The following is a 72,089-nucleotide window of genomic DNA, read 5'->3' as shown; positions in this document are numbered from 1 at the left end:
TGATCATTTTCTTCTTATAATGTCTGTGGGTTATCCATATTGTTAGCCTGAACATTTTAGTGTAGGCAAGTTACTGTGTTGGCAAGCGGTCAATTGGAGGCAGATGGAGTAGTTTTATGGACATTGTGAGAAAAGGAGTAGATTTAACCTAAATGCTATCTAAATGGATGTAAATCTTAAATTGTAGCTGTGTAACAGGGTGAAGAAATTCAGCAGTGGATGGACCAGGTATCAGCAAACTTTAAGCAGTAGCAAGGAAACTGGTCTTGAATAAAAAAGAGAACCTAAAGGAAAAGAGAGAAGCACCTGTATGAGCATGGGTTTCAACACTGGTGTAACTTCTCTTCCCTTGCTTCCTCTTGTCATTGTGAATAAAGGACTCTGGTAGACCCAAAAGAATGGGTCTACACTCCATTGACATGGATCTTACAATGTGTCGACCTCCATCACTCTCTGAGTTCTTTAAGTCTATTCTGAATTTTCCATTATTCAGCTTCACTTGAATTAATTTCGTATAGTTAATTTAATCCTTGCAGCTACAGTTTTGGAATTCCTGGACTGTAGTATATGCTTCAATAGATAATGAAAAAAAAGTCTGCAGCTATCTGTGGTAACATCAAGTATTACTGGTTCATGTGAATCTGAGATTCACCATTGAATTTGAGACTCACTGAGACTTTTTTTTTTGCCTTCCTCATTATTGTTGAATCAGCAGAAATCCCAACCCTCATGCAATAATTTAACCTTAATTCTCTGACTTCACTGTTCTGGGGGCTAATTTGATCAGTGCCTTGTTTTCCAGTACAGTAGCCACTCTAATAAGATGGGTGAATCTGTTTAATATTTTTACCCCTTATGATCTCTGTGATATTACTGACATATAACCCACATCCCAGAAGAACCAGTAATTTAATTAGGGAGGGGAATCAGGGACAGTAAACAAATAGCAGGCTCTTAAATGAACTCAGTGTTTCAGAGCAAGTATTTGCACAGTGAATCCCCTTTACTGTTCCCATCAGGCCTAACCTTCTGCTGATGTCGAATTTGCAGCCAATTGCTGGAGGAAAATCTGCAACCAGGATGAAGCCTTGCTTTTCTCTGACTCAGCAATGAACCAATGGAACCATGCAACACAGTAACAAAGGCACACTTCAGACCCTCCAATGATGCCTTCTCCTTCATTTATCCAAGGTCCATCTGCTCTCATTTCTCTGTGTTGGCCCATATACATATGCTTCCGCACAATGACCTCCAATAGGCCAATGGCCAAGTTGGTTATATTGTCGAAACTGGATGCCCCATTGTGCACAACTTTCTGTCTGCAAGTGATGCCCATCCAAGTAGCTGCCAAGTACATAGTGCTTGTGGGTGGACAACACAGCTTGTAAGGCTAGAATCTGGAGAAATTTTAAGTGACTTTGCCAGGTTGGTTCATGATGTTATAGCCTCTCTGATCTCCTGTGTCTAAAAGGAAAAATCTGTATAAAGGTACAGATCACCAATGATTGTGGATCATCAATGATTGTGGCAAGGTTTGCCAAGACTCCTGTCATTTAACAGAGGGAATTTCAGCAGGTAATGTCACATGTAAGGTTGGTTCTCTTGACTGAGAAACTTTTCAGATTCTACCTGACTTTCAGAAAGCATTTCAGCAAGATGTTTAAAATTTGGCGCTGGTGTGCAATTTAAAATAATAATAATTGATTAGTCAAATCTATTATAATGTTCAAATGTACACAAATTTGCCAATGAGTAAAAACAATTATTCAGAAATAGGGATCAGAGTTTGAAAAAGTTGCTTTCTTGACTTCCAATTTCCAGGATCTCACATCTATCATGGCTATTCAAAATTCATATGCTGTAGCATCTTTGAGGCAGCACTTCATCCTATGTGAAAGTAAAGCAGAAATACCATTTTAGAAGGATTGCTTGTCAGTTTTCATTTTTAACTGTTCCTTTTTCAATTTTCTCTCTCATATCTATCTGCTAGACAAGTTTATTTTAGTTGATTGAAAATTTCATGAATTAATATAACTGATTAATCCATCCATCTCTAACCTGGTTTTGTGTATGTGTGTTAGACTATATCTTTCATCATCAGCCAGCATTGTCATGGATGGTGGCCCTCAATTTATCTATAGGTCACCCAGCCAGGAATTGAGCAATTAGACGTTGCAGCCCAGTTTAAATAGCTTAAGTCTACTCCTAAGTATGATTTTAGAAGATATTTGAGAATAATTCTATAGTAGTGAAAATATTATAGTGAAGTGAGCTACTATTAGTCCCTCACTACTATTAGTCCCAGTTGTATGTGTGGTCAGACTCTAAAAGCTTTAAGACTTTCATATAGACTGCTAGGATCTAAAGCATAGGGAGTAACCATTTCTTCCCCTTTGTTGAGTGATATTTAGCTGCACTCCAGCCTGGTCTGTTTACTTTGTTGTTGTCTGCGCAGCATGTGCCCATGAAACATGAAAACAGCCCTTGCCTCCATATTTGGACAGCCAAGCAAGTAGAAGTGCCAAGAAATATCTTGGGAGAACAATGGTTGTAATTGAGGTTATTAGCTATGCTCTCCCTGCCCCCCCCCCCCCTTTCCCACTTTACAGAACTGCAGCCTGGGCTTTCAATGAGATGCCTCCCTTTCCACTCAGCACTCTAAAATCATGGTTTGTAATTGCCTTCCATCTCAAATCCAGCCTCCTCTTCTCTGCTCTTTTTATTATAAAGGGGGGGGGTGTCTGTGGGAGTTACCAATTCCCTCTCTCACTAGGGAGCATTTCAAAACAGTTGCATGTCTGTTTAAAAATGAAATGAAAAATTAATGACTACAAAATGCTCTTGTATTCATCATGCGGAGGGTGCAGAGAGGAAGCGAAAGACAAAAGGGCCTGGGGGAATATCAAAAACACCACTGCCTGTCATTTTAATTCAGAATGAAATGGTTTGAGAAAGTGTTTCCTGGTACTGCGTCGCTGAGAATGTGCACTTGTACTTTGTGTTACTAATTTCAGAGTATATTCTGGTTTCTGGTTTTCTGCTTCTATTTACTAATGTGGATTAAAACCCACATAATCTTCTATTACTCTTGCATCTCTCTTCAGAATTCTCTATTGTAATGGTAGGACCACATCCCTTATAAGGACATAGCTACAGAGCTTATACTACAAGTAATGGGGGTGGGGTGGGCAGGGAGAGCATAGCTAATAACCTCAATAATGAAAGGACCAAGGCAGTGAAATCTCTGGCCCATTCCCTATCTGGATATCAGCCACTATGCTAAGATCTTAAATTAAGAAAATGCTTTCTAAGATCTATAGACATACTCACAGGAACACCTCAGCAAGCGAGAGTCCAAAAGTGATAAACTAAAATCTGGAATCTCAATCCATGGCTGATATAAAATGAGAGAGTCCCTCCTGGGCACACAGAAGACTGGATAACTTGGAAGGTGCTGAACAGACTGTGCTCTGGCACCAACCTTAAGAAATGGGGCTACAAAGTGGAGTCCACATCATGCAAGTGTGGAGAAGAGCAAACCACACAGACCACCTATTACAATGCAGTCTGAGCCCTGCCACATGCACAATGGAGGACCTTCTTATAGCAACACCAGAGGCACTTCAAGTGGCCAGTTACTGGTCAAAGTACTTTTAGCATGATACCAAGTGTTTAACCTTGTTTGTGATTTTAAATACATTACAACTGTACCCTCAATTTGATTCTGACACAATAAGCCAGCAGAGGTTATGTGGGGCAATGCCCCTGCAAGTAGGAATTTTTCCCTCCCAATTTTCCTTCAGTGCTTTCAAGGATGACTTATATCCCTTAGAGCAAGACATTGAAAATGGTTCAACCTAATGCTCTTGTTTTTGCTGTGTTTCCTTCCATAGATAGCTGTGTTGGCCTGCATGTCACTGGGGCAGTGAATGCGCTCTGGATTTGAATGTCTAGACAATAATGAATGATATATTCAAAACTTTGGGTGCCTGCTTGAAGGTTTGGGCTAAGATCTAGAGTGGTGGAGCACCACAGTGGGAAGGAACCTACCAACTGCTGCTATTTAGTCTGTGGAGGAATGGAGTGTAAGAGCAAAACATTTCAGATAAGACAAAATAAACACATATTGCAAAGGGAAAGAGAGAGCTGTTTCAGGAATCTAATTAACAGAATAGATAGGCCTGAAAAAATATACCTGTGAAGTATTTCATGGGCATGTCTCTGCCATTGCATTGGTGCATGTTTCAAGACAGCAGCAAATATCATGTTGCACTCTTGTCGCAGTGTTTGTATGGCATATCCTATAGCCCTTGAGTAGGCATTATATGGGAGTGCATCTTTGATCTCATCCATTAGGTTTCCTCTTATTGTTATGATTGGAATTACTGGGTTGTTGTGAGTTTTCCAGGCTGTATGGCCATGTTCCTGAAGCATTCTCTCCTGACATTTTTGCCTGCATCTATGGCAGACATCCTCAGAGGTTGTGAAGTCTGTTGGAAACTAGGAAAATGGGTTTTATATATCTCTGGAATGTCCAGGGTGGGAGCAAGAACTCTTGTCTGCTTGAGGTAGATGTGAATGTTGCAAGTGGCAGCCTTGATTAGCATGTAATAGCCTTGTTGCTCCAAAGTCTGGCTGATTGCTGCCTGGGAGGATTCTTTGTTGAGAGGTGTTAGCTGGCCCTGATTGTTTCATGCTCAGAATTTCCCTGTTTTTGAGTGTTGCTCTTCATTTACTGTCCTGATTTTAGAGGGTTTTTTTTTTAAATACTGGTTGCCAGATTTTGTTTATTTTCATGGTTTCCTCCATTCTGTTGAAATTGTCCACATGCTTGTGGATTTCAATGGCTTCTCTGTGTAGTCTGACATGGTGGTTGTTAGAGTGTTCCAGCATTTCTGTGCTCTCAAATAATATGCTGTGTTCAGGTTGGTTCACCAAGTGCTCTGCTATGGCTGACTTTTCTGACTGAAGTAGTCTGCAGTGCCTTTCATGTTCTTTGATTCATACTTGGGCACTGCTGCATTTGGTGGTCCTTATGTAGGACCTACTTCAAACAGACAAGAGTTCTTTCTCCCACCCTGGACATTTCATAGATATATAAACCCCATTTTCCTAGTTTCCAACAGACCTCACAACCTCTGATGATGCCTGCCATAGATGCAGGTGAAATGTCAGGAGAGAATGCTTCAGGAACATGATCATGCAGCCTGGAAAACTCACAACAACCCAACACAAAGATTAATTAAACCAAAGCAAAAAATCCCTGGAATGTCATGCATCACAAGTCATCTGATGACTCATCCTAATTTAGAGAATACAATTATCACTTACAAATTATTCTATTCATCTTGCAAGATGGTAGACAAATAGTAATGAATTTTCAAATATTCTGCTGCTCCAATCAAGGACAATGAACCGACAGGTCAGAAGGTTCGAATCCGAGGAGAATACAGATGAGCTCCCTTTGTCAGCTCCGGCTCCCCATGTGGGGACATTAGAGAAGCCGCCCTCAAGGATGGTAAAACATTGAAACATACGGGCTTCCTCTGGGCAACATCCATGCAGACAGCCAATTCTCTCACACTAGAAGCTACTTGCAGTTTCTCAAGACACTCCTGACATGAAAAAAAAAATCAAGAGCAACTATGACAAGTGGAATACGTTATTTTTAAAGAAACTGAAGATCTTGAAATAAAGGATGTCAAACTTTATATAAACCACTTTATGTCCAACACTGAATTGTAATAGTTTATGGAGATATAAGTTTCAGTATGAGGTGCAGGTTGCTTTCACATAGTTTTACAGAGTTTTACAGTTTGAGTTACAAGTGTACATTCAAACATGGCAGCTTCTGCAAACATTGCACAGAAAAAAATACATTGGGTAACCACTTTGGGTGAAAGTTGGTTGCTGGTTCTGAGAACTTCAAAATAAGTCTAAATACTTGATCATAAAAGGTCCAATTCTCAATTAAATGTTTTCCCTATTTTCCTACTAAGTGGGTGCCCAAAGTGATTATACCGATGTGACAAAATATAGTGAATATAATTAAAACAAGAAAATGCAAAACAAAAAAGCACACACAAAACTCCTTGCATATCATAAACAAGTATCTCACAGTGAAGGCAGTGATGGAGATGATGGGGATTCTTTTTATCTGCTGGATTTCTAGATGAGTGAAGGTTTATGAAGACTGTATTATTCAGATAATATATTTCCCTCCTCAAGATGGAAGTGGAAATGTTCCGAATTTTGAATCACAGTCTGCACAATAAATGGAAGGATTCTCACTTGTCTTAACACTCTGTTGTGAGAGAGTTCAGTCGATGACTCTGCAGTCCTCGTATGAAAAAGGAAATGAGCAGCTATAGTATTGCTGAAAAACTAATATGGAGATGTGGATAGCAGCTGCGGTATACATTTATTTTGATAAATGAGATTTTCTTTCTGGATTAATCTCTTTCTTACAAGGCTGAAGTGAATTGTTCCTCAATGCTATCATGATTTTAGATGAACAAATTAAAATTCTTTATTGAATCATTTATATTGCTCATTTTGTTTGAATTTGCAATAAAGGCCAGCGTGTGTCTAATGTCAATTAATTGTTTTATTTTAGATGTATATCCTACAATATCCCCTAAGGTCTAAGGCTGTTAATAGTGCATTCTTATTTCATATCTTCGCTGAAAGACAAATGACTATTTGTTCCATTTTCCTCATGAAGAACTGAGTTTGCCATACATACTTATTTGCCCAAGTCCATCTGCTAAGTCAATGGGACTTGAGCAAAAGAAGATAGAAAACTCAAGGGATCACACGACTGCAATTTTTTCCTGAGCCAGGTTCAAAATTTATCCATTTACATCAGGCAGTTAGGCTGTTAGGAATTGTGGGAGTTGAAGTCCAAAACACCTGGAGGGCCAAAGTTTGCCCATGCCTGAGTTACATCCATCGTATTTGTGCTGACTTTTATTGTTTTAATAGGGAAGGGGTCTTCTTGAGGCATGTTTAATAATAAATTGTTTTTTCTGGGAATTCATAGTTGTTATTTTTATTTTTATAGCATTCTAGTCCCAAGGAGATGAGGACTACAAGAGAGGATGCAAGAGATGGAAAGTTCACCTATGACTTGGTTGGTTCTGCATTTAAATCTAATCTCCACCATGAAGCTGTCACTGGGTTCCTTTTGGCCAGGCTCTCTCTCAGTCTGGCATGAGGATGATGATGATGATCCATTTATGAGATGATTCATTGGAACTTGTGCCACAATCAGCCTGTGAAAAAGAACTGATGGGATCACAGAAAATTAACTGGTCAAACTACTCTGGGACTTCCAAATTCAGGCTGACAGAGTTTTGGAGCACAATACTCCTGACCTCACAATCATGTTAAAAAACAAAGTATGGATTGTTGATGTTGCAACCCCAGGTGACAGCAGGATTGAAGAGAAACAACTGGAAAAGCTGACATGATATGAGGACTTAAAGATTGAACTGCAAATACTCTGGCACAAGCCAGTAAAGGTGGTCCCAGTGGTAATCAGCACACTGGGCACAGTGCTTAAAGACCTTGGCCTGCACTTAAACACAATTGGCACTGACAAAATTACCACCTGTCAGCTGCAAAAGGCTACCCTACTTGGATCTGCATACATTATTCGCCAATACATCACAGTCCTAGACACTTGGGAAGTGTCCGATGTGTGATCCAATACAACAGCCGGCATAGTGATCTTGTTTGCTGTGTACTAATCTTGTTGTATTGCAAATAATAATAATAATAATAATAATAATAATAATAATAATAATAATAATAATATATTCTGCATAGCAGAGGGTTAGAATGGATGGCCCTTGTGGTCTCTTCCAACTGTGATTCTATGATTCTAAATTATATTTGGGGATAAGAATAATAATTTTATTTCTTACTTGAATATCCTCATGGATTGAGGCGGGCAACAACATAGCTAAAACACATAATCAACATAAACACCCTATAAAATACACATATTAAAATTTATTTCTATAAAATACATATCAAAATACACAGAACAAAGATTAAAACAAAAGACGAGAGCTTAACATTCATGATTAGAATCACAGAATCATAGAGTTGGACCTCATAGGACTATTGTTGTAATGAGAAATTTGGGCAGGGAAGAAAATACGATGTACTATCTAGAATATCATGGAGAATGGACAAACAAAATGCTAAATAAAATATCTGAATCCTCTCAAAATTATTTTAACAATAAAAAATAAAGAGATCCAGACCTCAAATACATGTACCTGAAAAAAATGATTTAGAATTTATAGTTTTTCTCACAGTTGGTCTGATGTTTAGATTCGTCATTATGAAAGAACAATATGTGCATGGGATCTATCCAGAAAAAAAATATAGTATCAATTTATACACATGCTTAGCTTTTCCCTTATTGTATTTTACTCTACCAAGCTACTATAAACACAGTAGCTATAAAGAGAAAAACAGACTGAGAATGGCAGTCTGGGATTTTTCCAGTTCCTTCTTGCCTGTGGTCTTTCTATCCCATATTGATAAGTAGTTAAAAGGCAATTAGAATGTTAATTTGCTGTGCTAATGTGCTGCAGTGGGTTGCAAAGGGAAGCCACATGGACGAATGTGGTGAGCCAGTCAGCTTGAATTAACAGTTCAGGCTACCTGGGGAGTTCTCTGTACCACTGGAAAAAAAGAGAAAGAGACACAATCGCTGTGTTATTGAGGCTGACACTGGAAATGATGCAATCACGTTTAAGTGTCCCTGAACGACTAAAGTACTGAATAAAGATAAAAGGCCACACGCAACGTTTTCTTTTATCACTTGGTTCATTGAGAAGATAGATATATTAATAGCCAAAGTGTAAATCTCACTCCAGGGGACTTCTATTTTTGGTTTCGAGATGCTGTTTGCTTTGCTTGTGTGCATTCTCCTCTGAGTTATGTAATAAGGTTGGCTAAACAGAACATATTTTATGTGCCTTCAGGACACAAATGGGTTTTTCTTTCCAAATGCTCAGCCAGTCAGTATTCTATGGTCTTTCAGTACATTCATCCCCCATTGAACTATACTTTTCCTTCCTCTGTCTTAGATTTCCCTCCCCCCCAAAATGTGCACTTTTGCAAATATTTGGATTTTTCCCAGTCTGCTGATACCTCCCTTGTGTGCACACTTGCAGTAATTCTGCTTTGATTACATAAGCACCTGCAGTCTGAATTCGTAAACAGAGATAATGTTTGTGTTAAAAAGCAGCTACTATTGTCATGATGCTTAGACTTTATTATTATGTATAAAAAAGTATGGGCATAACCCCTGTGTTGGCAGGACTGAAGACCGACAGGTCGCAGGTTCGAATCCAGGAAGAGGTGGATGAGCTCCCTCTATCAGCTCCAGCTCCTCATGCGGGGACACGAGAGAAGCCTCCCACAAAGATGATAAAAACATCAAATCATCCAGGCGTCCCCTGGGCAATGTCCTTGCAGACGGCCAATTCTCTCACACCAGGAGTCACTCCTGATACGACAAAAAAAAATCCTAGCAAAAAGTAAAGACATTTAAATCCATTCAATAGCAGCAGAATACATGGCTTTAATGTCACAGATAAGGAGCCGCGGTGGTGCAATGAGTTAAATCCTTGTGCTGACTGAACTGCTGACCTGAAGGTTGGCGGATTGAATCTGTGAGACAGGGTGAGTTCCCATCTGTTAGTTGCAGCTTCCCATGCAGGGACATGAGAGAAGCCTCCCACAGGATGGTAACATGTCCTGGTATCCCCTAGGGAGCACCTCTGCAGACAGCCAGTTCTTTCACACCACAAGCAAATTGCAGTTTCTTAAATAGCTTCTGACATGATAAAAAATGTCACAGGTGCAATGAATCCACTCTATGCAACTGTAACGGAGGTACCTTAAATCCTTACTACCACATTTCTTCAGGATTTTGGATAGCTCTTTTAAAGCTGTCCTTTAAACAAGCCTTTATTCTAGATTTTAAATGTGGTCCAAAGTGTAGGACCTATTCAACCTTGGGTAGCAACATTAAAAATCTGGGCTAAGACCTTGCAAGAATTCATTGTAAGCCTGATATGCTACCATTTGAAAAATCACAACATTTGTTTCCTATTACTCTCTGTGGGACTATTAAGATGTACTTAACTCTCTCCTGCAGAAATCAATAAAGCTTCTTTAAATTCAATGTCATCTTTGCATGCTTATAGGGAAGCTGGGTATGTTTATCCTGGAGAAAATGGAGAGGTTTTGGTAGTAAAGAATCTAAGTAGTTTTTCCCCACTTCCTATAACTATAGTGAAACATGAAGGAAGATATGGAAACACAACACTAGATAAACAAGTTCACAACATAACAAATGTACTCTGTGTTGAATTCTTTGCCAGCATGGCCAATGAACAGATGTAATGAGAACGGGAGTCCAGAGGATCAAGAGGGTGAAATGTTAGGCAAGATTAAAGTTAAAAGAGATTAAAGACAAAAGTACCACATATTTTGGTCTATTTGTAAATTTTAATCTTATGTTTTTGTTCAGGTTTCATAGAAATCTTTGTTCCAGCCAAGATCTTGTGTAAAATAGCAATTCCAAGCAAATGTTCATTTCCACCAGTCCTATAAGCCAAATAGGAACCTGTATAGTGCAGTATGGATGGATATGGCAGTATGGATGGATATGGTTCTGGTCCAGATTACCTGTCCGAACGTATCTCCTGTTACAAACCATCATGAAGCCTAAGATTGTCAGGAGAGGCCCTGCTCTCTGTCCCACCATTTTCACAAATGCGGTTGGTGGGGATGAGAGACAGAGCCTTCTCGGCAGTGGCACCGCATCTGTGGAACTCTCTCCCTAATGTACACAAGCAAAGCAAACAGCACTTGGAAACCAAAAATAGAAGTCCCCTGGAGTGAGATTTACATTTTGGCCACCTCCCTCCTGTTCTTTAGAAGACAATTGAAGACTTGGCTCTGGGACTAGGCGTTCAATTAGTGGACAGTAGCAATTGGAAAGAAAACCTAAGACATTTGCAACTTTGGATTTGCCCGACTTGGATTTGGTTTTAATGGGCATGTTTAAGTTATCGTTTAATGAATTGTATAATGTGGATTTAATTATTTTTAATGTTTTAAATGTAATTTTTTGATTGTTTATATTTTGATAGCATCATATGATGCTTGTGTGAGGTCGCCCTGAGTCCCCCTTCAGGGGAGAAGGGCAGGGTAGAAATGCATGAAATAAATAAATAAATAAATAAAAATATACAGTATCTGAGCTATTTGCACAATTTGATCCAGCAGCACTGTCCCCATGCTGATCCAAGCTGGGTTGGGATTGGAGAATTCATTTTTCCCACACTTTCATGATATCATGCCTAAACCTCCCCAACAGTTACTTCCTTGTCCCCACCCTCTTCACCTGATTTGTACAGGACTAGATGTTCATCTGTTTAGAGGTACATTTGCTATGGCATTATTTGCACACTCTGCTCAGAGTTTGTCGGGTTTGTGTTAAAGTTAGTGGCATCATCATTGTTAAACAGGTTCATACATCCACTATTTGAAAGGAAAATGCAAGAATATGAAGGTCAGAAAGCTATGGTCGATTCCTGGAGGTGCCATTAAGGGATAATAGGCAATTCCAGATTTCTAAGAAAAATGTGAGTTCTGATCCACTTTTAATGGATGCACTTGCTGTAAATGTTGGTCTTTTATTTGAATACATCCAGTTGCTATTATTATCTTTTTTTGACTTATAAGGTAAAGGTTTTCCCTTGAAATTAAGTCTAGTTGTGTCAGACTCTGGGGTTGGTGCTCATCTCCATTTCTGAGCTGAAGAGCTGGCATTGTCCATAGATGCCTCCAAGGTCATGTAGCCAGCATGACTGCATGGAGCACCATTACCTTCCCTCCAAAGTAGTACCTATTGATCTATGCACATTTGCATGTCTTTGAACTACTAGATTGGCAGAAGCTGGGGCTAACAGTGGGAGCTCACCCTGCTCCTTGGATTCAAACTTCTGACCATTCAGTCAGTAAGTTCAGCAGCTCAATGGCTTAACCTGCTGCACCACCAGGTTATACTTTGACTTATACTCTCATCTAATTGAACCAGATATCCTGTGTCTAGGATATTTGTCGCTAGCATATGGATAAAATGCTTGTTTTGTGGACCCCTTGCTATACCCAATTTAAATATAAAATGGTTCTTCAGTGAGACTTTTAGTATTAAGTAATTTTAAATGACCCCAAACTTCCATTTACAAGATATTTACAAAGTCCACGGGGGATAGTCTTCATAATTTAGGAAAACATAGAGAAAAAGATGGGTTCAATATTTTTAGATTTCAAAGCTTGCACCTTATCATACATTATCACAAAATTTTCTTATTGATTTAAACATTCTCAGATCACTCATAAGATCTTTGGGAACTATGCATGCATTGTAAAAAAGTTAACTGCTTGCTCAGCCAACGTGGTGTTGTGAGCTGTCTATGGTGCTGAATAGAAACTATAACATTACTTACTCAATTCTCAGTTTGTTCAGCTACTCTAGCATGGTGGCTAAATGAGACTGAGAATCAAGAAGCCAAAATATCACCTTTGCCATGAATTAATAAAAGGGCAGTAGCTGACTGAGTTCATTTGCCAAGAAAGACTTTCTACAACCCATTGCTTGACTCTTAAAAAGGCAGCAGAACAAATTTGTTATCTTCCTATGCAAATATGTAATTGACACTTCTAAGTATCATGGAAATAGAACATAAACAGATGAAGCCATGTCTTGCTGGCTGTCTCCCACCCATTCATTCACCAGCAGAATGGCAGTATAAGCTACTGGGAGGGAGGCTCACAGCTCCAGCATGTCTCATTCAGCACCTGTTGAGAACTCCTTCTACTACATTTAACTGCTATTCTGTTGGCTATTGAGTGAGAGGGTGGCAGCCAGGAAGACACAAATACATTGTGTCTTATGTGTTACATCTTATTTATCTTATGTAGATTGTAAGCCTGAGGGCAAATTAACATTTTGTAAACTTCTCTGAGTGCCTTTGTGACTAAAGAAAGGGTTAAAAATTCTCTAAATAATTTTCTCTAAATAAATAAACATATTTTGTTCCTCATTTCTTTGCTACCTGTAAATCCTGATATGATTTGGGTGCAGACTTTCAGGATTCGGGGCATCTTATTATCTGAGCCCACTCAACATTTGAAGACCTTTGCGGCAAGTGCTTTGCAGCCATGTTTTATGAGGATCTGACAAAAGGCCACAGTCCCAGAGTTTTGAATGCCCTTTTACAAGAGTTTAAGCTATCTCCCCTCTGCTCTCTTTCAGCCAGCAAGCAAAGCGCTGTTTATGAAGATAGAAGTTTGACCTACCTGTCTGTTGTGGAAGGTCTTTTAATGAGTGATGCTGTTCTTGAGAGTAAACAATAAACTCACTAATTTGGATTCAGACATAGCCGTATGCAACTAGCTGGACAGAAGTGGCTTCTCCATTTCTTCCTTCCCACTACAGCTCCTCTGATGTTACAAAGAGGATCAAAGTGTCCTGTTGAAGTAGATGAGCTGTAGCATAAGGGGAGGGAGCTGTGGCATGGGGTGCAGAGCAACTTTATGTGAACTACCCTCTAAGACAATCTACTAAAGAAAGGCACATCCCAGATGCAACCCAATGGATTGGATCTCTTGCTGCTGCTTGCTTGCTTTCAAGATATTTCTGACTTACAGTAACCCTGAAGTGACCCTCTCATAGCGTTTTCTGAGGCTAAGAATGTACGACTTGCCCAAGGTCACTCAATTAATTTTCATGCTTGAGGAGGAATTTCAACCCTGTTCTCCAGAGTCATCATCCAACATTCAAAATAGTACATCATGGTAGATCTCTTAAACCTACTACTTCTTAGTAAATAAACACACGATGCTTCTCAGTTTTCTTACTCTGAAGTGAGAGTAGTATTTTGTGAACATGTTTAGTGGGTACTTTGAGTACTCCCCAAGGCAACAAGAACAGAAAAGATTGTCCTAGCTCCTTCATACCCATTGTGTAATGTGCATCTCATTTCTGATTGGGGGGGGGGGGGTGGCTATTCTTATAAGTAATGTATTTTCATATCCATACTGAATAAAACTGCAAGATGGAATTCCAGTATCAGGCATAACAGAGCAGTGTGGCTTTGGCAAAAGTTATGATGATTCATATTTCATTTATTCTATTTGTGATAGAAGCGGTTCTAGTGTTCAATGGCTATTTTTGAAACTATTGGATCCATCAACATCATTATAGATGTTTCCTTCTACATTTTTTACATCTCAGGCTCCTAGAAATATCTGAAATACTTTTCTTTCTTGCTGAATTTTCCAGAATTCTGGAGTATGGAGAAATAGTGGGATGGAATTTAATTAAACTGTACCATTTGTTTGTGTTCTGTGCTTTTGAACCTGCCCAAGTGTAAATATTCCATCCGCAAACCTGACTACTATCACTGTGGGGAAAAGCTAATTTTCTATTCTTCTGGGATCTGGGGTTATTTTCAAGTCCTGCCCTTAACTCTGCTGTATTATGTGCATTTTCTGCTTCACTAGATAGTCAGATAGGCAGCAAATGGTGTCGGCTTTAGGTCAAAGAACATGAAAAGGTGCCTCCTGCTGTCTCCCAGTAAGGTAGGGCTATTGCATTGATCTTCATGTAATTGAAGAAATTAATAGGGTAGAAAATAATCCAGAAAAATTGCATGGAAAAATAGAAAGAAAGGAGAGATTTGGACATCATTCAGTGATCTAATGAAAATGAGTGATGAGCAGACAGCTCAGAAGACAAGACTGCAAAATAATAGGAATAATACACAATAATTTATTGGGCCCGGTGTTTTATAAGGACATTTTTGAAGGGCATTGTAAAAGGTGAAATATTCATTCAAGATTTAATAGAAATTGATGTCAATCAACAGTAATTTTTTTAAAAAAGATATTTTAATTGAAATAAATGGTAAAATATCAAGTAACATTCATTATATTTTACTTATAAAATGCATTACTAAGTAATATATATATATACATGGCACAAATGTGACAGAAGACTGTAAAATAAATACTAAATCAATTACTTTTTTTGAAAAAAAATGCACCAGTCAAATTTAAGGACATTATCTCATCAGTACCCTATTCTAAGTACTGATTAACCTCTGTATATGGATAAATGTTGATGTATCTATAATTAACAATATTGCTTCTGGGTGAATCTTCTTACAGCATTCAGCTCATGCATCTTATGTGACAAATTTAGAGGCATTTGATGTAAGAGTTTAAAAGAAAGATAGAAATAGAGTATCAGTGGCTACTACCCATGATGGTTTAATGTTACCTACATTAAGGTAATTTGCTAAATGTTTGGGAACAGGAGAGGGAAGATGCTAACAGGACTCATGTGCCTATTTATAAGTTTCTTACAGGTATATGGTTAGTTGTTAGGCTGTTGAGTATGATCCAAATTGGCTATTTTTATAATGACCTTAATATTTTGTCTTCTCATAATAACCTTGGTCTCCAGCAAAGGATCACCGCCTTGTCGGGGCGCTGGAGCTTGAGCACCTCAATGATGTCATGAGCGAAACCGTGAAGGGCCACCCAAGACAGGACGGTTGTGGCAGAGAGGTCAGACCAAGCGTGATCCCTGGGGAAGGCAATGGCAAACCACTCCAGTATCCTTGCCAAGAAAACTAAATGGACCAGTACAACCAGAGATATGTCGGTATGCCATTGGAAGATGGGACTCCCAGGTCGGAAGATGGCCAAAATGCTACTGGGGAGGAGCAGAGGATAAGTTCAACTAGCCCCAGATGTGATGACGCAGCTAGCTCAAAGCCGAAAGGAAGGCTAGCGGCCGACGGTACTGGAGGTGAACGGCGAATCCGATGCTCTAAAGATCAACACACCATAGGAACCTGGAATGTAAGATCTATGAGCCAGGGCAAATTGGATGTTGTTATTGGCGAGATGTCAAGACTAAAGATAGACATTCTGGGGGTCAGCGAACTGAAATGGACTGGAATGGGCCACTTCACATCAGATGACCACCAGATCTACTACTGCGGGCAAGAGGAACATAGAAGAAATGGAGTAGCCTTCATAATTAATAAGAAATTCGCTAAAGCGGTGCTTGGATACAACCCAAAAAATGACAGAATGATCTCAATTCGAGTGCAAGGAAAGCCTTTCAACATTACAGTGATCCAAATATACGCCCCAACCACAGCTGCTGAAGAAGCAGAAGTAGATCAGTTCTATGAGGATCTGCAGGACCTACTGGATAATACACCAAAAAGAGACATTATTTTCATTACAGGAGACTGGAATGCCAAGGTGGGAAGTCAAATGACAACTGGGATCACAGGCAAGCATGGTCTGGGAGAACAAAATGAAGCGGGACGCAGGCTGATAGAATTCTGCCAGGAAAACTCGCTATGTATAACGAATACTCTCTTCCAACAACCTAAAAGACGGCTTTATACATGGACTTCACCAGATGGTCAACACCGAAATCAGATTGACTACATCCTTTGCAGCCAAAGGTGGCGGACATCCATCCAGACGGTGAAAACAAGACCTGGGGCTGACTGTAGCTCAGATCACGAACTTCTTATTGCCCAATTTAGAATAAAACTAAAGAGATCAGGGAAAATACACAGACCAGTTAGATATGATCTCACTAACATTCCTAGCGAATATACAGTGGAAGTGAAGAACAGATTTGAAGGACTAGATTTAGTAAACAGAGTCCCAGAAGAACTATGGACAGAAGTCCGCGACATTGTTCAGGAGGCGGCAACAAAGTACGTCCCAAAGAAAAAGAAAACCAAGAAGGCAAAATGGTTGTCTGCTGAGACACTGGAAGTAGCCCAAGAAAGGAGGAAAGCAAAAGGAAACAGTGATAAGGGGAGATATGCCCAGTTAAATGCGCAATTCCAGAGGTTAGCCAGAAGAGATAAGGAACTATTTTTAAATAAGCAATGCATGGAAGTGGAAGAAGACAACAGAATAGGAAGGACAAGAGACCTCTTCCAGAAAATTAGAAACATTGGAGGTAAATTTCAGGCAAAAATTGGTATGATAAGAAACAAAGATGGCAGGGACCTAACAGAAGCTGAAGAGATCAAGAGAAGGTGGCGAGACTATACAGAAGATCTGTATAGGAAGGATAATAATATTGAGGATAGCTTTGACGGTGTGGTGAATGAATTAGAACCAGACATCCTGAGGAGTGAGGTTGAATGGGCCCTAAGAAGCATTGCTAACAACAAGGCAGCAGGAGACGACGGAATCCCAGCTGAACTGTTTAAAATCTTAAAAGATGATGCTGTCAAGGTGATGCATGCCATTTGCCAGCAAATATGGAAAACACAAGAATGGCCATCAGACTGGAAAAAATCAACTTATATCCCCATACCAAAAAAGGGAAATGCGAAAGACTGCTCAAACTTCCGTACAGTGGCCCTTATTTCTCATGCCAGTAAGGTAATGCTCAAGATCCTGCAAGGAAGACTCCAGCAATACATGGAGCGAGAGTTGCCAGATGTTCAAGCTGGGTTTAGAAAAGGCAGAGGAACGAGAGACCAGATTGCCAATATCCGCTGGATAATGGAGAAAGGCAGGGAGTTTCAGAAAAACATCTACTTCTGCTTCATTGACTATTCTAAAGCCTTTGACTGTGTGGATCATAATAAATTGTGGCAAGTTCTTAGTGGGATGGGCATACCAAGCCACCTTGTCTCTCTCCTGAGGAATCTGTACAAGGACCAAGTAGCAACAGTAAGAACTGACCACGGAACAACAGACTGGTTCAAGATTGGGAAAGGCGTACGGCAAGGCTGCATACTCTCACCCAACCTTTTTAACTTGTATGCAGAACACATCATGCGATGCGCGGGGCTGGATGAATGCAAAGCTGGGGTGAAAATTGCTGGAAGAAACATTAACAACCTCAGATATGCAGATGACACCACTCTGATGGCCGAAAGCGAGGAGGAGCTGAGGAGCCTTCTAATCAAGGTGAAAGAAGAAAGCGCAAAAGCCGGGTTGCAGCTGAACGTCAAAAAAACCAAGATTATGGCAACAAGAATGATTGACAACTGGAAAATAGAGGGAGAAACCGTGGAGGCTGTGACAGACTTTGTATTTCTAGGTGCAAAGATTACTGCAGATGCAGACTGTGGCCAGGAAATCAGAAGACGCTTACTTCTTGGGAGGAGAGCAATGTCCAGTCTTGATAAAATAGTGAAGAGTAGAGACATCAGACTGGCAACAAAGATCCGCCTAGTCAAAGCCATGGTATTCCCTGTAGTAACCTACGGATGTGAGAGCTGGACCTTAGGGAAGGCTGAGCAAAGGAAGATCGATGCTTTTGAGCTGTGGTGTTGGAGGAAAGTGCTAAGAGTGCCTTGGACTGCGAGAAGATCCAACCAGGCCATCCTCCAGGAAATAAAGCCCGACTGTTCACTGGAGGGAAAGATACTAGAGACAAAGTTGAAGTACTTTGGCCACATCATGAGGAGACAGGAGAGCCTAGAGAAGACAATTATGCTGGGGAAAGTGGAAGGCAAAAGGAAGAGGGGCCGACCAAGGACAAGATGGATGGATGGCATTCTTGAAGTGACTGGACTGACCTTGAGGGAGCTGGGGGTGGTAACGGCCGACAGGGAGCTCTGGCGTGGGCTGGTCCATGAGGTCACGAAGAGTCGGAGACGACTGAACGAATGAACAACAACAACAACAATAACCTTGGTATTCTGAATTCAACACTCTGATTTCTACTGCCATACAAACTTTCATATCTTGTAGTTAAAGATATAGTAGCCACTGCCATGCAGACCTAATGGGAAAAGCAGCTGCACAACAGAATTTATTTGATGGCATCTCTTATCTCATAAATGAGGGCGACAGTATTGGCCCCTCTGGGAGCTTCCTGTATATGATAAACAGAAATGATGCCTGTGTGGCAAAAAAGCAAGGAGATATGGCAAAGAAATAATTCCCTTGGCTCCCAGCCTCTCCTGACTTGCAATGTACATCGTAACAGCCCCATTGCTTCTGTATGTGGCTGTATGTCATGATAAAAAGCAGAGCTAAAATCAGATTAAAACATGTCATTGAGGGCGCATTGGGAACATCATGTGGCAATCATTTCTGTTGCAAAATAAATAGGTTGGAGATAGTTGCTGCTGAAAAGCTCTCTTTCTTAAACTCTTTTTTATTTCATTTAATAAAATGTGTGTGTGCGCGCACACACACATACACATATTTTATCTGTGAGGCTCTAAGATGGGAGAAAGCAGCCAACAACAACAACAGCAAAGGAAACATTAGAGAATCACAGAGGATAACCATAATATTAAGGTAAAGAGGCATATAAATAAAAATGAATATCATTTTTTAAAAATGGAGTTAGAAGAGAGCACATGGGCCATCCAGCACAACCTCCTACTATGCAGGAAAAGCACAATCAAAGCACACACCCCCCCCCAACAGATAGCCATTCAGCCTGTTTAAAAGCCTCAAAAGAAGGAGCTTCCATCACACTCTGAGGGAGTGAATTCCACTGTTGAACCATTCTTATGGTCAGGAGGTTCTTCCTAATGTTCTGATGGAATCTTGGGCCCATCGCTCTGAGTCCTAGACTCCAGGGCAACAGATATCAAGTCTTCTCCTTATTCCTTATGGAATTCTTTCTAATATGTAAGCATGGCAATTATGTCTCCTTTCAACTTTCTCTTCTGCAGGCTAAATACACCCGGCTCCTTAAGCCTCTCCACATAGGACATGGTCTTCAATCCTTTGATCATTTTAGTTGCCCTACTCTGGACACCTTCCAGCTTTTCAATATCTTTTTAAAACTGTGGTGCCCTGAATTGGAAACAGTGTTCTAGGGGATGCCTGTCTGAAGCAGAATAGAGATGCGCCATGACTTCCATAGAGTACACTCCTTTTAATGCAACCCAAAATCACATTGGCATTTTTAGTTGCTGCATCACATTGTTGGCTCATGTTCAATTTGTGGTCTACTAAAACTCCAAGATCTCTTTCACATGGAGCCAGGTGTCATCCATCCTTTATCTGTGCATTTCATTTTTTCTGATTAAGTGTAATATCATATAGTTCTCCTTGTTGAAATTTATTTTCTTAGTATTTTCTTAGCAGCTAAAGACATGGCTATTTAAATGGGCCTTTGATCTGGAGTAGTGTACTATGGTTGTATGTGATGACATCGACCATTGTTGCTTAGCACTTTAGTTATTGATTGAAGAAGCCCAATGACCCACAGGCTTGACTGTGTTTTAGAAATTTTAAACTCTTAATTTTATCAATTATGTTGTCAGTTGTTTGTAGTCAGTTAATTTATGCATTGTTCTGGGGGTATGTGATTTTATTATTCTGTGTGGCACCTTGAGTGCTTTTGTGAGCCATCTTGAGTACCCTTGGGGAGATGGGGTGGTGTATAAATAAAGTTTCTAAATTATCATTATCATTGTTAATGGCTGGCTCTCTTATCTGTTATGGTCATTTTGAATTCTGACCCTGCCTTCTGGACTATTAGCTATTCCTCCCAATTTAGCATCATTTAAAAGGAACAATTATTTTTACATTTATATATATATATATATATATATATATATATATATATATATTGCTTCCATGTCTTCCAAACATTTCTGATTTATGATGACCTTACAGTTTTCGTAGCAAGATTTATTTGGAGGGAGACTACCTCTGAGACTGATGGAATGTGACTTGCCCAAGGTCATCCAATGGGTTTCCATGAAAGGCACTGATTGGAATCCATGTCTCTGAAGGCATAGTCAAATGCTTCAAAAGAGAAAATCAGATACTTTCAAAAGTACTCTCTGCGTTACATGTCCTTCTAAGCCAGAGTTCTTATAAGAAAGCAGAAATGAAATTATCCAAGTAGTTGTGAATCAATTCATTCAAAGCAATCAATATACTCAGGTTTCAGTTCTACAGTATCAAAATGTCATCACATTTTGATACTGTAGAACTGAAACCTGAGTATATTGATTACAACATAAAATCACATCATCTCACTCCAAAACAAGCTTCATAGTTTCCCTATAAATAGCAGGTAAATGGAACAGAGGATTGTGAAGACCATGTGCCACTGCTGCAAAGATAAGAAGGACAAGTGTAGATGAAGAACTTACTTCTTCAGCTAAGATCCAGGTCATTGTCTTCCTCTAGCTTTTTAGTAAGGGAATGTGTACAGTAACAAAGATTAATCTGCTGACCTTATCCCTCTTTATTTTAAATAGAAGGCGTCCTCTGTGCAATTAATTTTTAGGAAGTGTTTTTTAAAAGTCAGGCACTGATTCCTTCTGACCAGTCTTTGCAAGAACAAAGTGATAGAAATGAGTGATGAACTTTTGTTAATGCATCTGGGTTCTGGCCAACATTCAAGCAAGTTATCACACTTATATGCAGATCCCTGTATAAATAGCAAAGTTCTGATACTGATGTGCAATTAGATGAAGTGGGAAATTGTCCAACAATAACAAGACTATCCTCCCTGCCCCCGGCATTGCTGCTCCCTTGTGGTGTTGATAGATTTAGACTGTGAAATAAAACTTTAATTCTTATAAAGCTCTGAAACAGACACAGGAGGGGCAAATATTTATTCTGCTACTGACCTTCTCCAGCAAATAGTGCACTATGCCGTTATGGAGCTTGCAGCTTTGCACTTCAGAGAAGTGAGAAATCATTAAAAAAGAAGGTGAGAAAGCATTGAAGGGAAACAGCAGATTGCTTGAAGGAACTATAATGAATTCTGCAAATGGCTACAATCTGAAAAGCCATTATCACTGTGAATACAGCAAAATAAAATCCTTGGATTTTTAGAATAACATCTGTCCAAACAAAGACAACCTTTCCTTTACCGGGATGCCAAGATTATTTTCAAGCCTACTGACTGGGAGAAGTGACAAATGCTACAAGCTTCCATGTATACGTGCCTAGCATTTGGGACTGAGCATGCAGTTCTTGCCACTAGGTCAGCACTTGTGCATATAATATTAAACACCAAAAAACCTTTCTCATGGCATAAGGCTTGCTCTGTGATCGTATTTTGATTGCTATTGCTGCATTCTATAAAATCCTGGGAGTAATCGAAGGTTGGGTAATCTAAGCACCACTCCCTAAACTACACATTCCAAGATTCCATAAGATGGAATCATAGCAGTCAAAGTGGACTTATAGCATTATGTAGTATAAAAGGTTCTCTGGTCAGATGTAACAGCAATTGTCAATGTTTGGGTTCAGAATGGAACCAAGGAAAGAATAAAAGAGAATCATAGTTGGGTTCCTGTTGAGGGCCCACAATCCAGTTGGGGACTTGCATTCAAGATCCCCCTGAATTCGCCCCCTCACTAACACTGCAAACTCATATCTCATTCTGGCCCAGACAACCATAGTGGTGAGAAAGAATAAATACCAACTTGCTGACTGACTCCTTGCCTGTCAAGTGAACTCATGTTAATAATGTTGCACTGAGGAGGAGGGCATATGCACCGAGGAGGAGGAGTAGCCACAATAGTTGGTGACTATGGCTATAAGAAGATAGACTCAATTAGAGATAGCTTCTGTTCAAAACTATGATGCAACTATCTTCAAAAACCTGGAGCTGGTATTGGGAGGACCTTGAATTCATAACTTATTATTCAAACATACATGGAAACACTCATATGTATCAGCTCTCTGTTTAAGAATTTGGACAGCTCCTATTTGAACAGATAATGCTTTGTTATTTTATTACAGGCACAGAAAACACATGGTCTGCAGGGTGTATTGATTCTTGATGAATTTTGTAGCCCCTACCACTCTTGCCACTACTGCATAATTCAGTGGTGTTGTACAAGAGTAGTGATGACAGTAAAACCCTTCTTATTTGACTTTAAGTAGGCATTTCCACAAAAACAGCAAGGCACACAAGGGTTGACTGGCTTAGTAAGGATCCAGTTAGTATTCTTGGAAACACTAATTGACTCTCAAATGTGCAACTCATTTTTAAAAGGAAGTGTTTTGTCAAAAGGTAAATGGGGACCCTTTTTTATTTGTTACAGTACTGCTCAATTTTGTTGAATGATAATGGTATACAGAGTGCTGTCCTGGTTAGATGGGCTGCGATGACAGTTCCCCCTGTTCAGTTCCTGGAAATTGCTCACCCCACTGCATTATTATATTCATGTGTTTCATTTCCTCCATGGATTGTAAGATAGCATCAATTATTTCACTTTTTAAATCCTTACAACATTCTTGTGTAGTAGGTAAATCTCAGATATTGGGATTGTTCAGCTGGCTTCATTTGAATCCATATTTTCCCTCTTCTGTGATCCGAACCACTACATCACCCTAGTTCTAAGGTCTGACAGCTTCATACATTGAATATTCTGTAGTTCAGCCATCACTTATATGTGCTCTACCTGCATATCCAGACCACAATAATATCATGTTTGTCTATTGGCCCCATGATTTTTGTGTTTAATGTTGAAGCCACTTAGGAGTCTTTCAGGTTTAAATTCTTCATTCTTTCTTCATTCTTTACTCAATAAACCTTTGGCCATTTATTCTCACTCTATTAGCAGTTGCTTGTGCAATGGAATCTCAAAAGGTGAATGGAAGAGAAATAATTGCATCATGACAGATGGTGGTGAGGAAGGTGAGTGGAAGGGAAGCACTAAACCTAAGCACCAAAATGTTCTTTGTTAGCATGTAGTCCCTCTGAGCAATCAGTTTGTGCACGAAGGGAAAGTTACTTACAAGTAAACAAGTGGGATACTGAGTAGAAATTTAAGGAACCTCCTTGCCCCTAGTTTAATGATACAATAGTACAATAGTCATAACAAAAATCAACGCTACTTGGGTTAACTATTCAGCTTTGCTGACTTGCTTGTAAAAAGGAGAGAGCTCAGAAAAGTACAGTTTTCTTCCTGCCAAAATGTTTAATTTGCGAGTTCAAATGTTAGCTAGCTGCATGGTGAAATGTGAACTAGATAGCATTTTCCATGTTTAGGGTCCAGGGAAGAACTCTTTCCAAGTAAGGCAGAGGCATATAATCTATGGCTCTCATTCCACTTTGGCATTCCAGAGCTTAAACAGCATATGTGATTATGCCTCTTGAACCTCTTGATCAAATATGTCAAAATAATGTTACAAAAATACATTGCACCCTAATGTACATGACCCAAGGCTTAATGTATATGAATCTTCATAGAATCATAGAGTTGGAAGAGGCTCTGTGGACCAACTTGGACTGAGATTTGTGTGATGGCTAACCCTTCTCTTGGACTTGAAAAGAATACTCAACATATTGTAATTTAATAGTTTTAATATGTGTATATTTGTTTATTCTAAGTTGTATTGAAATGCTTTTAGTTGTGAGCTGCTTTGAGTCTCTGTATGGAGAGAATAAACATAATAATAAAAATAATGATAATAATAGGACAGTTCCTTTAAAATTCAGATTTAAATCTACATAAGACTCACTATTTTACTCCACACTAACAAGTGTGGAGATGTCCAACCACTTAGTCACTTTAGCTAGAAACAAATAGAGAAAATGGAATTGTGGAGCAAAGGGATGGCAAGAAGTTCTAATGCCAGCTTGACAGTTCAAAGGTATGTGTGTGAGTGGCTTTTAAACCTCCTTCCTTGTGGCCTCTGAGACCACCTAATGTCAACATCACATTTGTTATACCAGGCAGATGATCATCTCGGTAATGATGCCATTCATGGCTAATTTTCCGGGATTGAAAATGAACTGTAGCCACTGCAGCATCAACCTTTGCTGCATAGCAACAAGAGGAGAAAGTCAATTAATTATCTTCTTGCTGGAATCCAGGGGCCCTTTCATCCTCAACTCAGTCAAGTGTGTAATGGAAAAAGGGAGAGAAACAGACTGCATTTGGCCAATAGGGAATTGAATGACAAAGTGAAAGATGAGCAGTGGGGAAAAAAGAAACAGGAGAAATTCAAGGGGAAGGGGGGGGGGTGAGGAAAAACCTGGTACTATTATTCATTTTGGGTGTGGGAGGAAGAACTAGCTACTGATGGCATGATTGCCCTATTTGTGGTGATGACCTATAAAGCCCTGTACAGTTTGGGTCCAGGCTCTTTGAAGGACTACATCTTCCTGTATGATCCTTAAGGTCTTCTGAAAAGGTCCTCTCTGTCTTACCACCTCTGACAGAAACAAGGGAGAGGGCCTTCTTAGTGTTTGCTACCAGAATTTGGAACACTCTCCTTTGCTTTCCTTCCATGGTTAAGTAAAACCTCCCTGTGCCATCAGGCTTTCTGAAAGTGACTAGGAGTGTGTTGTTCTGTTTTGTGATTCATTTATGGTTTTAACCATATCTGATGTAATGCATGCTTGTGTTCCTTTCAAGGTACAGGAAGCCACAAAATCCCAGATGCACATATTTGAAGCTGATCTTATAACTTGATCCTCACAAGTGCTTTTGATTTATAGGAGAAATCTTCAAACAATAGGAGCAACATTTCCTTCAAGGAGTTTCATAGTTTTTCACAGAATCATGGATCTTGTATGAACTAACATTTCCTAAGTGGATTCTTGGATGAAACCGACTATCCAGACCCATTGGAGTCTGTGTTTAGTCCTGGTTACAGAACCAAGACAGCTTTAGTCACCTTGGTAGATGACCTCTACAGAGAACTAGACAGGGGGAGTGTGTCCCTGTTGGTTCTCCTGGACCTCTCAGTGGCTTTCGACACCATCAAGCATGGTATCCTTCTGGGTCAACTCTCCAGGATAGGACTTGGCGGCACTGTTCTACAGGGGCAGGCATGTAGCCGGGGGGGGGGGGGGGGGGGGCTCGAGGGGCTTCAGCCCCCCCCCCCCCCCGAAATTCTCATGGTGGTTCGCGAAAAGGCCTTACTGGTGCATTATTTAAACTGTTTATTCATATCATGATCTGATCACCATACTCAATATATCCCATATGCATGGGGGTATTGGGGTAATGATACAAAAGGTTTGCTAGGCTAGACCCTCTTTCACTCAGACTCAGCCCCCCCCCCCCCCAAAAAAAAAACTCAGGCCCAATTCAAAGTGCAGGTTATTACCTACAAAGCTGTACATGGTTTGAGTCTATTTGCGTGACCGTGTCTCCCCCTATGATCCTACTCAGGCCCTGAGGTCCACCGAGGGTACCCCACCTCCTTCACAAGCATGGCTGGTGGGGAAAGGGCCTTCTTGCTAGTGGCCCCATGGCTCTGGAACACCCTTCTCAAAGAGAAAGGAACTAAAAACATGGCTTTGGAAGCAGACTTTTGCAAATGTTTCGCTGTAATCTAAGTGATAGAGGTTTTTAAATGAGACTTATGTTGATTGGATCTTTATGTTTCTATAAACAAGAGTCGGTCTTGTGATTTCTTTAGGATATTACATGTTTAATTATTTCATAGTTTTATATTTATGAGTGATGTTTATTTCATTTGTTGAGTTATATTTAACACATTTGTTGTGATTTACTTTTCTTTATACATTATGATTTGTTTCTTTGGTTGGCTGTTTTGATTTCATTTTCTGGATTTGTGGTGTAATTACTACTATTTTATTGTTCTTTCTTGTTGTAAGCTACCCCAAGTCCCCTTGGGAAGAGGTGGTGGGATATCAATAAACATTGTTGTTGTTGTTGTTGTTGTTGTTGTTGTTGTTGTTGTTATGTGTGAATATCATAAATGTAATCTGCTCCCAGTAGTGACTAGTGATGGATGACTTCTATGACACTGAGATGCCGAATCTGCTGTACATTTCTGTCTGACATAGGTGCCTTCAAGTTGTGTGTCAACTTATGATGACTTTATGAATTTCACAGTATTTTCATAGACAAGGGGGATCTGCTGTCTTTAGTATCCTAAATCACTCAAATAGGTCTGGGATTGTTCCTTTAAAGTTCAGCATCAATATCCTATTCTCATGAAAGCCTCCAGCTACCTATCATATTTCTCTTTCTATTTTCACCCCCTCCTCTACCTGCTCTTTTCCTTGTCCCTCTCTGTGTAATGGACCAAGAATCAGGAAGTCTATCTTCCAATGAAGAAATAATACATAAAGTCAGCTGTTGTTCCCAGATAAAGCTATCAGTTGGAAGCAGATTCCTGCTGCTTTGAAAAGATGGTTAAAAGTGACTAAGAACAAACACCTTATAGCCAGGCATAACATTTTCTTGACCAGGTCACAGATATTAATACTTCTCAATCTTCAAAGTACTTTTCTTTTGCTAATTAATCTTAACTATATCCCTCAGTGATGGAAACTCATATTACTGTCCCCATTTTAACATATGGCTTAGATAGCTTTGCTGAAGTCAAGTCAGGGATTTAGCAGAAGAAGGGAGAACTGCATTCAGATTTCTCACCAACTTTCAGAAGGCCTAGATTCTGAGGATTGAACATCCTTTCTTCAAAAGCCTGTTTACATTAATTACTCAATGCATTTATATAGTTCATTGTATGTACTGATTTTATATGGAGATTATATTGAAAGTATTTCAGAATGAATTCCAATGTTATCATGAACAATCAAAAATTCAAAAACACAGTAAAGCCTACTAGCCAATTAATCTATTCTTGTGCACAACATGAACAAGGCTTCAAAGTTCTTTAGTGATGGAAGTCATGGGTGTGAGGAAGTGGTTTTATTTTAATGTATTGTTGCAGGCTTTCATGGCTGGAATTACTAGGTTCTTGTGGTTTTTTTCGGGCTATATGGCCATGTTCTAGAGGCATTTTTCCTGACGTTTCGCCTGCATCTATGGCAAGCATCCTCAGAGATAGTGAGGTCTGTTGGAAGTAGGAAAATGGGTTTATATATCTGTGGAATGACTGGGGTGGGGCAACGAGCTCTCTGCTGCAGCTATGTGTGAATGTTTCAGCTGACCACCTTCATTAGCATTTGAAGGCCTGGCTGAGCCTGGGAAAATGTTTTGTCGAGAGGTGTTAAGATGTGTCTGGTTGTTTGTTTCCTCTCTGCTGTTTTGCTGTTGTAATTTTAGAGTTTTTTTAATACTGGTAGCCAGATTTTGTTCATTTTCATGGTCTCCTCCTTTCTGTTGAAATTGTCCACATGCTTGTGGATTTCAATGGCTTCTCTGTGTAGTCTGACATGGTGGTTGTTGCAGTGGTCCAGCATTTCTGCGTTCTCAAATAAAATGCTGTGTCCAGGCTGGTTCATCAGGTGCTCTGCCATGGCTGACTTCTCTGGTTGAAGTAGTCTGCAGTGCCTTTCATGTTCCTTGATGCGTGTCTGGGCGCTGCGTTTGGTGGTCCCTATGTAGACTTGTCCACAGCTGCATGGTATACGGTAGACTCCTGCAGAAGTGAGAAGATCCCTCTTGTCCTTTGCTGAACGTAGCATTTGTTGGATTTTCTTGGTGGGTCTGTAGATTGTTTGTATGTTGAGTTTCCTCATCAGCTTCCCTATGCGGCCAGTGGTTCCCTTGATGTATGGCAAGAACACTTTTCCTCTGGGTGGATCTTCATCTTTACTCTCGTGGCTTGTTCTTGGTCTTGCCGCTCTCCTGATGTCTGAGGTGGAATATCCATTGGCCTGTAGAGCCCAGTTGAGGTGGTTCAGTTCATTTTGGAGGAGGTGGGGTTCGCAGATTCTTTTTGCACGGTTTGCCAAGGCTTTAATGGTGCTTCTTTTTGTGTGTGTGTGTGTGGGTTTTATTTTTATTTTGTGTGGGTTGAGTTTCGGGTTTGTGTATGGTTTGTAATACATTGTGATTTGTTGTTTGGTTGTGATGGTGAACTCCTATATTAATAAAAAATTACTGCAAAAAATCAAAAACAAAAATCTCACATCAAAAATCATATTTTAAAGACAAACAATTCCATATATTAAAAATGTTGTAATAGGTTTCTTGTAATATTTCTGTGACTTACCCCTGCAGTACTCAAGTTATGTACCTCTAGGAAGCTGAGGGTCAAGTTAGACATTCTGGGGTATGCATGTTTCCTGAAAGATACCCAACATGCTAAATGCAAGATATGCAAGAGAAGACACTGATCTGCTATTGTCACCATATGAAACAGCGATGTGTTCAAATATACTTAGACTATTATCTAACATAACCCAAAAATTGCTCAGAAAAGCTAGGTGAAGGTCAGGGGAGATGACTCACCTGATTTCACCCTTCTTCAGTGGAGTATTGAAAGAAAGAAATAGAACAGAAGCTCACAGTCTGAGACTGAAAACAAAAAAGACACAGGCATGTGAAATTTGGCCCATAGAGGAACTTAACCAGGACGGGGAAACATAACCTTTTGGTCTATTGGCTGGGAGATTGCAGGGGTTGTACTCCAAATGATTGCTCCATTATACTCAGAAGTTAACAATATTGGAAGTGAAATACACAGGCACAGTAGATCAAATAAACTCACAAAGAAAGTAGCCATGGGAACAAGTGCAGTTTACTGCAGGAAAGGAGGGCCCCAGCATTTGTGAGGTGCTTTTCCAAATTTTTGGCACTGTCATAGTAAAAGTGCCATTTCTTGTGTCCCCTCCAGGTACCATATATACGCGAGTACAAGCTGACTTGAATATAAGCCTAATTTTACCACAAAAACTGGGAAAACGTATTGACTCGGGTGTAAGCCGAGGGTGAGAAATGCAGCAGCTTCTGGTAAATTTCAAAATAAAAATAGAAACCAATAAAATTACATTGATTGAGGCATCAGTAGCTGAAATGTTTTTGAATATTTACATGAACTGTAATTCAAGATGAGATTGTCCAACTCTAATTAAACCATTATTCTAACCTCCTTCAGTGTAAATGTGTTTACATATCCTTCCAATAATAATGAAGAAAGTAAAATATTAAATGTAATAAAAACATTAATAGAGTAAAATAATAAATGTAATAAAAATAGAGTAAAATAATGTAATAATAATAATAATAATAATAATAATAATTAGAGTAAAATAATAAATGTAATTTATTTTTATTTATTTTTGTATCAGGAGCGACTTGTGAAACTGCAAGTTGCTTCTGGTGTGAGACAATTGGCCATCTGCAAGGACATTGTCCAAGAATGTTTTTGATGTTTTACCATCCTTGTGGGAGGCTTCTCTCATGTCCCCGCATAGGAAGATTTCATAAAGGAAGAGCTGTTTAAGACTTAGAATCATAGAATCATAGAGTTGGAAGAGACCTCATGGGCCATCCAGTCCAACCCCCTGCCAATAAGCAGGAATATTGCATTCAAAGCACCCCTGACAGATGGCCATCCGGCCTCTGTTTAAAAGCTTCCAAAGAAGGAGCCTCCACCACACTCCGAGGCAGAGAGTTCCACTTAAGCAGCTTAAGGTCTTAAAAGTTCTCATCCATGTCTTTGAATGTACAACAGATATGAAATTTGAAGACTATTGAATGTATAGTAGCATAAGATTGTGTGTATGGCAAAATTTGGGAAAGTTTTTTTTCTTTCTACTTTTAGCCATCCTCACAAGACAATTGAAATTAAAATCCAAAAGTGGGACCTTTCCCAAACCTTAATAGATTATAGATTACATGAATGGGAGATTGTTTTACTGCTAGTCACATGAAATGTAGTATGAAATAAAGGGTGCATTCAGAATAAGGTGGGACTTGTGTTTGATCTGATGTTCAAGTTCCAAGATTCTGTGAAAAATCTTGTGGAGTAACATTATGTGACAATCCCTGTGGGCTGGTAAAGTGTGCTTTGCAGAGTGGGGGACACTTGCCTCTTGACCTCATCGCTGCAATGACACAGAAACTCAGTTGCCTTTGTAGATTGCTTCTGTTCTGCACAAAAGTGATTTGCCCGAGGGAACAACACAGTGGCACATTACTGTTGCCAGGATTTTCCTCATACATTACACATATAAACATGCTGCAGCTGTTCCTAAATTCAGAATTCTGTCTTGGTTGCATCTAGGAGAAAGAGGAAACTGACACTATAATCCCAAATACACTTCCTTGCATGTAAGTCACATTGAATTCTAAATAAACATACCTGTGATCAGGCTGAAATCAAATCACAGATTTTTATTATTATAAATATTGTCTAAGTTCAGTGTTAATATGGGAACTCCTTTGTTAACAAAGGGTATACTCTCTAGAATTAATGCAGTTTGATACAATTTAACTTCTATGATTCATAAAAGTTCAAGTTTTACACAGTCTTTAGCCTTCTCTGCCAAAGAGTGCTGGTGCCTCACAAAACTACAAATCCCAGGATTCTATAGCATTGAGTTGAGGTGACCAAATAGATGTCAAACTACATTAATATGACAATGCAGAAGAACCCAAAGACTGGGTTGTTGTAGGCTTTTCAGGCTATATGTCCATGTTCTAGAAGCATTCTCTCCTGACATTTCGCCTGCATCTATGGCAGGCATGCTCAAAGATTGTGAACTCAGTCATTCTGGCCGTGAAAGCCTTTAACAATACACCCCAAGATTCTTTTTAAAAGCTTCTTTTTACAAAGTTTTTTAAACAACTATCCCTTTATTTCCACCTCATCCTCTGTCTAGCTGGAATATTTTAGGAGCATCGGCATTGAAATGATTGTGAAAGAAGGCTGGAGAAACATAGAATTTCAGTATTAGTTTGCTGCATCATGCCTGCAGTAAACAATGTAAATACAGCTTCGCCTTGGAAAGAAGGGATTCCTCTCTAACCAACTGTACTGTAGCCATGTACCCACCCTTCCCCATGGATGCATTTTGGAGAAAGCTTTCAAAGGCTCTCTAGGAGGTTCCAAAATAGCTTTGTTCACTTATTCAAGCCTTAAACTGACCAGGATTTATTTATTTATTTATTTATTTATTTACTTATTTATTTATTTGTGGTATTTATATACTGCCCTTTCCAATCCCAAAGGGGACTCAAGGCAGTTCACAGTGTTGGCAACAATTCAATGCCACCAATAAAAAACAGTATAAGACATCAAAATTGACCCTCCCCTGATAAAACATTAAACATTATTAAACACAACACATGGTTGTTGTCTTTCACATGAACACATAGTTAGTTTGAATAAATGATTTTGCTGACACATGTTGAACTGTTCTTTCCTTGTTTGTGGAATAATAACCATCCATATTCTTTGTGTGAAGGAAGTAATACCAAAGAAAACATCTATTATGAGACAGAGAGATAAAGGTAGAGGTAGAGATAGAGGTAGAGGTAGAAGTAGATATATATCTTATACAAAATTAGAATAGCCCAAATTTCCCCAAATTTGGTGATCCATTTTTTTTCCTTTTGGCATATAAAATCTCAATAGTTTTTTTTAAAAGCTCAGTCATATGTCCCTAGCCTTTCAAATGTCTCAACTCTTCCAAGGCAGCTTTCACCAAGTACATCAATTAAACAATCAGCAACATAAAAGACAAAGATACATTTTATAACAAACAAATTAAAAACAGCAGAATATGTGCATAATGAAATCTATTTTAAAATTTTGCCACTTAAATTCCTCTTAGCACAAATTCTTCCCTTGGGAACCAAATGATTTCTGCTATGAATTATGACTCTTGTCTCAATGACACTAATAACTGCTGCCTTCACACTGTGTTTTTAATTTTCTTGTTGCTTTTGGATGTTTCTTTGCAGTTTTTTTATTTCCTAAAGCACACTGAAGTGTGGTGGAGGCTCCTTTTCTGGAGGTTTCTAAACATGAAACTGGATGGAAGCATTTGTAAGCATCATTGTAGAGTGTTCCTTCTCCCCTGGTGCCTGGCTAAATCCCTGGAAGGAAAGTCTCTGATGTCAACCTCCCAAAAGCTGATGATGTCAGAATGGGTGTTTGTATGGTCATTATATTATTTGGTTCATAATGAGGTCTCCAACCCCAAAGGTTTGTGTAGTCTTTAGTGAAGTGGGTAAGGTGGGGTCCCTGGGAGGGAGAGATCAAAAATGTTCTCAAATGTTTTATGGAAGTATGGGGGCATTGGATTTTTGTAGGTTTTGGGGCTGTGGGGGCATTTTTATCACATTTTCCCACATCTAACTATCCTGATTTGGCAGAGACAGCCTTAGTCAATTCGCTGCTGTTCCGCTTTTTCAGCTGCTTATGAAATGTCCTGGTTTCTCTCCGCCCCCCCCCCGTCCCCCGTCCCCAGTTGTTTTCAGCTTACTTCAGTTGTTGTAAAGTGAATCAGAGTGCAAAAGAGGTTTGCACTCATGGGGGAGGGGCATGGAATATTGTCCTTTTCAATAGACTCAAGCAAAATAAAACAATTGAGGCCTCTCCTAGTTTGTGTGTTTTCCTCATTAATTACTTTTGCAATTTTGACCACACTCTAATGTTGTTTGGCCACAAATGTTCCTGTTTCCATCTGTGAAAATCTTGGAAGGTATGTTGGGGGAGCATTTTTTGCTCAGAAGTTTTTTTTAGAAGCCTCTGAGCATTTTAGAAACTCCCGAGCCTTTTAGAAAAAGGGCCTTTTTCTAAAAGAGGCCCTTCCAGTCACTTCCTACTGATACAAAAAGATCTCTCCTAGGCTTAGATTGAACTATTTCCAATAGAGAACATTGCAGGGCATTTGGAAGAAAACCTGTATTTTATTTTATTTGCAGAAGGAACATAATGCTTTTCTGTCTGTGGTCCTCTAAGGCTTGCTGGAGTGCTAATGTAGCCCTCTGGACTCCCATAGTTGTTCGCATATCTTCTACAGAATTATACCTATACCAAAGACTACGGTCCTCATCAGATGGGGTGGGGGAGTAGAGGGAACCATCTTATACCATTCCTTCCCCTCTTTAGGGATGGTCAACCATCCCATGTGCTTACTGTGCCTTCCCCCATCTTTCCTGTGCTTTGCTCCATCTTTCTCTATCAGGAGTCTATTGACACTTGACTCCTGATAGAGATCTCTGGGCTCTGTTTCCATGTGCTTGGGAAGTGGGGCACCCTTATGTCATTTGATGACCTTCAGGAAACTCCTGTGGGGCACCATTTCCCAAGCACTTGGAAACAAACCTGAAAATAATGGGAGGAAGTGCTATATACACATATCAAATTTTTACTAGTTTAAATTGTGTAGCTCAAAAAGCACATCTGTAAATTAATTTATTTTGTATCCTTATGGATGGCATGACAAGTCCTTGCCTTACAGGGAAAGTTGCTACACCATTCTTTATGCCTGTTGCTATAGTTTATTAGAGAAAGAAGAGAGGGAGGAGTAAAATGTAAATACAGAAGAATGTGCGATAATTTTGATGTTTCACACTTTTGCTTAGATTCACATAAACATAAGAGCTTCCAAGAAAAGCTTCTATTCGCCGAAGCTGGACTTCTGACACAGTAGGGCAATTAGACATAGAATTCAATATTTTTTAAAAAGAGGAATGACACATTATTTAGTGTACATACATGATGCCACTTTTGTTGACCCCTGTTCCCCACACACATATACACACCTCACACTCAAGCCTCAAATCTCAAACACAGAAATCAGTCTTTTCTATATGCTCTTGAAATTCCCTTGGCCCTTTTAGAGTTATTAACGAGGTCACAAGCTTCTCCCAACCCAGCAGTTTACCTAATTGCCTTTTTATAGTGTTTCATGCAAGTCTTCATTATTCTGTCAGAATTCTGCTCCAAGGCTCAATTGAGGGAAAGGGAAGTAGGGACAAGCCGAAATGAATTGCCCAGCAAATATGTACACACATAAGAAAAAGTGATTGTGTGTGTGTGTGGGGGGGGGGGGGGGAGGGCACAGATTCTCAGATTACTCCAGGGCTTTGCAGCTGATAAATAAATCTGCCTTTCCTCAACCTGGTAACCTCCAGAGGTGTTGGTCACCAGCTCTCACAACCAAGTTATGCCAGCTGGAAACTTTTATAAGGATACTCTATGTGAGTTTCACTTCTAAGATTTTTTTAAAAAAAATAATATATGCCAACAAAGACTTTGAGAAAAGCACTGTTTTAGTAAGAATTTTAGTAAAATTCAGAACTGTTGGTAGAGGAAAAGAGGAATCTGACAGAACTGTGGTCCTTCAAATGTTGTATAATTGTGACTTTTAAAAACCTAGTCAGCTTGATCAATGTTGTTGTATGATAGATGCTACAATCCTTCCCCGGCGAAGATACCACCAGTTGCCGGCGAGGATTCCTCCAGAGGCCGGAGCAAGCTGCTGGGCCGCGGGCCAACTGGCCAAATCGAGCCGAAGAGAGACGGTCCCTTGCCGGGTGGCTTCGGCCTGCGGCCTAACCATCTGGACCTGTTTGTCTCCCTCGGCCGCTGGGCCAACTAGGCTTTCCACCTTTGCCTATTCTGCCCGGGCCCTACTGCCTTTCCATCTGGCCCTCACCAGCGGCCAAGCGGCGGCCCCCCCCATCTGAGCTGACCGCCACCGTGTCGACCACCTCCGGAGGTCCATCCGCTAATTTACATCAAACGTCAGCTATTTACATCTGAATCATAGCACTTTACTAACTGCCAGTCTCCTGACCACTGTGTACATTTTGCGAACATTGCACGGTATAATCCGTCCTACCTCTGCTGCTAATGTGGTAATAAGACCATAATATAGCGCTTAGTGGCGCCTGTTCCGTAGCCAACTGTTTGCACTTTACCAACTGTGGCACTTTACCCCTCCCAACTCCTCCTGCCGCACTTTAGTAGTATAGAGGGCCAAATATTTTCTGTTGAGGCTGTTGCACTTTAATATCTTGTTGCACTTTAAAAACCTTGCACCTTAAGAATTACTCGGTAGCCGCGGAATTTACCTTGCACTTTGCACTTTAAGACTCTAGTATTCAAGGACCATCCTATTTCGCGGCTAACGCTTGCCTCCGGTACCCTTCATCTACCGAAGTGTCCATTTCCATCCATGTGGTCCCCCACCCTCCTATGCTTACTGTCTCTGTCACTATTATCTGGTGGAAGGGGCAGGGGAGGTAGTGGGCTGGAACCTGTGGGAAACAATGAGGGGAGGAGGGGGGATGAAGAAGGCCAGCACAATTGGCAAGATAAAACGCCAACATCCCAAACAGCTGGTGAAAGTGTGATTAAGACCCTAGCCAGAAATAGCGGCATGGAGGAGGGGAGGTGTTCCACTAGCCGAGGGCCCCCCATAGAGGTTGTGGTGGGAAGGAGGAGATGCGGGAAAAGGAGACCTCAAATTCGGCCAAATTCGGACCACTTATCTATAATCAAAATTCCAAATCGGTCTCCTAAGGTAAATTGGTGTAACCAGGTGAGCGGACCCTCCGGTCTGAATGTGGTGCTGTTGAACGCCAGATCTGTCAACGGAAAAACGACCTGGATCCAGGACTTAATCCTGGACGAACGGGCAGATCTGGCGTGCATCACGGAGACCTGGTTGGATGAAGCTGGAGGAGTAAATCTGACCCAGCTTTGTCCTCCGGGTTTCTCCGTGCAGCACCAACCTAGATCCGGAGGGCGGGGAGGCGGGGTCGCAGTGGTCTATAGGGACTCCATCCATCTGACCAGGTGCCCCATCCCGCAGACCGCAAATTTCGAAAGCGTCTACCTGAGGGTGGGTGACCGGGACAGTATAGGGATTCTAGTAGTGTACCGTCCACCTCGCTGCACTACAGTCTCCCTACCTGAGCTAGCGGGGGTGGTCTCGAGCCTGGCATTGAAGTCTCAACGGCTTCTTGTGCTGGGAGACTTCAACGTCCATGCCGAGACGACCCTCACAGGCGCGGCTCAGGACTTCATGTCTGCCATGGCAACCATGGGGCTGTCCCAACAAATATCTGGCCCCACCCACTGTGCTGGACACACATTGGATTTGGTTTTCTGTCAGGGATGGGAACAGGGTGGCGGTGTGGAGGAGTTGTCCATCTCTCCGTTGCCATGGACCGACCACTTCCTGATCAGATTTAGGCTCACTGCGCCCCCTAACCTCTGCAAAGGTGGAGGACCCATTAAGATGGTCCGCCCCAGGAGACTGATGGATCCGAATGGCTTCCTGACGGCTCTTGGGGATTTTCCCGCCACCTCGGTAGGTGACCATGTCGAAGCCTTGGTGGCTCTCTGGAATGGGGAGATGACCAGGGCTATTGACATGATTGCTCCGGAACGTCCCCTCTCAAGTAGCCGAGCTAAACCAGCCCCTTGGTTTACTGAGGAGCTGGCAGCTATGAAGCGAAGGAAGAGGGAACTAGAGAGCGTGTGGCGTTCGGAACCGAGCAAGTCAAACCGAGCACGGTTTGTGTCCTTTCTTAGGGCATATGCCGCGGCAATAAAGACCGCAAAGAAAACTTTCTTTGCGGCTACTATTGCGTCTGCAAAGAACCGTCCGGCGGAGCTGTTTCGGATTGTCAGAGGTCTTTTAACTCCCGCCTCTGCAGGTGGGAGCCCTGACAATTCGGTCGCGCGCTGTGAAGCATTTGCTCGGTTCTTCGCAGACAAAGTCGCCTTGATCCGTTCTGGGCTGGACGCCGCGTTAGATGCAGACTCTGTGGATGTAACGAGAGCACCTGCTTGTCCTATTTTGTTGGATTCTTTTCAGTTTGTGAAACCCGAGGATGTGGACAAGATACTTGGAGGAATGAGGCCCACCATGTCCATCCTAGACCCCTGCCCATCCTGGCTTCTGAGAGAGGCCAGAGGGGGATTGGCCGAGTGGGTAACAGTGGTGGTGAATGCCTCCCTTCGGGAAGGCAAGATTCCAGCGAGCCTAAAACAGGCTATTATAAAGCCGCTGTTGAAGAAGCCATCACTGGACCCCACTAAATTGGACAACTTTCGGCCTGTTTCCAATCTCCCCTTTTTGGGCAAAGTCATGGAAAGCGTGGTGGCCTCACAACTCCAGGTATTCTTGAGAGACACGGATTATCTGGATCCGGCACAGTCTGGTTTCAGACCGGGGCATGGTACCGAGACGGTCTTGGTCGCCTTAGTGGATGATCTGCGCCGGGAGCTAGACAGGGGGAGTGTGTCCCTGTTGGTGCTCCTGGACCTCTCAGCGGCCTTCGATACCGTCGACCACGGTATCCTTCTGGGGCGCCTTGCGGAAATGGGTCTTGGAGGCATTGCTTTGCGGTGGCTCCGGTCATTTCTGGAGGGTCGCACCCAGAAGGTGTCATTGGGGGACTCCTGTTCCGCACCACAACCTTTGACTTGTGGGGTGCCACAGGGTTCCATACTGTCCCCCATGCTGTTTAACATCTACATGAAGCCGCTGGGTGAGATCATCCGGAGTTTCGGGGTGCGGTGTCATCTGTACGCAGATGATGTCCAACTCTGTCACTCCTTCCCACCTGCTACTAAGGAGGCTGTCGAGGTCCTGAACCGGTGCCTGGCCGCTGTAACGGTCTGGATGAGGGCGAACAAACTGAAACTAAATCCAGACAAGACAGAGGTACTCCTGGTCAGTCGCAAGGCGGAACGGGATATAGGGTTACAGCCTGTGCTGGACGGGGTCGCACTCCCCTTGAAGGCGCAGGTTCGCAGCTTGGGTGTGACCCTGGACTCATCGTTGAGCCTGGATTCCCAGGTTTCAGCGGTGACCAGGGGAGCATTTGCACAGCTTAGGCTCGTGCGCCAGCTGCGCCCGTATCTCGGGAAGTCTGACTTGGCCACGGTGGTACACGCTCTTGTCACATCCCGCCTGGATTACTGCAACGCTCTCTACGTGGGGCTGCCCTTGAAGACGGCCCAGAAGCTTCAGCTGGTCCAGCGTGTGGCAGCCATGTTACTAACTGGAGCGGGTAGCAGGGAGCACACAACACCCTTGTTGTCCCAGCTCCACTGGCTGCCGATTTGCTACCGGACCCAATTCAAGGTGCTGGTCTTGGCCTACAAAGCCCTAAACGGTTCCGGCCCAAAATACCTTTCTGACCGCATCTTGGCCTACGAGCCCACGAGGACCTTGAGATCGTCTGGGGAGGCCCTTCTCTCGATCCCGCCTGCATCACAGGCACGGCTGGCGGGGACGAGGGAGAGGGCCTTCTCGGTGGTGGCCCCCCGGCTGTGGAACACTCTCCCGGCACACATCAGACAGGCGCCCTCCCTCATGTCCTTTCGAAAAAGCCTTAAGACCTGGCTGTTCGAGAGGGCATTTAATTAAGTGCTAAGCAACAACATTACGGTAATGAGAACTGGAATGGTATAAGGAAAATAAGACTGGCTATGATTCTACTAAGAGACGAAGCGGATTTTTATGTAGTTTGTATTTGTTGTATAGTCATATGTTGTTGATACTGGCCTCTGTAACTGTCTTTTTATGTGTACTGTACACCGCCATGAGTCGCCCGTAAGGGCTGAGAATGGCGGTCAATAAGTGCATCTAATAAATAAATAATAATAATAATAATCCAACAACATCAAGCAGGATTCAAAATGTTGTACCCCTACTTTATCCCTATTGCAATTAAATATGGTCATATATCTGCCTCCAACAATCTAGACATCATGGTCACATACGTATTCTTGCCCAACTGATACTGGCTGGTGAGGGGCAGTTGGTGGGTGGAGCACATTTCAGATATATTGCTGACCATGTAGTCTCTAAGGAAGGCTTTCTTACTGATGGATTCTACCTACAGGAAATTGTACAGCCCCAATTTCCTGGTAATTAATATGCTTTATCCATAACACAGAAGTGTGTGGTATAAGTTTGCCCAACAGCTTTTTAAGGTTGTGAGTTGCTTTGGGTCTCAGTTTCTGAGATACAAGCAGGATAATCATTGGCTGAGACAGTAACACCTTTGTCATGTATGGTTCCATGTATGCAAACTTTGTTTAATGCATAAAATGATTATAAATATTGCATAACGTTGTCTTCAGGCTGTGTATAAGGTGCATATGAATCAAAATGAATTTTATTTTTAAACCTGAGTCCTATTGCCAAGATATTCCATTATGTACATATATGCAAACATAGGCATGCCAAAATCCATTCAAGACACTACTGGCCCCAAACATTTTGGATAAGGGACGCTATTTATTTATTTATTTATTTATTTATTTACTGTATTTGTATACCACCTTTCTCACCCCTCAGGTGACTCAACCTGTACTACACTACATTTTGTCCCCACCCCAGCCTATGGCACCTAATGAGTCCCATTTCAACATGCTGATGGAACCAAACCTACGTTTTGAATTGACTTGAAGGAGCTATCCAAGGTGCTGGGTCTATTTATGTGCTGGGTTTGACCAGATTCGAAAGCAGATTCACACACTGATACAGGATCCTTCAGGCATGCCTGGAGCAAACTCAGCTCTGCTTGGGCTAACTTGGCCAATGCTGTTTTTCGGGGGGGGGGGGGTGTTTTTGACAAAGGCAGCAGGAAGTTTCCATATCACCAAATTCAGCTCTGGCTTTTTAGCTGCAATAAAATGAGTTACGCCAGGGACTAAACCTAACCTGAATAAATACAACACTTTGGACCTATTTTAATTAAAGCATGCATAGCAGGTTCAATGCCCCACTGAAATGGGAGCCACCAATCACAGCTTGGGTTTTTTTTCTCCTCCAAGGTTTTGTATACATCTGGGATCCATGGCATTCTTTCTCTTAGTTGAAATACAACTTTTGTAACAAAATTTGTTATAAAAGTTTGTAACAAAACATACGAATACAAGTATTGACTGGAATATTAGAACACAAGGAGATCTGACATTGATGATTGGCTCTGAAGAAATGGAATAATTGCAACTCCTACTCTCACTGTCTGTTTGTGGCCTGTGTCAACCTACTCTTCATGACTTTCAAGAAAATCACAGAGCTCAAGGGGAAATTACTTAAAGCCAGTGTCTACCCCAACATTGTGTTTTATTTTTGTTTTTTTCTCTCTCAATACATTACGATTGTACCCTCAGTTCACTTCTGATATGATAAATAAATAACCCCAACTGAAGCTAATTAATAAAAAATCAAAGTTTATGTAAGTTTCACTTATTAAAATGTTTCATTCTATTTGGCAGTAACAATGAGATACAGCTCCAATGGAGCCAGCATAGTGTAGTGGTTTGAACATAGGATGATGATCTGGAGAACAGGATTTAAATCCCTGCTTGACCATGAAAACCTACTGGGTGACTCAGAAAACCCTGGGATAGTTTCACTTTAGGGTTGCCCTAAGTGGGAAATGGACTGAAGGCACACAACAGCAGCCTAGGAGTTAATCCCCAAAACCCTCCAGCCAACATGAGGTATTCCCAAAGAGAAACTTTTCCAAATTGTGTGCTAGGGTATCATATCCTAACAGGGTAGTAAGACATCAGGAAGCAGCTTGGACTGAAATTCTGTACATGGAGAGAGCAAAGCTTTATAGGATTCTTTATTAAAGGAGCTCAGGATACTAGGTAAGGGTTTTTCCATCCTCTTCTTTAAGCTGCACAACTGTCTGGTATTTCCTGGTTCATATGTGCCACTGTAACACAGGTCTAACTAAATCTTTGCTGTTGTTGTTGTGTGCCTTCAAGCCATTTTCAGTCTATGGTGACCCTAAAGCCACACTGTCAAATGTTTGTTTGGCAAGATTTGTTCAGGAGAGGTTTGCCATTGCCTTCCTTTGAGACTGAATGAATGTAACTTGCCAAAGGTCATCCAGTGAGTTTTATGGCTGAGCTGGAATTTGAACCCAGAGTTCTAATCCATTCTGAAACTACTACACAACACTGGCTTCTGACTAAACCTAGACACATGCAATTGAACATGTGCATCTTTTTTGTTTGTTCAATCTAGTTCCATTTCCATCTCTTTCTTCTCTTGGTTCTCTTCTATGAAGTCATAAGCTGGTTGAGACAGGGACATGTCTAATGTGCATTTCTTAAAATCCATTAAGTGCAACATGTATGCATATGTCCACAACTAGCAGCAGTAATGCAAACTGCCAAATGGCTATCTTTGCAGAGACTATGAACCAGCAAGTACATTTTTCTGCCTTGAATAAAAATAGTTATGAATGTAATATTTATTCATCTCATCCCTGTAGACATGGTGTGGAGTTTTATTGGAGATCTTACAGCAGAGCTGTTTTACAACTGACTGATAGACTGCTGTGAAATGAACAAGACTGATCCATCTGTTCTCCCAAGAGATGAAGTTCTAGCTTTGTTTGCCTGTTTTGTTTTGGCTACTGGTGCACAACTTGAATCAGTCAAAGTGGTCCCTGGTCAAAGTGGTCCCTGGTCATAGTGGTCCCTGGCCAAGTGGTCCCTGGTCAAAGTGGTTCCTGGTGAAGTGGTCCCTGGTCAAAGTGGTCCTGGTCAAAGTGGTCCCTGGTCAAAATGGTCCCTGGTCAAGTGGTGCCTGGTCAAAGTGGTCGCTGGCCAAGTGGCCCCTGGTCAAAGTGGCCCCTGGTCAAGCGGTCCCTGGCCAAGCAGTCCCTGGTCTAGTAGTCTCTGGTGGTGCCTGGCCAAAAAAAGGTTGGGAACCACTGTAATCTTATCTCTAGACTAGCTACTCATTGAGGTCTGGAAACGTGATGACACAAGAGACTTGTGCAGTCCAGGGACGAAACCCATGAGTTTGACACTACTTGAACTGCCATGGCTCAATGCCATAGCATCACGGAAGTTGTAATCTTATGAGGCTTTGTGCCTTTTCTGCCAAAGAATCTTGTTGCTTCACCAAACTATACATTTCTGAATTCTACATTGAGCTATGGCAGTTCAAGTGGTGTCAAACTGCATCAGTTATGCTACCAACTTTATGCTCCCAGTTTCTAAAGTGTTAGGACACCTCTTTGCAAAAATGGTACTATTCCAGACTAACAGGGTTATGCCTTTGAATTCTCCCCATATTTATGCTTGATACCTCGTGTCCGTTGCAAGCAAGTGCTTGTCAGAAAGTGGTGGAAAGGTGGGAGGGGAGATCTGCCCGCCTGTCTCCTTCCCCTCCGAGGCTTTGCTGGGCAGGGTGATTAACTCAGGGGTTGCGGGGCGCCGCCTGCTCCGAGGAGATAAGAAGGCGAGTCGTTTAACCCTTTGGGGGGCTTGGCGAGGCCGTTTCTCGCCTTCGGAGGAAGAGGACCGTCTGGCGGGGCTCCGGAGGGAGTCACCGCTTAAATCAGAAACCTCGGGAGGGAGGGAAGGGGCTTGTTTTCCTCCAGGAGGCGCGACACGTGTTCCCGACTCAGAGAAACCCAGAGAAGGAAACAAAAAAAGGGGGGAGGGGGCGTGACCTGGTTTGAGCGCGCCTGCTTCCATGCAGGAAAGCCTCCGGCAACCTTCCTTGTGTCTGGGATGTTCGTTCTTTCTCTCACACCCAGCGTAAACCTCTCGGTGTCTGTTTCCGAAAGGACCTGCCTTGCCTTTCCTCTCCTCTCCTCTCGATATGATTGTCAGCTCAGGCGCCCCTCGAGAGACCTCCTAACCTTTGAATGATATTGGCCTGTAAGGTTTCCTTGGCGGAGAATAATGAGGAGTTCGTGGGGAGCGTGGGCGCCGCGGTCCGGTTCATTCACTCCTTCTTCGTTCCTTTCCTTCCTTCTCTCTCCTCCGTCTCTCCAGCTCGCTCTTTCTCTCTTTTTCTGCCTTTCCACAGCCGCTTTCCTTTCTCTCTCGCCCGCTGGCAAAGGAGGGAGCGCAGGGAAGCGGAGCATTCTCCACTCCTTCCCATCACTTTCTCTCCTCCTGGCAATTTTCTCTTCTTTCTCATTCCTCCCTTTTTGAATTCTGCTCTCTCTCTCTCAATTTCTCTCTCTCTCTCTCTCTCTCTCTATCTATCTCATCCTCTTTTTGCTCCTTCGCTGCACACTCCCCAGCTCGGGCAGATCAAGGCAAGGCATGGGTTGATGCCGGGGAGAGAGAGAGAGAGAGAGGATGCCTTCCTGAACTCCAACACCATCCATCCTTCCTGCCGAGAAGAAAAAGGAAAAGTCGGGCAGGTATAGTAATTTAATGGAGGAGATGCAAGGGAGCTCCGTTCAGTCCGCCTCGAACCCTTTTTGCCTCTTTTTGCTACCCTCTCATCACACTAGAGAATGAATCCACTTTAAATCCGGTTTCTGCCTCCTGCAGAATTCTGGGGTTTGTAGTTTAGGAAGGAGCCTTTAACAACCTCCCTAAACTACAAACCCCAGAATTCTGTAGGAAGCAGAAACCGGATTTAAAGTAGATTCATTCTCTAGTGTGATGAAGGACCTTTAGACTTTTGTGTTGTTTTCATGAGTCTTCAAGTTGCTTGGATCTAAAAGATTAGGAAGGACTTCCTGACTGTAAGAGCTGTTCAACAGTGGAATTCTCTGCGTGTGGTGGAGGCTCCTTCTTTGGAGGCTTTTAAACAGAGGCTGCAAGGCCATCTGTCGGGGGTGCTCTGATTATACTTTTCCTGCATGGCATGGTTGGGCTGGATAGCCTTTGTGGACGCTTCCTAGTATATACTTCTATGAGTCAATGCTTTTGTCCGTGGTTTGCTTTGTTCACAGTGGAGGTTTGCCTTGTCTTTGAGGCTGAGAGAGAGTGACTTTTCCAAGGTCATCCAGCGGGTTTTCCAGGCTGAGCCGGTACTCGAACTCAGAACTTTTGCTCATTTATAATATATTCATTATAAATAAATCTCGTGTGTTCAGTAGGTTTGCTCTGATTGGAACTAGAACACCAGAAGCGATTTGCAGTTTCCCAAGTCGCTCCTGACACGGAAAAAAAAGACTGGAACTAAAACAAGAGGATTCCGACAGTTCTGTGGCTTCAAGGCTATTCTATCTCATGCAGACCTTACCAGGATGCCAAGAGGTCTGTCGTCGTCTTCTCGGCGGCTGAGAGAGTGTGCCTCGCCCAATGCCACCCACTGGGTTTCCATGGCTCAGGGGAGCTGGGGTGCAACTTATTGTCTACCGGAGTGCAATTGTTAATTTTCAAACTGCCAGACGGATTTATTCGGAGCAGTCTTTTCCTAGGCTGACAAGTATTCCTAGGCTGAGAGAGTGTGGTAGTGGGTTTCCATGACTGAATGCGGATTCCAATCCTGATCTTTTGGAGCCTTCAGGCTGGCTCTCTGCTCCGTTAAGAGGCCAGCCCCCCCTTCCTCTTCTCCTCATCTCCAACATCAGACAAGGCTCGTCACCAGCTCTTTTTTCCGACCTACTAACCCAGGAGTCGGGTGCCATCCATGGACTGCAGTAGGTTAGTTGCCTTCAGAGCTTTGCTACTCCAAGAGATGGTTCCTGAACTGCTGGCAAGTTAGGTAGTAGGTTATGCTGCCTCAGAATGTGGTGAAGTCCCCTTCTCTGAAGAATTTGAAGCAGAGGCTGGATGGCAATCTGTTGGGAGTTCTTTGTGGGGGTTCGGCTGGATCCATGGAGCCTATCTCAATTCTAGGGTTCCAAGGAAGGAAGGAAGGCTGTTTGTGATGGCTTTCAAATCCTTTCCAACTTTTGACAGCCCTGTCACAGGGTCTTCTTGACAAAGTTTGTATTTGCCTTCCCCAAGGTCGCCCAATGGATTTCCACGGCAGAGCAGGGATTCAAATCTTGATCTCGAGACAACTCTTAAGCGGCTGAGAGGGAAAAGGAAGGGGCCTGAGGCTGTTAGGAATTGTGGGAGTTGAAGTCCAAAACCCCTGGAGAGAAGGCCCAAGTTTGTCCATGCCTGGGCTACACCATACAGGACCTCTGGTGCATTACAAGAGAGAAAAATGCCAGTCTTTCTCATCAGGTAGACTAAGAAGCTCTGTCCTAATTGCACAGGAACATGAATACTCCGAAGGCACCCGATTCTGTCTGATCTTGGAAGCTAAGGAAGGTCAGCCCTGGTTAGTCTTTGGATGGTTGACCACTAAGGAATACCGCTATATGCTGTGTTTCAGAGGAAGCACCTGGAGAAACCAGCCCTGAGTATCCCTTGCCTAAGAAAACCCTATGAAATCCATGAGGTGACCTTGAGTCCACAAACAATAGCATAGTCCAGCAGCTTTTATGGTTGCATCTGCTCTGTAGAAACCAATGCAGCTTTTCTAGTTTTCAACAGACCTCACAATCTCTGAGAATGCCTGCCATCGATGCAGGTGAAACGTCAGGAGAGAATGGTTCTGGGACATGACCATACAGCCCGGAAAACTCACAACAACTCAATGCAAGCCGCTTTAACTGATATGGCTCAAACTCAAGGAATCCTGGGAGTTGTAGTTAAGCAAGGCACCAGCACTCTTGGACAGAGAAGTCTCAAGACCTTATAAAACTACAACTCTCGGGATTTCATAGTATGAAGGCATGACAGCTCAGGTGGTCTCAAAACTGTATTAATTCACTGGATTGCTGTGAGTTTTCCGGGCTGTATGGCCATGTTTCAGAAGCATTCTCTCCTGAGGTTTTCCCTTCATCTATGACAGGCATCAGGCATGTAGCCAGGGGGGGGGGGGGGCTCGGGGGGCTTCAGCCCCCCCCGAAATTCTCACGGTGGTTCGCGAAAAGGCCTTACTGGTGCATTTTTTAAACTGTTATGTTTATTAATATCATGATTTGATCACCATTCTCAATATATCCCATATGTATGGGGGTATTGGGGTAATGATACAAAAGGTTTGCTAGGCTAGACCCTCTTTCACTCAGACTCAGCCCCCCCCCCCCCGAAACTCAGCCCCCCCCCTGAAACCCCCCCTGAAAATTTTTTAGCCCCCCCCCCCCCCCCCCCCCGAAATGAAATCCTGGCTACGGGCCTGACAGGCATCCTCAGAAGTTGTGAGATCTATGTATTGTCGAAGGCTTCCATGGCTGGAATCACTGGGTTGTTGTAGGTTTTTCGGGCTGTATGGCTATATTCTAGAAGCATTCTCTCCTGACGTTTTGCCTGCATCTATGACAGGCATCCTCAGAGGTTGTGAGGTCTGTTGGAAACTAAGCAAGTGAGGTTTATATATCTGTGGAATGTCCAAGGTGGGAGAAAGAACTCTTGTCTGTTTGGGGCAAGTGCGAATGTTGCAATGGCTTTGCAGTTTCAAGGTTTGGCTGCTTACTGCCTGGGGGAATCCTTCAGTAGGAGGTCATTAGCTGGCCCTGATTGTTTCTTGTCTGAAGTTCCCCTGTTTTCTTAGTGTTATTTATTTACTGTTTTGGTTTTAGAGGGTTTTTGAAATACTGGTAGCCAGATTTTGATCATTTTCATGGTTTCCTCCTTTCTTTTGAAATTCTCCACATGTTCGCTGATTTCTATGGTTTTTCTGTGTAGTTTGACATGATGGTTGTTAGAGTGGCCCAGCATTTCTGTGTTCTCAAATAACATGCTGTGTCCAGGTTGGTTCATCAAGTGCTCTGCCACGGCTGACTTCTCTGGTTGAAGTAGTCTGCAGTGCTTTTCATGTTCCTTGATTCGTGTTTGAACAATGCTGCGCTTGGTGGTCCCTATGTAGACTTGTCCACAGCTGCATGGTATACAGTAGACTCCTGGAGAGGTGAGAAGATCCCTCTTGTCCCTTGCTGAAGGAAGCATTTGTTGGATTTTCTTGGAGGGTCTGTAGATAGTTTGTAGGTTGTGTTTCCTCATCAGCTTCCCTATGTGGTCAGTGTTTCCTTGATGTAGGGCAAGAACACTTTTCCTCTGGGTGGATCTTTGTCTTTACTCTTCTGATGTCTGTGGTGGAGTATCCATTGGGTCTGTAAAGCCCAGTTTAGGTGATTCAGTTCTCTTGGGCTTCACAGATTCTTTTTGCACGGCTTGCCAGGGCTTTAATGGTGCTTCTTTTTGACTTGGGCGATGGTTGAAGTTTTTATGTAGGTATCTATCTGTGTGTGCAGGTTTTCTGTAAACTGTGTGACCCAATTGTTGATCTGGTTTGTGGATGACTAAGACATCTAGAAAAGGCAGTTTTCCTTCATTTTCTTTTTCCATGGTGAATTGGATGTTTGGGTGGATGTTGTTAAGGTGGTCCAGGAACCTGTTTAGTTATTCTCCATGGCTCCAAATGGTAAAGGTGTCATCCACATATCTGAACATCGTGGGCAATGCAGGATCCTCTCAGGCTCTTTGTTTGGCTGGGAGAGGGAGAAAAACGGTCCAGAACAAGTTTTTGCTCCACATTCCGTTCCAGCAGCCTTGAATAAACTGCTGTAAGCCATTCCCAATGTGGGCTTTATGTCTACCCGGAAGTAAGTCCCGTTAGCCTCAGTACTCTTTCCTCTGCCCTAAGTGTCCATGTAGAAATCAATGCAGTTTGACACCACTTTTATTGTATACATCCCGGGATTCCATACCATTGAGCCTTGGCAGTTCAAGGGGTTTCTTTTCGACGTCACTCCGCTTTAAACCGCTCCTATTTCCCGCCTGCTTTGCCTCTGACAGCATTTAAAACACGCCTCTGCTTCCTGTGAAAGTGGAGCCTAAGTGCCCTTCCACACAGCCAGAATATCAAGGCAGATGATCCACAATATCTGCTCTGAACTGGATTATCTGCCATATAATCCAATTCAATGTTGAATCTTGCCTCTGGTACCTGATCCTGCATCCTCCAGTCCTGCACAACTCAGGGCTCTTTGTTTCTTCATTTATTCGTCTTGTGCCAACTATGTATATGTCACTTATTCTTGAACAATAAACGAGAAGTCGGTCCCTTGTTTTCTGTATCTATGAAAAAAATTATAGAACTTCGAAAGTGCCCCATGTTCCAGAATCCAGGGATTTGTAGTGTGGCGGGGTCTCCTTCCTTGAATTATGACACCGCAGCTCTCATGAAGCCACAGATCCCAGAATACCATAGATAGGACTGGAGCTATGCCATCCAAGTGCGACAATTGGGTCATGTGGACAGAGGGAAATGAACCCAACAACAGTAGGTTTCAGTGGAATTGAGAGTTAACTTCTTCTTCCCCTCTCCAAAGAGAGAACCTGAAAGGGAAGAGATCTGTTCGGATAAGGTGTTAGGATTTAAGGCAGGCTGACATTTTCAGAATTTGCAATTGGGAGCATTTACACTGCCGGCCACATGACCTTGGAGGTGTCTATGGAGTCACTCCGGCTCTTCGGCTTCGAAATAGAGATGAGCACTACCTCCCAGAGTCGGACACGACTAGACTTAATGTCAAGGGGAAACCTTTACCTTTACCTGCATTATTGAAATAATGTGTTCAATATCACTTTAACTGCCATGGCTCACTGCTATGAATCTTGGACTTTGTAATTTGGTGGGGTACCAACACTCACCAATTAAGCTAAAGATCTTGCAAAATCCCCAGGATTTCATGGCAGTTAAAGTGGTGCCAAACTGCATTAATTCTATAATGTAGACGCCCTTCTTGTTAAGCCTCAGCTATAGGAGTGAGATCAAGAACTGGGTGTTCCCAAGGGCGGGGATGCAGCAAGGAGAAGAGCGAGATGAAGGCATGGCTCCTTCCCAAAGGAGAATGCTCTGCCTGGGAGACATTTTTTCTTTCACTCCCTAAATTTGTAGCATTGCAGTAAGTTAAAGCTTCAGCAGAGCAGTGGAAAACAATACTGTTTAGACATCCAAAGAGGGGGGAAAGAGATTGGGAAAGTCACCAAGGGAATGTGAATGCAGTAAATATTATAGTTCTGGATGTGAATGGATTGTGAGGTCCTATTCTCTGCAGTGCCAGGAATATTAGGACTGAAGGATTTTTTTTAGTAGGTGGGGAGAAATCTTACAGGGGGGCATGCTATCATATTGCTACAACTCTCTACAAAGGTAGCCACCAGGACCCATAGAAAGATAGATCTCTGAATGATTTGCAATAGACGTTTTTCTCCCTCTCTCCCTTCTTCCTTTCTTCCCTCCCTCTTTTCTTCTTCTTTCTACTCCTCTTTCTCTCTCTCTTTTCCTTTTGCTTTCTATGTCTGATATATCTTTTAGGTTGCTGTTAAAATCTTGGATTAAGAGAGAAAGTCAGATCTAGAGACTGGGGGAAGGAGAAGAAGAGAAATGGAGAAAATGGGGTTGAGGGGCGGGGATGGCGACCCTGTTTGCCTCCGCTTGTGTGGGAGGAGGTGGGAGGAAGGATGGCACTACGAAGCCTCCCTCCCTGGAAGGTGGGCTTGGCCAGAAGGGTGGGCGGAGGGAGGAGGAGGAGGAGGTTGGGGAAACCCGACGTCATTGAGGCAGGAAAGCAGAGCGCCTAACGAAGACAATAGGGCTTCCCTCTGTTGAAGAATCCGCCAATGGGGAGCCTCGAGACAGTTGCCCCTTGGCCCTTTCCACACAAAACAAGCGCGGGGATAGGCGGGAATAGGCGCCTTGTTTTTTTAATTTCGCTTCCTTATGTGGTTTGGCGTCACTTAAACTGTCAAGGATCAATGCTGTGGAATCCTGGGAATTGTGGTTTTATGAAGCCTTTAGCCTTCTCTGCAAAGGGTTATCTTTCTTCACTGAACTACAGACCACCTTATTCCACAGTATTGAGTCATGGCAGGTCAAGTGGAGTTGAGCCAGAGATGGACCAACTTGAGCCCTCCATGTGTTTTGGACTTCAACTCCCACCATTCCTAACAGCTTAAGCGGCAGGGGGGGGGGGGGGAAGGAAAGGGCCTGAGGCTGTTAGGAATTGTGGAACTCCAAAACACCTGGAAGGAAGGCCGAGGTTTGTCCATGCCAAGGTTAAACGGATGCCTTTGAGTTGGAACTGTACCTCGGTCTTGCTTATTCCCTTCTATCCACCTAGTTTATTATCAGAGGTTGGCTATTCATTGGGTGAATCTACACTGTAGAATTAATGCAGATTGACACCACCTTCCCGGTCACAGACTCAATGCTTTGGAATCCTGGGAGTAGTAGTTTTTGGGGCTTAGGTTAGTTTCGCACCAAATTATACATCCTAAGATTCCATTGCATTGAGCCATGGCAGATAAAGTAGCTCAAATAATATTCATTCTACAGTGTCGATGCACCCAGAATCTGAAATACTGAGGACTAGAAGCATTGGATTCTTTTTTTATTATTGGAATTTTGGGAGATTTTGGAATATTTGAGCATATATATCTATATCTATCCATCGATCTATCGATAGATAGTGTGTGTGTGTGTGTGTATCTGCATGGGCAAACGTGTGTGTGTGTGTGTGTGTGTCTGCATGGGCAAACTTGGGTCCTCCGGGTGTTTATATATATAGAGAGAGGGGGGGGGGAGAGGGAGGGAAAAGGGGGGGGATGTCATCAAGATGGGATCCAAGTCTAAACACGAAATTATTTTAAATCTTTGAAACGTATTTATCTTTCATATATACCTAGCCTGGATATAATTTCAAACACAATGTTTTCAAAATGTTTTTTTTTTCTAATCTGAACATACAATATGTTAAAAAGAATGTCCCGAAACAATATTTGTGTCAACTGAAGCATCAAAAAGCAAATGTTTCCCTGTCTCAGCCAACAACGTGGACAATTTTGGCTTTTGGAGCATTTCGGATTTCCGGATAAGGGTAGTTCAACCTATTTCATTATTCCGTAGTCGGAAGGGAACAGAAGCACCACGCTGAGCCCTTCTTTTTGCTTAAGCTCCACCTACAGAATAATGCAGTTTGAGCTCATTTCAGCTGCCACAGCTCAATGCTATGCAATCCTGTGGCTTGTAGTTTGAGGTTCACCAGCCCTCTTTGGCAAAGAAGGCGAAAGGCAAACCTGCCAGGCCATTCAATGCGAATCAAGCCAGCCAATTGTAACATTCACATTTGCCTTAAACAGACCAGAGTACTTTCTCCCACCCTGGACAGATATATAAACCCCACTTGCCTAGTTTCCAACAGACCTCACAACCTCTGAGGATGCCTGCCATAGATGCAGGCGAAACGTCAGGAGAGAATGCTTCTGGAACATGGTCATACAGCCCGGAAAACTCATAACAACACAAGGCGAAAGACGGGATTGAGCCATGGCAGTTAAAGTGGGGTCGAACTGCATTCATTCTATGGTGCAGAAGCTGTAGATGAACCCAGAGTCGTTTCATTCCCCAATGGCATTAGAGGTGTGGCTACTTCTTTCGGTTTTTGTCGTGGTTTCTTTTTGTCCACTGGGGGCGAGTAAAACAATTACATCTGTGGGTTGTTGTGAATTTTCCGACTTAGAGAAGACAATGATGCTTGGGAAAATGGAAGGAAAAAAGGAAGAGGGGCCGACCAAGGGAAAGATGGATGGATGGTATCCTTGAAGTGACTGGCTTGACTCTGAAAGAGCTGGGGGTGGTGACGGCTGACAGGGAGTTCTGGCGTGGGCTGGTCCATGAGGTCACGAAGAGTGGGAAGCGAGCGACTGAACGAATAAACAACAATAAAATCAATGTTCTTGAAGCATTCTCTCCTGACGTTTCGCCTGCATTTATGGCAGGCATCCTCAGAGTTTGTGAGGTCTGCTGGTGAGGCAAGTGAGGTTTATATATTGGTGGGAGAAAGAACTCTTGTCTGTTTGAGGTACATCTGTCATTGAGTTTCATCTGGACCGTTCTTCTTACAGATACACCCTAAGAATTGGCTTGAAAATACAAAACACAGAAAGCTCTATCTATGCAGTCGAAACTAAGCCCTTTTGGGAAACAACCCATCTGATCCAATGGATCAAAAGAGATGGCGAAGATGCGGATCCGACTCCATATTTGGACTTAACCATCCCATTTTTTTGTGGCTGGAACAACTGCCACATTTAACAGAGACATTTCCTAAAGATGGCCTTTCCTTTAGAGTCCAAGGAAAACAAAACAGGTTTGCGACATCCTTTTGCAACGGAAATTAAAACCCTGCATCGATTCGAGTGTGTTTTTATTTTGTAGTTGGATCTGTTTCCAAATACGGAGTACGGAGGGGGACAAATACAGCGGCTCGCCTTTCTCGACCTATTTGTGCAATGATATGTGATAATTCCTCCTCCGAAGCCAGCAGGGAGGCTGCTTTTGCTAAACTGGGTGAATCCTTCTGATGTGCCTGCCTGTCTGTGGATCAAAGATGTGCTTCCTAACCAGGATCACTCAAAACACGAAAAGCAGTGGAAGAAACCCTCTCTCCTGTCTTTCAGCGACTTAAATGCACCTATTTGCATCTGCAGCTCACTCAAAACCGCATTGGTAGAGTCATATCAGCAGGAAGACGGTCTGAATCGTGGTATGAATACTGGCTCTTTTGGCTGATACTACAGGAAGGCAAACTTGGGGCTTCCAGGGGTTTTGGACTCCAACTCCCACCATTCCTAACAGCCTCAGCCCCCTTCCTTTTCCCCCTCAGCCGCTTAAGCGGCTGAGGGGGAAAAGGAAGAGGCCTGAGGCTGTTAGGAATGATGGGAGTTGGAGTCCAAAACCCCTGGAAGCCCCAAGTTTCAACCCACCACCAGTTCATATAAAGCCTATTTTATCTATTTCGGAATGGATTGAGAGCTCCCTCCCTCCTTCCCCAACATGGACAGAAGAGATAAGATCAGGCATCACGAAAAGACACGGCCTCGGTACCACAGGCAGGATCTTATTTTAGAAATATTTAATTGCCATATTAATAGAAGCGTGAGTGCTTGGGGGGGGGGGGGAGCAGGCGGCCAATGGCAGGAGAAAGAGGGGCTCAGGCAGGCTGGTCCAAAGAGGCTGAAGGCTGCAACCCTGTCCTCACTTGCCTGGGAGGGTGGGAGCGCAGAGAAAGCCACCGGGCTGACTTTGGGAGGGGAAAATACGCACCGAATTGCGGTATCTGTCAAGGTTTTGTAACGCCTGCCTCCTCGCCATTCCCACCCATACAGCAGAAATTAGTATTCCTTGCTGCAGGATTGGAAATAGTCTACATATTTTTTTTTGAAAAAAGTTGAATAGTTGTCATGTTTTTGGTAAAAGCGTACGAAATGCCATGTAGCAACACTTCAGGGATACTGCTCTCACATGCTACAGAAGCGTGATCTCCCTGTTTTTTTCTCTCTCTCTCTCTGTATGTGTGTGTGTATGTATGTATGTATATGTATGTATATATATATATATATATATATATATATAGAGAGAGAGAGAGAGAGAAAGAAAGAGAGTATAAAATACGGTTTTCAAAGGAACTATTGATATTACAAGAGTATATACGCGAGACTCTTTCCATATGAGACTCTCTCTCTCTCTCTCTCTCTCTCTCTCTCTCAATACACACACACACACAGAGAAGGGGATATATGGGAGACCAAATATGTATATACACTATATATACGTACACACACACGTATGTATTAGAAGAGCATATAGGGGAGAACAAATATGTACATATTTATGTATATGTATATGCACCATATATATGTATATACACACTTATGTATTAGAAGAGCATAAAGAGGAGAACAAATATGTACATATTTATGTATATGTAGATGCACTATACGCACACACAGAAGAGCATATATGGGATACCAAATATGTACATATTTATGTATATGTATATGCACCATATATATGTATATACACACACATATGTATTAGAAGAGCAAATAGAGAACAAATATGTATATATTTATGTATATGTATATGCACCATATATATGTATATACACACATATGTATTAGAAGAGCATATAGAGGAGAACAAATATGTACATATTTATGTATAGGTATATGCACAATATATATGCTCACACACATACGTATTAGAAGAGCATATAGCATGTACATATGTATATGCACCATATATGTGTACACACATATGTATTAAAGAGTATATAGAGGAGAATAAATATGTACATATTTATATATATGTATATGCACGATACACACATATGTATTAGAAGAGCGTATAGGGGAGACCAAATATGTACATATTTATGTATATGGATATGCACTATATATACACACACACACACATATATATATATATACACACACACACATGTACGTGTGTGTAGTGCATATACATATACATACATATTTGATATATACAAGCGTATATATGCGAGACTCTGTCGATATGAGACTCTATATTTTGAGGAGATTTTCCACAGACTCCTTTCAATCCTCTTTTCCATGATGAGTCCTCAAAGCCTCAGGCAATCTCTTAAACTGGTTCTTTTCTCTGGCCAGAAACTCCAACACATATACATAAACTCGTGCATATTTGGTCTCCCCTATATGCTCTTCTAATACCGTTGGCTATTTTGAAAAACCCCATGTTGTGCTCTTTTACATGTCACAAAACCAAAGCAATGACATCTGCAAGGTTGACTTTCCGCCAAGCGATAGTCACATTTTTGGATAGGATAAATTCGCCATCTTTTAAAGCTTCCCTTCTCCTCCTTTTTGCCCCACTATTCCTCGCCCAAACAATTGCCCTGACGAACTAAACATCATCGAAGAAAGCCTGAAGACGCCCCTCTCCCCTCAAAACCCCCACTAAGGTATTCGTGGAGGCTTTGGCTTCACGGCGTGGGAGGCGGGAAAGGGGGTCCCTCTCCCCACCCCTTCTGCACTGGGAGCTTGGAAAGGAGCAGCAGTGGGGTGTGAGGTGGGCCCTCGCCCTCCCCCTCCATCTGCAGTCTTTCCGAGGCGTGGGTGTTGCTGTTGGGGAAAGAAAGAGGGGAGGGAGACGTCGATTTTGGTGGGGATTGGCAGTCCCTCCCCCAGAAATGCAGCAAACCCTGCCTGGCGCGAGCCCCCCCCCCCCCTCCGCCTCCCCTCCCCTTCCTTTCCTTCGGAGGGAGGCTGGAGAGGCGTCGTGCGCGCAGCCCAAGGCTTGCGTTGGCAGTCTGGTGATCGCTGCCCGTCCCTTTGCTTCCCCCCCTTCTCTCTCTCTCTCTCTCTCTGTTCTCAGTCTCTCTCTCTCTTTTCCCTCCCCCCTTCCCTCCCCCAGGCTCCTCTGCACCGCATTGGCACCAAGGAAGCCGGAGCGACAACGCAGCCGCCTCTCTCTCTCTCCCTCTCAATCTCTCTCTCTCTCTCTGCGCTTCTCCTTCAGGACGAGGAAGGACGCCGTCGGGGGCGCGGAAGAGAAGCGCTGGGAGGCCGGGGCACAAGGGCAGGCTGCCAGCCTCGACGGAACCCTCTCCCACCCGCCTGGACCCCTTTCTGGACCCTTTCTCCGCTCCGAGGGGAGGAAGAAGGGCCGGACTGGAGCTTGGGGACGGTGTCATGGTCCAAGGGGCCCCTCAGGGGAGGCGACGACGGTCCAGCGCCAAGCGGGAGTGGAGATAGCGCCCCGGTAAGGCCACTCGCCCCTTGCCCCCCTCGGAGAGGGAAGTGCCCCCGTCTTCTCACCTTTCTCTCGCCTTTCCTGGCCCCTGCGCTCTGAGGCGACCCTTATTCTCCCCGCTCGCCCTCGAGGCTCCTCCGCCCGGCCGCCATGGCGACGCTGATCCGCAGCAAGATCTCCAATGTGGCCACCTCGGTCTCCCACAAGTCCTCGGCCAAAGTCAGCGGGATGTTCGCCCGCATGGGCTTCCAGGCGGCCACCGACGAGGAGGCGGTGGGCTTCGTCCACTGCGACGACCTGGACTACGAGCACCGGCAGGGGCTGCAGATGGACATCCTCAAGTCCGAGGGCAGCGGCGAGGAGGGAGGCGGCGAGACGCCCTTGGAAGGGGACACCCACTACCAGAGGGACGGCACCGGGCCCCTCCCGCCCTCCGGGTCCAAGGAGCAAGGCCTCGCCGCCGCCGAGCAGGACAGGCCCCGCATCACCGCCTGGGAGGCCGGGTGGAACGTCACCAACGCCATCCAGGTAAAGAAGGGCTCTCTGGAGGGCATCTAGACCAGGCTTAGGCCAACTTGGGCCCTCCAGAGGTTTTGGACTCCAACTCCCACCATTCCTAACAGCCTCAGGCCCCTTCCTTTCCCCCCGCAGCCGCTAAGCTGTTAGTAATGGTGGGAGTTGGAGTCTAAAACCCCTGGAAGGCCCAAATTTGCCCAAGCCTGGTCTACACTGTCATATAATGCCCTTTGAACCATATAATGCAGTTCAATGCAGGTCAGACGCCATTGTATAGCAGTGCAGAACCCGTCCCCACCGCTAATCTTTCAAAATCCAAACTAATGCTACGATTTCAAGTATAAATCTCCTTGGAGAAACAAAGCGAGCTTGTCCTTGTACCTCATCATACTAGAGAATGAATCCGCTTCGAATCCGGTTTCTGCCTCCTGCAGAATTCTGGGATTTGTAGTTTAGGAAGAAGCCTTTAACAGCCTTACTAAACTACAAACGCCAGAATTCTGCAGGAGGCAGAAACCGGATTCGAAGCGGATTCATTCTCTAGTGTGATGAACCTCTTTCCTTTCTTCTATATCTTTTCCCCATGCGTTCAACCCGCCAGTTCAGTCCATATAAAACATATTTTATTTCCGAGGATGCCTGCCATAGATGCAGGCGAAATGTCAGGAGAGAATGCTTCTGCAACATGGCCATACAACCCGGAAAACTCACAACAACCCAGCGATTCCGGCCCTGAAAGCCTTCAATAATACATTATTATTATTATTATTATTATTATTATTATTATTATTATTTTACTGACACAAAAACTGTCACAGGAAACGAGATGTATATGCTGAATTTCGTTTCACAAAATCACAAGTCGAACACTTCCCAAGCGTCTATTATTATTATTATTGCCCTGTTTTATCTGCCCAAAGGGAACTCAAAACGGCTTGACATAAAAAGCCTTAATATACAATGTAAAATATACAAAAATACAAACATTAAAATAGAATTAGACATAAGCAGCATTTTAAAAATTCAAAGTTAAAATACATCAACACAACCCATCCAAACAGTTTAAAAAACCACAGCACCACAGCATATACACCTAGGATGCTAGTAGTTGTAAACTGAACAAATCAATGCAAATGCACCATCGAAATATGATTACAAATAATACATCAATATTACTACCATCCCCAATAATAGAAATATTATTATATAATAGCAGCATATAGATCTCGTTTGCTGTGATATACTGTGCTTTTGTGTCAATAAAATAATAATAATAATAATAATAATAATGTAATAATACTAAAATACTACTACTACTAATAGTAAAGCGGCTGAGGGAGAAAAGGAAGGGGCCTGAGGCTGTTAGGAATGGTGGGAGTTGAAGTCACCTGGAGGGCCCAGGTTGGCCCAAGCCTGGTCTACACCAACCCACTCCTCCAACGACGGAAGGGGAAGCTAGGAGGGACTGTTGGCTGGATATTCTTGGACACGATAGCTGCTAGGAAGAACACAGGGTTTCCAAACGCATCCTTGACCATCATAGACTTGGAAGGGCCATCCAGTCATTCTGACACAAACCAAAGCACTCTTCTCAGATGGCCACTGAGATGAGATGTTTAGAAACCTCCAGAGAAGGAGGGCCCTTCCACACAGCCATATAACCCAGAATATCGAGGCAGAAAATCCCACATTATCTGAGTGTGGACTCAGATAACCCAGATATTGTGGGATGTTCTGCCTTGATATTCTGGCTGTGTGGAAGGGCCCAGAGGCTTCCTCATATTCCATTGTAGAAGTGCTCAGTCAGCCTTCAGAGCATCCAGGAAGGATGGTTCAAAGAATGCCAAACGCTGACATCCCCTCTCTCCCCTTCCTGGAACTGATCTCAACCCGAAAATCCCACAATATCTGCCTTGAACTGGGTTAGCTGAGCTGAGCCTACACTCAGATAATGTGAGACTTGCTACCTTGATATTCTGGGATATAGGGCTGTGTGGAAGGGCCCTAAGAATCATTTGGATGCCCCTGGTGACGCAATGGGTTAAACACTTATGCGGGCAGGACTGATTGGAGGTTCCAATCCGGGGAGAGCGTGGATGAGCTCCCCTTGTCAGCTCCAGCTCCCCATGCAGGGGACATGAGAGAAGGATGGCAAAACATCAAACATCCGGGAGTCCCCTGGGCAACGTCCTTGCAGACGGCCAATTCTCTCACACCAGAAGTGACTTGCAGTTTCTTAAGTTGCTCCTGACAAATAATAATAATAATAATAATAATAATAATAATAATTGGGAGACATAAGCTTTGGTGGACTCTAAAAATAGAAAAGATTACACATGTGCGTATAGAGGTAGAGCCGCATTACACAAACGTTCCGCTTCTCCTTTCTTTCCACATGAATACGCGCCTTTTTAGAACATAAATCTGGTGCATAGCTTCGCTTCTGACACGGCCCTGGACATCAACATGACTGAGGCAACAGATGGCCCAAAGAGGAGCTGCTCTTCCCTCCCTGGGGCCTTTGCCATCCTCCCCGCCTCCATCCCTGTGCATTCAGCCGGATGGAAACTCGCAGGAGGAGAAAAGGAAAACACAACACACACCCGAGCCTTTCCGCTTCCTCTTTTGCGGTGCGGTCCAGAGCCTACAATCCTATGCCTGCTCACACTGGACTCAGAGCATATTATTATTATTATTATTATTATTATTATTATTATTATTATTACCTCTGAGGATGCCTGCTATAGATGCAGGCGAAACGTCAGGAGAGAATGCTTCTGGAACATGGCCATACAGCCCGAAAAACTCGCAACAACCCAGTGATTCCGGCAATGAAAGCCTTCGATAATACATTATTATTATTATTATTATTATTATTATTATTATTATTGATACCCTGTTTTATCTCCCCAAAGGGGACTTGAAGCGGCTTGACATTAAAACATTAAAATAGAATGAAACACAAGCAGCATTTTCAAAATTCACAGTTAAAATCCATCCAAACAGTTAGAAACCCATCCAAACAGTTAAAAACCACAACACCACAGCATCTACATATAGGATGCTAGTAGTTGTAAACTGGACAAATCAAGGAACCATCGAAATATTAATACAAATAATACTAATATTAATACTACTAATAATTGTCGCTGTTCTCATCCTTAACTGCGAAAGTGAGGCGCCTAAGAAGAACTCCTATACAGATAGATTAGCCACACTTGGCAGAAGGAAATTACATTCAGGAATGGTTTCCTTACCCCCCCCCCCTCCGCCCCCGTTTCAATCGGATGTACCAATCCGAAAAGAGAGGAAGCACTATTGATCAAGAGGTGTATTTGTATAGCGATGAATTGTATTTACATATCTATGCTACATTTTTTTTCATTTGGGATTAAGGAACTCTCTCAAGATCTCTGCTGAAATCGATCCATTCATTGATCTTCAAATTAGGGTCAAACACAATTCAAGTTGATATTTATGTGGCTTGCTCTTTTCAGAAAGCTTTCTGGGTGTGGGTAGGCTATAGCAATCTGAAATTCAATCTACATTCATCAAAAACAAAATAGGAAAGAAACGTTCTTTGTTGAAGCTCAAGATGGCATAAATCTTATTATTATTATTATTATTATTATTATATTGTCAAAGGTTTTCATGGCCGGAATCACTGGGTTGGTGTGAGTCTTCCGGGCTGTAAGGCCATGTTCCAGAAGCATTCCCTCCTGACGTTTCGCCTGCATCTATGTCAGGCATCCTCAGAAGTTGTGAGGGCCTCATAACCTCTGAGGATGCCTGCGATAGATGCAGGCAAAACATCAGGAGATAACACTTCTGGAACATGGCCATACAGTACGGAAACCATTCACAGTAACCCATTATTATTATTATTATTATTATTATTATTATTATTATTATTATTTCTCCACTTTTACCCCAGGAACCAGACCCAAACCCTATGCCACTTAAAACTGAAGGAACTCCCATGGGATTTAATGGAGTTTACTTCTGAGTAGCCATCTAGGCAGCTATAAAACAGACCCGGCAGCCAGCTATGCAGTTTCTTGTCCTTTTCTGAAAGGCTCTGTGGTTTTTTATGGAACTCAATAAGAACGTTTTCTATACCAAATCCCCCTTCTGTGCACAGTCATAGTCATTCCTGTAGCAATATTGGTTTGGGCATTAGTGTGATATGGAAGAGAGGGATGAAATTGGCAATAATTGTCATGCTATTATTGTCCCTGATGATGTGTCAAGAGCTGTGCAAATTAAAAACAAAATACACAGCACCAAGGGTTCACTGAAGATTGAAAAGAGGTATGGAATGAGAAGGGACAAGGATATTTGCCAGTGATTTTAGCAGATTTCTGCATTTTAAGTGTGTATGTGTGTATAGGAATCTATGAGCCACCTCTTTCATTGCTTGTGATCCCAACAAAAATGGCTCTAGAAGTGCATTTCAGATAGCAGCATTAAAATGAGATGATGAATATAATATTGACAGCAATCCTGTTGAGGATGGTGTATTACTTATGGCCATGCTAACTTTAAAGTGAAATCATTTTATTTTTTTTAGAGTTCAAAAATCCCTTTAAATATTGGGATTTTTACTTGATAAAAATCTGGAAATATTTTGGGATAATACATATCTGCTCTGTTTTAATTTTTATTTGAATACATTGAACAGCAAGGGGGGAACCCAGTGTTTTGCTGTCTGCTTTGGTTTATGTGTTGGAAGAGAGAACTACCCCAGGGTAAATAAATGAGCAATACAGTCTCCATTTTGTTTCTTTCTAGGGGATGTTTGTCCTCGGTCTGCCCTATGCTATTCTTCATGGTGGATACCTAGGACTCTTTTTAATTATTTTCGCAGCAGTGGTTTGCTGCTACACTGGGAAAATCCTCATTGCCTGTCTCTATGAAGAGAATGAAGATGGGGAGACAGTCAGGGTGAGAGACTCCTATGTGGACATTGCTAATGCTTGCTGTGCTCCCAGGTTTCCCGCCCTTGGGGGCAGGATTGTAAATGTGGCTCAGATCATAGAGTTGGTCATGACCTGCATCCTCTACGTGGTGGTCAGCGGCAACCTGATGTACAATAGCTTCCCCAACTTACCAGTCTCCCAGAAATCATGGTCCATCATTGCCACAGCAGTGCTTCTGCCTTGTGCTTTCTTGAAGAACCTCAAGGCTGTCTCCAAGTTCAGCTTGCTCTGCACCTTGGCCCATTTTGTGATCAACATTTTAGTGATTGCCTACTGCCTCTCCAGGGCACGTGACTGGGCGTGGGATAAAGTCAAGTTTTACATTGACGTCAAGAAGTTCCCCATCTCCATTGGCATCATTGTCTTCAGCTACACCTCTCAGATCTTTCTGCCTTCCTTGGAAGGGAACATGCAGAACCCCAAGGAATTCCACTGCATGATGAACTGGACTCACATAGCCGCTTGCATCCTGAAGGGACTCTTTGCCTTGGTAGCCTATCTGACTTGGGCAGATGACACAAAAGAAGTCATCACAGACAACTTGCCATCAACCATTAGGGCTGTTGTTAACATTTTCCTGGTGGCCAAAGCCTTGTTGTCCTACCCATTGCCCTTCTTTGCAGCTGTGGAGGTCCTGGAGAGATCCCTCTTCCAAGATGGAGCCAGGGCCTTCTTCCCCAATTGCTATGCAGGGGATGGGAGGATTAAATCCTGGGGGCTGACCCTTCGGTGTGCATTGGTGGTTTTCACCCTGTTGATGGCCATTTATGTCCCACATTTTGCCCTCCTGATGGGGCTCACAGGGAGCCTCACAGGTGCTGGTCTCTGTTTCCTCCTTCCCAGCCTCTTCCATCTCAAGCTTTTGTGGAGAAAGCTCTTGTGGCACCATGTCTTCTTTGACGTGGCCATTTTTGTAATAGGTGGTATATGCAGTGTGTCTGGGTTCATTCACTCTTTAGAAGGCCTCATCGAGGCTTTTAGAGACAATACAGAAGACTGAAATCTGGACTGAGCTGGTTTTATTCAGAAGTGGAGGAGAGAGAAAGAGAAATCACACAGAACATCTGCATAACCAATTGTTGAGGCATCCCCATGAAAGAGAAATGTTGTTATTTTAGTGAAATATTCCCAAACAATTCTATCATCCAACCTTCAGCAAAGTTTCCAGACCAAAAACTTACTCTGCAGACTTTTTAAGTAAACTACTGGGGAAAGGATATAGAGATATATATTTTGTATGATTTAGATATTATCAGAGAGAAAATATTGGAATTATTTCCCAGTCCCATTACACTCAATAGTCTAAACTGTCTAATCTTTATAAGGAAAGTCAAATGTTCTATTTGGAAATAGTGAAATATTTTGCAAATTTATGCAATTGAGTCTCATTACGAAAAAAAAATATGTCAGCCCAATTGTTTGGAGTCACTGTGCTGAAACATATCATTTGGTGAACCTTTATGTAAGATCTAGACTGTAAATGGCTGTGATGACCAATAATGTCTTCAATGGGCAGTAGTGTTTACATTGTATATTAAATAACAAATAAGGCTGGCTTAATACTTCCATACCAACTCATGTCCCAAACCAGCGCTTCCCATTTTTGATTAAGAAACCTGGCCTCCAGTGAGATCAGAGACTTGAAGTTCAGTTCTGGATTGGAACTTTTTTCCTTTTTAAATTACAAAAAATAGAAAAACAAACAGATAGATAAATCAGTGGATTTCAAAAGTATTCTGGATACGAAACCAACACACACACACACACACACACACACACACACACTCAAACAAGAAAACCATTCTGTGCAACTACCAGATCTGTGGAGCTGTTTCAAATGTATGTGTGCTGTAATTGTGGTAAATAAGATGACAAATGTATATCAGAAAATTTATCTTTAACATATAATGTGATACATAAATATATCAAACAATAAAGAGAAACCGTAATAACTGTGGCTGGAATTGTTTATTCTGGGGAATGCCCAAGGTCATTTAAACAATGTTGTGCTGTAGTGCGTTCAAAACAGTACACCTACATTGCATTATTGCAACAACCCACACAGGTCTGAATTGTATTGGTAGACCCAGCTAGAGAAGATCCATTGAATCAATTATTGAATGGTAGAGAAGCTCCAACTGTTTGAAGGATTAGCAATATGATTCAGACCTACATTTACAATTCTACATATACTGAAGTGTGGTTAATTGAATATAGAGGGTTTATAAGCTTGGTCAATATTATTGTAAATACAAGCCAGAGGCTGAGAAACCTGGGCTTGTCTATTAAGACATGTATATTGTGGATACTGTTGGAGAATCTGAGCTGTTAGGCTTAAAATAACCCTCAGTTGGGGCAATTCTACCAAAATATAGCAGAGTACTAGAAGTAAACTCCATAACCAGCAGAAACTTACATGTGGTGAGAAGGGATAGCCTTCAAATCTTTAGGATGACTCAGGTTTAAAAATATTTATTAAAGTAAAAGAAATACATTATTGATAGAAGAGGTCTTGGATCTAATTAGCTTACTAAATCTTATCTTCCAAAGAAGGTTAAAAAAAAGTCCATGCAGCTATGTTTTGCCTACAGAGAGGCAAAATGTGTCCTTACTGAGAGAAAGAAAAACTGAATTAACATGGTGGGAGACCACATGGCCTTCATGGGGGCAATTTAAACTTAAAAGGAAGTTCCATCACATCATTCCATTACTAAGTCATCAAAGGGGGAGGAGACAGTGGCTCGCAGTAAAGACAAAAGACAAAGCCCTTTTGGGAAACATTCATTGGAAGGTGGTGAAAGGAATCTCTGAGCTTAGCCTTGTCTCTAGTCTAGCTACTAATTGAGGACCAGGAACTTGATGACACAAAAACAGAGCAGGGTACAAGGTTCAAAATCTTGGATTTCCTGTGTAACAGTTGGATAGATTTTAATTCAGATATGAGCCTCACTAATTCCAATGGGTCAGAAACAGTAAGTGTGTGCAGGCTTACACACTCTGTCCCTAAGACTAATTCTTATCTAACCTAAGTAATAGGAAACCTTTGCTTCTCTAGATGATTTGGGCTGAATACCCAGAAACATGGCCAATGCTGAGCTGAAGTCCAAAACAACTGAAGGGACTAAAGTTCCTTATTTCTGCTGCATAGCCAAAGTGTGATGAGAAACACTTTGACATACAGAGGCAACCATTGTGAAACATAGGTTCCTGCTTCACATTCATTCCAAGATGTCTTGACTAGACTAGAAAGACAAAATAATATGTTTTGACTGGCCTCCCAGCTGTTTTTTGTTTTTATTTTACTGTCAATCATGTTTGTGTTTTCAGTCCCAAATCCTATTCTTCATTTCATGTGTAGAGATTTGACATAGCATTTGTTTCTACAAAAGTAGCAATAGGTGACTTGTGTTTTCATTTTATAGATGGGTTGCTTCCCTTTGGATGAGATGGGAACTGAACTCTAGCTTCTACCAAGTTTAAGAATCAAAGAGCACATTCAGAACCATCAAATAGCATAGCTCTTTCTGGAAACATAAGTGTATGGGTTCTTTCAAGTCACTTGTTGACTTACAGCAACTCCATGAGTTGCCTCTGGGTTGAGAAAGGCAGTATATAAATATGGTAAATAAAATAAATAATGAGCACCATAGTTTTCTCTTAGGCAGGGAATACTCAGAGATGATTTTGCCAATTCCTTCCTCTGAAATATGTCTGGTATTCATTGTTTGCCCCCTATCCAAGTACTAATTAGGGCTGACCCTTCTTAGCTTCAAAATCTAATACCTAGGGTATTTAGGCACACACACACACTCATATGTGCATCCACTCCATTTGTGGAAAGCTAAAAACTTTTAAAGTTGCTAATTAGGCTATAACTCCCAGAAAGCTCAAGTATGCATAACTGGGGATTCTGGATGTTGTAGTGGCAAAATAATGATCCCACATTCTTAAGCTCTGATTAAAATGAGATGAAGATGATTACTTCCTGATATGTGGAGAGGTGGCTTTAAAATATAGGCAAAATTTTTTATTTGGCTTTTTGTGTTTGTGGGGAGATTTGAGCATACTCTCTGTGTTTGTGGGGAGATTTGAGCATACTCTCAGAGTGTGAGGCAGTCTGGTGAGCTGGTAATGTCTTATCTCACCTCTTAGTTTGGTGCTCCTCTCCTGAAGAAATCAAATGAAATGGGACAGAGATTGCCTTTCAGATGTTTTCACTTTTGCATTTTTCTTGTTGAGGTTTGGATTCCAAATCTCAGATATCATATTGACATATAGTTATATGAAAAATCTGAAGGGCTCCTTGCAAGATGTGACTGCTTAATTTATTTGGCAACTGGGTTATTTGTGGATTTTTGTTTTCTTTCTAGCTTTGGGTGACAAGGTTATATTCATCAAAGAAAAGAGACAAGTGTTCATACATGTCAGTGTGCAATTTCTTCACCTACAATAGTAAATACTTCCTTAGATCTGTACATTATTTTAATGTAAAGAGGTGAAAGTACATTGCATCACAGCATACTCAATATTTAGTGCTAAAATATAGTGAGTGATGCTTTATTTATTTGTGGTATTTGTATACTGCCCTTCTCAACCCCGACTCAGGGCAGTTCACAGTGTTGGAAGATATGAGAATTTAAAACAGAAGGAAACTGATTTTTCCTAATAATTAGGTAGGTGTTTGGTATTGCAATGTATACTGTGGTGCAATAAAGAGCAAGATTGTAAAAAAAAATGTAACAAAAGACAAGTCTTTTCAGATTTCAGATTCACAGCTATTACCATGGGAAAACAATGTATTACTTATATAACTATAAAGCTTGGACAATTTCTTTTCAGCTTGAGCATAATGGAATTGTCCCTTGTTCTGAGTTTCCAAACAACAAATAAATCAGAACCTAGAATCCCCGATTCCTGTTTACTCCCCAACCCGGTGCCCTCCAGAAGCCTTGGTCACACTCAGACCATCTGAACTCTAGAATCAATTTAGTTTGACACCACTTTTACTGACAGCTGAATACTGTGGAATCCTGAGATCTGTAGTTGGATGAGGCACCACAACTCTTTGAAAGAAACCTTGTAAAACTGCAATTCCAAGGATTCCATGGCATTGAGCCATGGCAGTTAAAAGTTTTGTCAGGTTGCATTAATTCTACAGGGCAAATACACGTTAGGACTTCCATTATATGCCTATTGTCAGGAGCCATTCTGTTTTGCTGATGATAGGGCTTGTGTTCTGGATGATCTGAAAGACTTCTGACTGGAGGAAGGATGCTATACCCCCTTACATAGAAGATATTTAACTTAGTGGGACTCAGGGCATCAGATCCTGGAATAGAAGGCCTGTCTGGAAGGGCTCTTAATCAAAAATAAATATACATACCACTGCATTATAAAATCTCTATTTTTCCTCATAAAACTGTACTATCTAGGTTCCAACTTGCCTGTCTTTTACTTTTAAATAAGGAAAAATTCCAATACTGACTCCTAGTGGGCAGATAAGATTTCCTCAACATTGCAAGGCAGTTTTGAAAAGAAGCTTCCAGAATATATATGGATTGCAATATAGTCTAAATGTTTTAACCCTTGCAGGGAAAAAGCAATTTCATGTCATATATATGGACTACGGGCGTGTTTTACATTTTCTTTTTGACATCTTCTTTTTGATGAACAATTCACTTCAAAAACACTTGTACTAGTCTTATACATTTATTTATTTATTTATTTATTGCATTTATTAACCGCCGCTCTCAGCCCTAGGGCGACTCGTGGCGGTGTACAATACAAAAAGACACTTTACAAAGGAATCAGAACAACAAACTAACATCACTAATACACAACATCTAAAGTACACTAAAATAATCAGCTCCGTCATATTGTGGAATCATAATCAATCTCGTAGTCGTAATTCATTCCGGTTGTCATTTCCAGTAACATAGCACTCAGTTGAAAGCCTGCTCGAAGAGCCACGTCTTCAGGCCCTTATGAAAGGCCATGAGGGAGGGCGCCTGTCTGATGTCAGCAGGGAGGGAGTTCCACAGCCGGGGGGCCACCACCGAGAAGGCCCTCTCTCTCGTCCCCGCCAGACGTGCCTGTGAGGCAGGCGGGATCGAGAGAAGGGCCTCCCCAGATGATCTCAAGGTCCTTGTGGGCTCATAGGCCGAGATGCGGTCCGCAAGGTATTTTGGGCCGGAACCGTTTAGGGCTTTGTAGGATAACACCAACACCTTAAATTGGGCCCGGTAGCAAATCGGCAGCCAGTGGAGCTGGAACAACAAGGGCGTTGTATGCTCCCTGCGTCCTGCTCCCGTTAGCAACATGGCTGCCGCGCGCTGGACTAGCTGAAGCTTCCGGGCTGTCTTTAAGGGCAGCCCCACGTATAGAGCGTTGCAGTAGTCAAGGCGGGATGTGACCAGAGCGTGTACCACCGTGGCCAAGTCAGACTTCCCAAGGTACGGGCGCAGCTGGCGCACAAGCCAAAGCTGTGCAAATGCTCCCCTGGTCACCGCTGAAACCTGGGATACATACGAATCAACTTTTGCAATCACTTGGAAGATTGCAAAAATCAAATCTGTAGAAATTTAAACAGACTTTTCCTACAATGGGGAAAGGGGTGGTTAGATCTATCATGCTCTCTGGAACAGAACACTTTAGTCCTATGTTTAGATGGGAGGAGCTAATGGGTGTTTCAGTGCTGAACTTGGAGACCAGGCTTCAAATTCCTACTTGACCATGGAAACACACTAGGTGACTTTAGAAAAGTCACATTCTCTCAGTTTCAGAGAAAGGCAAAGGCAACCTTCTTCTGAGCAAATCCTGCCACGTAAAACCCCATCATAGGTTCGCTTTAGATCTGCCATGTTGGAAACTACTTGAAGGCACACAACAAGGCCAATTGAACTCTATGGGGGTGCTTCCTTATGAACAGGGATTGTATTTAAAGTAAATAACAACTGGTGTTTAAGTGTGTGTGTTATGTTAAACACTGAAGATAATAGTATGCATGCATATGTGCATGTATTTATGTAGACATATTGACTTAGAACAGTGGTTCTCAACCTGTGAGTCCTCAGATGTTTTGCCTTCGACTCCCAGAAATCCTAACAGCTGGTAAACTGGCTGGGATTCTGGGAGTTATAGGCCAAAACACCTGGAAACCCATGTTGAGAACCACTGACCTAGAAGCTGAGGACAATACTGTTGTTATTATGCAAATGCTTGTGGATACGAAAAGGTCTGTTGCTTGACTGAAGCAATGAGCTAAGCCATTTGACAATAGCCCACCTTTCTTAAAGCATTACATAAAGCAGAGGTTTAAAAAAACTGACTACACATACACACAGCTGGAAGCTGAGCAGGTAGGAGATAAAAATACAGAGTCAAAAGTTTAAAAAACTGACTACACATACACACAGCTGGAAGCTGAGCAGGTAGGAGATAAAAATACAGAGTCAAAAGTTAAAACTTGTGTGCCACCTGCACCTGTATCTTGGGAGGTCTGACTTGGCCACGGTGGTCCACGCTCTGGTTACATCCCATATAGATTACTGCAATGCACTTTATGTGGGGTTGCCTCTGAAGACTGTTCATAAGCTCCAGCTAGTCCAATGAATGCTTGGCAGCCAGGTTGCTCACTGGAGCAGGATACAGGGAGCGTACAACCCCCTTGTTATGCCAGCTCCACTGCTGCCTATTAGCTTTCGAGCACAATTCAAAGTGCTGGCCTTGACCTATAAAACCCTAAATGGTTCTGGACCAGCTTACCTGTCTGAATGTATCTCCCTCTACAAACTCTGAAGGACCTTAAGATCAGCTGGAGAGGTCCTGCTCTCGGTCCCACCGCCATTGCAGTCGCGTTTGGTGGGAACGAGAGACAGGGCCTTCTCGGTGCTGTGGAACTCCCTCCCTAATGAGATAAGGTCTGCCCCCTCCCTCATGACCTTCCACAAGAAGCTCAAATTCTGGTTATGGGATCAAGCTTTTGCAGAATAGATTGTTTTAATGGACTGTTTTAGCTGACGGCAATGAATTGATTTGGAAGATAATGTGAAACAGCGAACTGTTTTAATGTATTTATAATTGTCTTACTGTATGCTAAATGTATGTTATGCTTTGTTTTTATTGTTCAGCACTGAATGATGCCTGTTGGTAGCTGTCCTGAGTCCCTCTTCGGAGGTGAGGAGGACAGGATAGAAATGTTCCTAATAAATAAATAAATAAATAAATAAAAGCTATCACTTAACCATTTCATAGAATCATAGAATCATAGAATCTAAGAGTTGGAAGAGACCTCATGGGCCATCCAGTCCAACCCCCCTGCCAAGAAGCAGGAACATCGCATTCAAATAACCCCCAACAGATGGCCATCCAGCCTCTGTTTAAAAGCTTCCAAAGAAGGAGCCTCCACCACACTCTGGGGCAGAGAGTTCCACTGCTGAACGGCTCTCACAGTCAGGAAGTTCTTCCTCATGTTCAGATGGAATCTCCTCTCTTGTAGTTTGAAGCCATTGTTCCATGTCCTAGTCTCCAGGGAAGCAGAAAACAAGCTTGCTCCCTCCTCCCTGTGGCTTCCTCTCACATATTTATACATGGCTATCATATCCCCTCTCAGCCTTCTCTTCTTCAGGCTAAACATGCCCAGCTCCTTAAGCCGTTCCTCATAGGGCTTGTTCTCCAGACCTTTTATCATTTTAGTTGCTCTCCTCTGGACACATTCCAGCTTGTCAATATCTCTCTTCAATTGTGGTGCCCAGAATTGGACACAATATTCCAGGTGTGGTCTAACCAAAGCGGAATAGAGGGGTAGCATTACTTCCTTAGATCTAGACACTATGCTCCTATTGATGCAGGCCAAAATCCCATTGGCTTTTTTTGCCGCCACATCAAATTGTTGGCTCATGTTTAACTTGTTGTCCACAAGGACTCCAAGATCTTTTTCACACGTACTGCTCTCGAGCCAGGCATTGTCCCCCATTCTGTATCTTTGCATTTCGTTTTTCCTGCCAAAGTGGAGTATCTTGCATTTTTGTCACTGTTGAACTTCATTTTGTTAGTTTTGGCCCATCTCTCTAATCTGTCAAGATCGTTTTGAATCCTGCTCCTGTCGTCTGGAGTATTGGCTATCCCTCCCAATTTGGTGTCGTCTGCAAACTTGATGATCCTGCCTTCTAACCCTTCATCTAAGTCATTAATAAAGATGTTGAACAGGACCGGGCCCAGGACGGTCCTGTTTGATCACCAGCATCCCGTAGAAAGCATGCAATAGGAAATAAACATTCAGAATGTGAGAAAACAAAAGATTCCACATCAAAAATGATTGATGTAATAAATGCAGTTTACTCACAAATCTTGAATGAAGATTGGTACAGGTACAGCTTAGTTGCAGGTATGTCAAAAATACAATCCAAAGTATAACAAAAGAAACATGCGGCCGAAGCAGGGCCTCGTGGCATGCAGAAATACATTGCCCAAAAATGTGGAAGATGGTCACTCAGTTCAAGAGTACATACAGACCAAAAACAACTCAAAGGATATGCCTTCCTTTTATACTTTTCTGGAGTTCAAAGGAAGTGCCTATCTTATGGCGAAAGCTCCTGGAACCCCACATGCAAATTCTAAGTGAGGGTCATAAAACTCAGCAATTCAAGTGGGATTGGGTTACAACAGCAACATGCAGACTTCAAACCATTTCAAAGGAGCATGCACAGATTGCCAGTTCGCCCAACAAATATGATATATCCAACAAATACATAACACCATAATAATGTGGCATAATATGAACACTTTCCTTGGAACAAGCCCCACTTCATATCTAGGGATTTACTACTCTTGATGTGCCAGATCCCATCTGATCTTTGAAGCTAAGCAAGATATGCCCTGATTAGTACTTAGATGAGAGACTACCAAAATTACAAGGTACTGTAGGCTAGATATCAGAGGAACTGACAAAACCACATTTGAGTATTCCTTGCCTTAGAAAACCCTCTGAAATCCATGGTCAACAAGCAGTTTGCAGGCACATACCCAGTGAATATTTAACTGTGGGTGCATCTACATTAGAATTAATGTGGTTTGACAACACTTTGATTGCCATGGCTCAGTGCTTTGAAACCATAGGAGTTGTAGTTTGGCAGAGAAGGCTAAAAGAATTTGCAAAACTGCAACTCTCATGATTCCATAGCATTGCATCATGGCTGTCAAAGTGGTGTCAGACTGCAATACCTCTACAGTGTAGACACATCCTATGACCCTGGAAACCAGGATTCGAATCCCTACATGGCCATGGAAATCCTTTGGGTAGCTTTAAGCAAGGGTTTATCTGCACCAGACATGGGCGGACTTTCTAACTTGGGGACCTGCATGCTAGAACTCCCTGCTAGGAGGACTGGCTGCCTGGTGATGGAAGAAAGGAAGGGAAGGAGGAAGGAAGGAAGGAAACAGAGAAGGAAGGAAGGATGAAATGGAGGAAGGGAAGGATGGAAGGAGAAAGAGGGAGAGAGGGAGGAATGAAGGAAGAAAGGGAAGACAAA

General features: G+C 42.4%; 1 protein-coding gene across 2 annotated transcripts; it reads left to right on the top strand.

Annotated features, from left to right (window-relative positions):
• The first annotated feature begins 43,404 nt into the window (after positions 1-43,404).
• On the top strand, positions 43,405-63,512 carry SLC32A1 (solute carrier family 32 member 1). 2 transcript variants are annotated; one of them, XM_060772247.2, is made up of 3 exons: positions 43,405-43,892; positions 55,832-56,593; positions 61,373-63,512. In XM_060772247.2, exons 2-3 carry the CDS (start codon positions 56,216-56,218, stop codon positions 62,558-62,560), a joined length of 1,566 nt encoding a protein of 521 aa, XP_060628230.2. In that variant the 5' UTR covers positions 43,405-43,892; positions 55,832-56,215; the 3' UTR covers positions 62,561-63,512. The 2 variants fall into 2 exon arrangements, with proteins under 2 accessions (XP_060628230.2, XP_060628229.2); XM_060772246.2 differs by having other exon boundaries at positions 55,727-56,593.
• The last annotated feature ends 8,577 nt before the right edge of the window (positions 63,513-72,089 follow it).

The sequence above is a fragment of the Anolis sagrei genome, chromosome 4, assembly GCF_037176765.1.
Source record: "Anolis sagrei isolate rAnoSag1 chromosome 4, rAnoSag1.mat, whole genome shotgun sequence".
NCBI classification, from domain to species: domain Eukaryota; kingdom Metazoa; phylum Chordata; class Lepidosauria; order Squamata; family Dactyloidae; genus Anolis; species Anolis sagrei.
The sequence above is the reverse complement of the archived record's forward strand: the minus strand, read 5'-3'. Positions and strand labels throughout refer to the sequence as shown.

Excerpts from the sequence above, each read along its gene's own strand:
- SLC32A1 (XM_060772247.2), top strand. The coding sequence starts at position 56,216 with ATGGCGACGCTGATCCGCAGCAAGATCTCCAATGTGGCCACCTCGGTC. Across the intron at positions 56,594-61,372 it reads ACGTCACCAACGCCATCCAG|GGGATGTTTGTCCTCGGTCT; the intron begins GTAAAGAAGGGC and ends GTTTCTTTCTAG.